The sequence below is a fragment of the Thalia democratica genome, chromosome 4 (assembly GCF_965202585.1).
Source record: "Thalia democratica chromosome 4, ktThaDemo2.hap1.1, whole genome shotgun sequence".
Taxonomy (NCBI): Eukaryota; Metazoa; Chordata; class Thaliacea; order Salpida; family Salpidae; genus Thalia; species Thalia democratica.
The window spans coordinates 23,396,460-23,468,548 of NC_139168.1; the positions used below are offsets into that span (position 1 = coordinate 23,396,460).

A 72,089-nucleotide genomic window follows, 5' to 3' on the forward strand; every position below is an offset into this window, starting at 1 on the left:
TTATCTTTTTAACTTAAAACTAAAAATTTTGTTTTAATACACCTTAATTAAGAGTTTTCTCCCAAAGTTTTATTCATCAAAAAGAACTCCAATCATGTTTGTTAAGCAATTATTTTTAATTTTTGTCTTTTAAACGGTTACTAAAACTTTAAACTAGAGAGGGCTTTTTATTTTTTGCGAGCAACCTAATTAATTTTTGCAAGTTTTTATACTGACTTTTGAAAGTACCTTTAATATAAATAAATCGATAAAATACACTAAAGTACGAGTAAAACGTTTTATCATAGTATAAATTAAGTATTTAGTTTTTATTTTTAATAGTTGTCATTCTAAGATTTCCTACGATTGATTTGGTAAGATAAGCGTAGTATGTTATATAAAGTACATCGGTGCCTATAATTAACTAAATAAGACTAAAACGCAAAAGTGTGATTTTTTTCCAGGTTATAATCTTCATGCTGTTCGTTCACCCTCTCATGCGACTGAGGAAGACATGCTCCCCTACCAACACCTCCTCCAACTCCCGCCTTCAACGCGTCGTCACCATGGCAACCACCTCGATGGCGGTGTGCTCCCTGTCCGACATGATCGCCCTCTCCCTCGTCCACCTGGTTTTCCCAAAAAGTTCCCCCAGATCGATAAACTCCGCCGTGTACGACTTCAGTTTGGTGGTCAACACCTTGTCAATAATTCTCAGCTTCGAGGATTTCCCCTTTTTTTCGTCCAATAAGAAGGCGGGAAAAGACGTCGAGTTGGCAAACAAACCCTCGTCGTTAGAGACAAAAAGAAATAGTTGTGATTCTGGGGAAAACCCTGAGGTGATGCACACTCTCATGTCGGAATCCTGAACCATTTTCACGCTGAATTTTTTTTAAGTTTCCAGCCATTTACCGTGCTGATTGATAAAAGTTTTGTGCCTTGAACTTTTATATTTTTCATACCTTCACATTACCACTTGGTTACTGAACAATTTTAATTATTTCTTGTCTTTTAGTTTGAGTATATTTTGGATTGTTGTTTTTAAACTTACCAATTTGGCAGACACATGAAAAAGTAAATTGTTAAAAAAAAATGAAAAAAATACCTTTCTAAATAACGCGTAGTTTAATTCTTTAAAATTCAGCTTTGTTTCTTATGTCAAAAGTTTACTTGATTTGGTTTTTGAGAAGTTTTAAAATAAAAATAAAGCTATAAGGTTAATAAAGTTTTGTGTTTTTCTTTTCAAAAAACTTTCTAATTTAACTTTTGAAATAAAAAAAGATTTTGATTTGAATTGTTATGTTCTTAAAACAAAAAAAAATTAATTTTACTAATTAATTTAAAGAAATAAAGTATAAAATTTATGATTTTTTATTTATAAAAGCCTTCAGATTTACTGTTTGTTAATAGTTGCTGAGTTTCTTACTATATCTATTTTCTTAAACTGCTGTGTTTTTTTAACGTGTTAAATAAACTTAAACCATTAGCGTTATTTTTCGTTTGACAATAAGTAAGTAGAACTTTTGTCAAAACTTATGGCCTATCAATTCAACTTATTATTTAGTTGATTACACTAAATTACCCTCTACTAAAGTTTATACAGACTAATAAATCTATGCATCTTAACACTTGAACTATAACGATTACTTTAATTACGTATACTAAATTGTACAAACTTCAATCAAATGTTTAAACAATTAAGTTTGAACGTCTTACCACTCTGATAGATCTATTCGTAGCAGTGGCGTAGCGTGGTATTTTGGTCAGGGGGTGCGCAAATTTTTTCTCAAAATATCCTCTAAATTAAAACTTTTGTACTAAGCTATAAAAAACTTTTTATAAGTAATATAATTGAAATAAATTTATTAAGTAAAATAAGTTTGTTAACTGTTTTAAAAAATATTTATATATTACAAAATTAAACAATTAATTAAAAGTATAAATTTCATTAGAATTACTTATACTTGCAAAAATATAAACTTACTAAATGAAAATTGTTTTTATTACTTACAGTAAGCTTTAAATCTTTAAAAATAATTATATTCAATAAAACGAAAGTATCTGTTTTATTTACGAAAAAAATATCAATCTCTTTAATATACAATACAACAGTGATAATAACACCTCATTCCACATAATTTTAATAAAATTACACAGAAGTTAAAATAGACCAACTTTATAACTGTTATTACAGTCTATTACAACTTTCTAAAATAGTTAAAAGTATACTTTTTAAATTTAATTCATTTGATTGTATTTGTTTGAAATAAAAATCACAAACAAAGTTTATTTCTCATAGGCCGACACGCTTTTTCTTATACGTTTACAAAAATAAAGTTCAGAAAACTAGCAGTAGTCTTAACAATGTAGCATAAAAAAAAATTTGTAAAATTGTTTAATTTTTCTTTAAGCGTGACGTATTTTTGTAAACTTTTTGTAGAAAAATAATCTGCCATAAGGTTATACTACAGCGGTGCGCTATATTAATTGTGTGCTTTTTGAGTTACTTATGAAGTTAATGAAGTTATAAAATTTTTCCTTATGGAGTTTTTCATCAACATCGTAGAATCAGTATATTGAGTAATAACATATACTTTCCTAACTTGTCACTAATTGGTATTCAAAATTTCGTTTAACTTTTTGAATACTAGATAAACATAGTTGAAAAAAGGCAAATTAAGCAGAAAAAATAAACTATAAAGGATAAAGATATTACATTCTTTTTTTGGGTGGCACGCATGCGCCAGTGTCCCTCCCCACGCTACGCCCCTGATTCGTGGTATATGTTCGTCCTAAATTTTAATTAGTGTCAGTCCTCCAAATCAGTGTCCTAAAACAAAAAAACATTTAAACCGAGCCTATACAAAAACATACACCTTTATTATGTAATCGTTATTTAACCCTTCTTAAACAATAAGTATTACGTCTTAAGTAAAAATAGTGTATGTCTCAATTTTTCTGTAGTTTAATTAACTTGAAAACTACCTTAAGTTAACAATATATTACTTAAGTCTGTTTGTTTACGTCGTGCACGAAATATATTTTTGGATGCACAAAAATGTTTCGATGCAAAAAATTCAATTTAAACTGCACTAGATATTGAGGAACTTATGGTGAATGGCAAGACAAAAATGAAAATGTTTCGGCATATTAATGGGTAGTTTTTGCTTGAGGTGTTCAGGTACTTTTGCTGTTGTAGTCTGCTAGAATTTAATTACCGTAAAGAGTATTGACTTAAGTAACAACAACTTATTTATTTATAAAATCGTTATTTCCTTAAAACCTATATATTTTATTAATAAAGTGTTTAAAGGCTTCTAGTTTAAACAGCTTTTAGATACTAACCTGTAGGACGGAGATCAAAAAAAAATCGGCCTGCGTTCTTTTTTTAGCTGCAAAAATAACTTTAAAAAAAAATATTAGCTTTTTTTTTTGGTGAAAACTTACAGTTTTGCTCTCAGTTTGATAACAACTATACTGGTAGCTTATTTTATCAAACAAGTAGTTTTAAGTAGCAATTTTTTGCTAAAATGATTGTCAATAACTCGACCCTCAAAAGACTACTTTCTGTAGAATGCGGGTACATGCAGCCTATCTAAAGAAACTGGCTCTGCTGCCCACCCTTGCTGCAGAGCTGTACGATGAAAGCAACAAGTATCATATTAGATAAAGTGTAATTCTCTCATGTTTCTGCCTGCGGGGATTCCATTGATTTGAAGATAATACTTTGGTCATTGAGTCTGTAAAAAGTCATAAGAACAAGACCTCCGTATTAGGGTTTAGTTTGGCTAAGTTATGCTGAATACAAAATAACTACAAACTGTGTAAAAAAATTATAAATTTATACTAAAATATTTACGGATTAAAAAAAAATTAAACATAACACATTATTGGGTTGTTTGTTAGATCGAAAATACCTATCTTTCAAATTATAATAGGGCAATAATAAATAAATAATTTTTGTTAAACTTGTGTAAATGTACTTTCTTTGTTTGAAATAACTAATAATGTTGTCACAGAAATGTATACTTTTGTTACTTATGTTTGTCTTTGTAAAAATTGAAGATTTTATAACTATACAAAACGCACTGTTAGATAAAAACTTTGTAAAGTAAACTACTTAAAAAAGTTTTGAAAAGCGATGAGAATAATCTAAAGAAGTACTATTGTTTTTTAAATATTCTTTTAAAAAAAAAAAAACTTTAATTTACTGGATGCAGATTTATTAGCACAAATCGATATAATTACTGCTTGCATTGTATGACAGTTTTCTAAAATTTTCAAATGTTTTCTAACTAGACATAACCTAAATGTTTTCTTTGTTGTTTACTCTAACATTTTTTTGGTTAAGTTTGTTTAAATGGTTACGACTGTATTTGATTCATTAAACTAAATTAATTTATTTAGAAAGTATAAAGTTTATTGTTTAATTTTTTTTTTTTAAGAAGGTTTTCTGGCACTAGTAAGTGCGCAAAATCTTAAATAAAAAAATATGAGAAAAATACTTCTTTGAAAAACTTTCACTACAAAATCTATCTTAAAAGTGTAATTCAAAATTCACAAAAGAACTTTTTACCTTTAAGAAGTTCCAAGTTTACAAGCCAAAGACTTTATTTTGCTAAACAGTTCTTATAAAACAACACCAAAAAAATACTATAAAAACAAAATCAGTATTATTAAAACTTACTTTGATTTCTTGCATACTTGACGTTTACTAAAGATTTTAAGCGACCTTTTTATGTCCATTTTTTTATTTAATAGTATATATAAGAGCAAAATCTATTTATTTTTGTTAATGTTGTTAATTCAAATAATATTATATGATTTTTTTTGTCTGTCTTACTGTACTAGCTGTAATATAACCTTTTTAGAAAAAACATAATTCTTTAAAAAACAATTTCAAAAGCATAAACCATACAGTCAATATAAACTAACTTAAAAAGAAAGATCGATGATTTTTTTTACCTTTTGAAAAATAAAACTTCATTTGAAATAAAGTATTTAAGTTTTGTAGTTTAGTATGATCTAGACTGACCTCTTCATTACAGAACATTTTTAAGTTATTGATATCAAAGAAAGATACTGATTTTTAAGTTATAAACCTATAAGTATCTGATTGTAAAGTTAAAAAAAAACAATTTTATTTGTTAACTATTTTTACCCTATTTTTCAGTGGTTTCTAAAAACAAAAACAAACCAAGATATGTAAGTCAATACTCAAGAAGCAACTACTACTAGAAAAAAAAAGCACTTTTACGTATGCGACCAATAACTTTTAAGTTTGTTGTTTACTTTAAGTTTAACATTTGGTAAAAATAAATTACCATGACAAACTATTTTATTTTAAATTTTAATACCTGTTTTTCATTTAGATATAGAGTAAATTGTTTTAACCTTACTTAAATAAAGCACACTGTTTATGTTGTATATTATTAAAACTCTTGAAAAAAAAATGCTACATTCAGATTCAAAGCATTAGAAGGAAAAATCTCAATGTATATACCCGTACAACTATTTTATTAAAATTATTTAAAAAAGAAAAAAACTCAAACACTAACTTGTTAAAATACAAAGATTTAAACTAAAAAACATTGAACAATTAAATTTTAAACTAAAATTATACCGATCTTACTGTAAAGTAAAATAAAAGTTAAACTAAGATTGGTAATAGGAAGCGGAACTAACGATTACAATAAAACAAAAACTCTGACTAACCTTTTTTTTAAAGCTGATATACAAATTAATTATATATTTTTAAATGTAGGAAGGTTTCATAAACAAAAAAACTTTGCAAATTCCTTTCTTTTATTTATGATTTATGCAAAACAATAAATTTTATCATAAATTCAGTTAAGAAAAAATTTCTCAGTAGAACATAGTTCTGTGAATACTTGATTTAAAGTTAATTGCTTTTTATTTAAAAAAAGTAGTTTTACTACACTTTAATGTGCTTTTTTTGTGTAGAAAACATTTTAGCTTATAAAAATATATCAATATTAGCTATTAAAAAGATGTTGACAAAATTATAAGTATCATAAATTTTCGTACACAGTAAGCTAGTTATTGTAGAAACTACAATGTAAAATTACAAACATTGAAAAAAACTACTTTAGTTTACCAGTCAGGAACCTTTGAATTGTAGACTTTTTATTTGAAGTTCTATACCAATCAGTAGTAATTAAAAAAAGATGGATTACAGAGTGTTTTGTATGCTATGTATTAAAAAAAAAACATGACATGATTTGTGTTGTTTCCTAAAAATGTTCTACTTGTCTTTTTTCGAGTGCTTTAATATCTTAAATTTTGAAACAAAAAAAGACAACACAGAAAAATCAAAAGCTTTAAAGTCTTATAATATATTTATGAAATAATTTTTATTTTGTTTATGTAACTAATTCAACGCTTTATATCAAACCGTTTTCTTTTGATAACCGCATTTTATAGAGATGTAACTTCTATAAATATTAGATTAAATGTATAAATAAAGATGCTTTAAGAAATAAAATATAAAAAATATGATAAAACTTTGAAGCATAAAATCAAAAATAGCTTTTTTATACAGATATTCCGTACATTTGTTGCGTTTTTATATTAAATTAAGTTTCAGTTTGAACTAACTTATACCATTTTTATGTTCAAGTCTGGTTAAACGGTCTATAAGTTATCCGTTTAAAACTGAAAACTTGTTTTTTGGATCCCTGTTTGCCACAAAAAAAAAGTTTATTCTTATTTAAGCGATTGTAAATCTTATTAATTTTAACGATTGTATCATTATGCAAATAATATTGACTAAATGATCATAAAAAATTGAATGTTTTTATACCGCTAAATGAAGTAAAACTTCACTTAAAAGTATGATTTTAAAAAACACATCTTGAAGTTAAATTAGTTCAAACTATCATACACCGTATAAACTAACTCTTACGTATTTTATCAAACAAAGTTAAAGTATTTTTAACAAGCTTATACTACTTATATGTTTTAATTCGGATTAAAAACTTTCTAAAATATAAGCCTTTATAAATAGCATCTTGTTAATTGGATGCACATTTGCTACAAACAAAATGTTTTATTATTTAGGCGATCGTAAATCAAATGTATTTATACGATTATATCATCATGCAAAAAGTATTGACTAAATGATCATAAAAATTAAAATGTTTTTATACCGCTAGATGAAGTAAAACTTCATTAAAAACAGCTTTCAGTTAAAAAAGTCACATTTGGAAGTTTATTTACTTCAAACAACCATATATAAGTATAGCTTAGCGACATAAACAATAGAATTTTTTAATTTTTAATTTAAATTTTCAAACTGAAATCTTACTATGTTTAATTTATTATGTTATTATTGTGAAATAACAAAATTCAGAAAATTTAAAACATTCTGATTGAAAAGTAATCTATGTTGTTTTAGAAAAACTCAAACAAGTTTTATGAACAAATTTATAGAAATACTTAGTTATTTTGATGACTTTTTACTTAATATTTCCAAGTAGAGTAACTGCATTTCAATACTAACTTAGTATTACTAAAAATAATATTTGTCAGTAAAACAAAAACATTTCAAGAAGTTTAAATAAAACAGTTAAATAAATTATTTTTAATCAATATCAATAAAATTCATTTGTCAACTTTCAACTTTGAAAATATAGTTTTATATGTTTTACTTATTTTAATCACAGAGATAACAACTTTTATTTATGTGAGAAAAGTAATCGGTTTTGATAATAAACTAACTTTTTATATTACAAGCTATCTAATAATGAATGAATAAGTTAGAGCTTTAACTTATAGTCAATCATTAAAATGTACTTTTATTTATTATTTTATTTGAAAATAAAAATACAACGCTAAATACACTGTATCTTTAAAGTAAACAAGTTTATTACAATATTCTGTTTATTTTTTTTAAAGCAAAGTCTTTATACTTTCAAGACTACATCTTTGTGGTTAACATAGTGAAAAATATCAAACTATAATACTTAAAAGTATACATACAAATATTTCAATAAACCTCAGTCTTAAATATATGACTTCATTCAGAAAATAATCCAGTCTGCTTTCTGAAACTAACTCAAACTTCAGACATTTAATTTCTTCCCAAGAAGTTTTTACTTGTCACCCTTGGGCGCTATTTCACGTCGAAATACGGTCTTTTGGGCATATTAAAAGTTAAGGCTAGCTCATAAGCTACGTCTGGTTCAGACTTGTTAAATTTTTTTTAACTGTTTTAAGTTTAAGTTTAATAGATGATTTTAACACCACAACAGTTCTATCTAGTCAATTATGTTTTATTAAACTTATTATAAGCTCTGTAGTTATTCTTTTCATATACTCAATAAATTTAAAACTATTGTTTTTATTCTATCAATTAAAAAACAGTAGGCTAAGAAACGTTGACCTGTAAAATTGTCAAATATGTTTTATTATTTTGTTTATGCCTTTAACAATAGTTTGGTACCTAAAAATCGGCGGTTATGACGTAGTGAATTATGTTTGACTGAAAGCAGGTTACATTTTACCTATTGTGTATACATAGTTTTACATTGCAAAACATGTTAAAGTTTACTGACGTTAATCACAAAAAACCCACCATTTTAAATTTTTTATCCAAACATAACCAGACATTTGATCTTTCCCCAGGGGAGTCGGCATCGTTCCTACGGGAATTAGTTTTGTCAAACCACGGTCTACCGAGCATATTAAAAGTTGAAATGAGTTCAAAAAATACGTCTGGCGCTATTGAAGTGAATATTTTCAGTTTGAATTAGGATCACTTTCTTCCCATTTGCCAGCTTTGGTAAAGTTCAACTTAGTACAGGTGAGTGAGTGTTTTATAATGTTTTTTATCAACTGTTTAGCTTTTTTTAATAGTATACTAACAGTTTTATGAAAGCAAAATTAAGGTTTAAACTTTTATTTTTATTTTATTATTTAAGTTATTAAATAAACAAAACAGTTGTCGTTTATGTTTCATTGTAGTTGATTTTAAATTGATTTTTTTTTTTAATTTTACTTAAGCTTTAAAAAAAAAAGGTTTTAAAAAATAAAGACTGTAATTAGCTTCGTAGAAAACGTGTCGTAATAAAAATGACTTAAAAGTTTAAAAATGTATACACAAACAGTTTTTAAAAAGTATATCAATAAAATATGCTATCAATAAAATAATTTTTTTTAGCAATTTATGACTCCATTCACAAAAAACAGTGAGTTTAGATTTTGTAAACAAACTTAGTATTTTTAATCGTATCAGACATTCAATCCGTCCCGAGGGAGTCAACATTGGTCTTTTGGGGTATCTTTATGAAAATACGGTCTACCGTGGATATTAAAGTTTGAAAAAAGTTCAAAGTTTAAGTCTAGTTCCAACCGAAGCTTCGGTTTATATTAGGATTATTATGTTATACGTTTGTCGATTCTTGTTAAAGTTTCAACTATAACAGGGTTTTTTAATTAATATAGTTGAAATATATTTCTTCTTTGCTAATGAGTTCTACAATTTTAGCATAAGGAAATCATGTTTAACATTGTATTTTAAGTTCTTATTTTTTTTGGGTAGTAATTAAGATATAAAATTAATAATCTGATTTTTGTTGTTAGATAACTTAAATATTTTTATACCCTACACGTTTTAAGAAATCAAAAGATCAAACTCACATACACAATTATGTGTGTAATTATGTATGCGAACTTCATAAGCTAAATTTTGACTCCTCAGTTTGTATAATCTGATTTAATGTCGAGAAAATTTTATACAGTACCATTTAACTTCACACATTTAAAAAGACAGTATAAAAGAGGAAACATTGTTTATTTTCCTACTTTACTCACAAAAATATAATTTAGTGCTTCTCAAAACGAACTCAATATTTTTGAATGAATCAGACGTTTTATCTGTCCCCTGAGACGTCCCCAGGGGACATGTTTAATTTTGGATTATGGTCTACCGAGCAGTGTTTGAAAGTTCAAAAAGAAGTCTGACTATAATGAAGCGAATTATTTCCGTTCAAAAAATTCAAGCAAGGGTTTCCCAAAGGAACAATGTTGCTAAACTCTGGGTATCATTTATGCAAGGTCATTTTTTAGTATATAATCAATGGTTTTTTAAAGCATTGTCGCTTTCTAAACTGCACATTAAGCTTGGGGACTTTAAACTCATCAAGTTTCGCTAAAGGTTCAAACTAGTTTTTTAAAATATAATAAAGCGATAATTTTGTCGCTTCTTTTCCTATATGATTTGTTTCAGATTAAATTTATTTTTTGTTTGACTTTTTAACTCTTTATTTGAAAGCAGACAAATACTTAAAAAACTAAAATAAATTTAGAAGAGAAAATAAAGTATAGGAAAATCAATAAGGTATGCAACCAAGAAAAATTGCGTACCTTACCTTAAAATGCGGACATTGAAGTTTTGAGACAAATTTGCTCTGTTTTCTACAAATGCTAGGCAACATCTAGTTGTTTTAAAAGAACTAAGTTTTTGATAAATTTTGTATAGATTTTGAAAAAACTGTGATAAATTGGAAAGAATGAATAAAACATCATGTCTTTGTTTTCTAAGCTTCTTTTCGTTTACTAAAAACTACATAAAATTTTGCTTAAGTTTTTTTTCTTTAGTTTCAAAGTTTGGACCTCTCAAAAGACGTACCTTATGGATGCTCTTATTGTAAAACAATAATTACTGTTACCTACTGATAATTTATTATGTTGCAATAATAAAAACAAACTTTAGCTTAGTTTAAAGCTAAAAGAAATAGCAGGAAAGTTTATTAGAACGAACAAAAAACTGAATGGCATTAAATAAATTAAAATAGTTAAACTAATCAAAAATATAACACAAAGAAATAAAAAAAAACACGATAAGTCGAATAAAAGTATTTTAAATTTCTTATTTGATTTGGTCATACTTTAGGCAGAGTTTAATTTGAAACATTTTAAAATTGCCTTTTTTTAAACTTTGGTATAAAATCAATTTTGATACAACATTAGTATAAAAAATCATTAAAGTTATAGTATTAACAACTTGTTTTTAGTTTAGACAATTTTTAAAAGAAAGTTTTGAAATTCTCAAGATTGTGGTCTTGCTCTGAATAAATAACTCTAAGGCTTAATGTGTTTTTGTTTGTTCTATAGTTTTTGGTTTAAAAACAAATTTAAACAAAACTTCGTTTTTTTGTTAAAGCGTAAATATTATAAGATGAATATGAAAACAAAACACTCACACTTTGATTTTGAAGTTGAGATAGCGAAACGTTTGGTGTTTTTTCAAAATAAATAAGATAAAAAATACATTAAATTTAAACAAGTGATAAAAAATTTAACTTTAAATGTCGGAACTTCTTATATAAATGGATTATTTTCTTTCTTAAAAAGTTTAACGTATAAAATAATTAAAAACTAACAACTATAAACACCCAGATAAATACTACTTAACAAAACATTATGACACCTTAACTTTTTATAGTGAGTTTTCAAAAAAAAAAAAAATTAATAAATCATAAAAGTCTTAAAATTACTTTCATTTTAAACATAGGATAGGTGTAAATTTGTTTGTTGTCTTTTAAGTACTTCCATAAACATAAAGTAATTTATAAACAAATAATCAAAAACATCAACATTTTATACGAACTGTTTCAAAAACATAATTGTCAAATGGTCGTTCAAAACATTTTTAAATATGTTCTGAATACAGTGTTATTCCGAACTTTTAAAACTTTCAATTTCGTACAAAAACACAAAATACTTCCGAAAAGTCTTCATCCAAAAAACTACACCCCCAAAAGCACACCAGAAACGCTTCTCATTCTTTCAACCCGAAAAATCCCCTCAGCAGTGGATGTGCGGCTCGCCGTGCGGATGAACGCCCGCGTGAGGGTGATTTGGCGGGAAACTGCCCATGTGGGGGTTTGGGGGAAACCCCATGAAAGGGTGGGGGTTGTGGTTAATACCCGGCAAGAGGGAAATTCCCTGCTGTGCGGGGTGCGGGTAGAAATGGGGGTTTCCTGGAAAATTTCCGCCCATCATCGCGTCGCCCGGTACTCCCTGGAATCCTGAAAAAAATATTTTTAATTTAAAAATTTTCAAATGAAAATTGAAAGTTATTTTTCTGAAATCCTGGAAATATTTTTTGTTTTAACCAAACTAGATAGTTGGTCAATCGTTGTTTAGTTTTTTAGAAGTTAGTAATTAAAACTTAAATTTGCGTAATCATAAAATACTCGAAAATTCTTTTATTTAAATAAATTATATTTAAGTATTGTTTTGATAAGAACAAAAAAGTTTAAAAAATAAAAAACCTTTTAACTTATTTAAATTTAAAAACAGCTAAGTTTGTTTTTTTATATTTAAAAAAAAATTAAGAAACGATTCGTAAACTTTTGTATAAATTTCTAGAGCAAAATACTACTCAAGCTTTCAGCATTATTAGCAGTTTGACGTAGATTGATATTTTCACATAAACAAATATTTTGAGAAGTGTTTATAAACAAATAAAACTATGAGTTTATTCGCGTTATTTTGACACAATTTTGCACGTACAATTAATATTACAGAAAGCTTTCTTATTATTTTTATTTCATAGCGTTTTAAAACACAGTAAACTAAATAAAATTCAATATAGTATTTTCCAGCTTGACTTTAAAACAAGTTTACAAAAAAAAAGTTAGTTAAAAGAATGTGTAAACTTGTAAGTTTCTATGACACAAGGACAATTTAAACACTTAAGTTTTATACTGTGTTTTTATCTCTAACCTGCAGGCCACCCTCCAGGATGTCTCATCGGTAAATGACCATTTTGTTCCACCAAAAATCCCCCGATTTGCTGCCCGTCTGGACTGTAAGGACCCATCATTGAGTTTGTTGCTAAAACATTTCAGATATTTATAATTTTTTTTGTTTGTTTCAATTAAAGTTTTTATTAGATTTTTAGGTTTACACAAATAAATGGTTGTTGATGTTACGACAAAATAGTTACTTATTGTTAATGCTCAAAACCTGACTGCAAAAGTTATTTTATAAATCTTTTTGTCATTTTAAGTTAAAGACTAAAAGTTTTTTTGGAAATTTAAAATTATCCATAAGTAAAAATTAATCTAAGAATTTTGTAACAAAATTTTAGTTGTTTTTAATGTTTAAACCTGCTCTGTTAGACTGATCAATCATTGGTTGTACAATTCTTCTACGAGCATTTATGAACCTGTAAAATTAATAGTATTAAGAATAAGTTGAAAAACCTATAAAATAATACATTTAAAAGAAGTGAGAAAAACATAGCGATTATGTTAAAAAAGGAAATTAACCTGTAAAATTAAAAATCTAAATACGATGATTAAAAGTTAACTTTTGTGTTAAAACTTGATAAACTTGAAAAACTTATAATTGATTATAAGTTAAAAAAAACGTTCAAATGATATACAAGTTAAAAGATTTATCAAGCAAACCTCAAATCATACTATGCAGATAACTATAAAAACTAACAGATTAAAATAAATTGGTAAAGTAAAGAAAAACTGAATCGTTAAACTTACAAGTTCGGTGAAACACCTTGTAGAAATATAGAAAACAGTTGAGAAACTACTAAAAATGTTTGATTTGATATAGTTTTGTTATGCCAATATTTTTAGCAATAAACTCATTGCAAAAACGACAGTTATCAATGAAGTTTAAAGTATTGAGTTTATGAAAAGTTAATAAAAAATGTCAGTTTAGACTCATTATCAGTCAAAGCTGTATGGGTGGTTTAATTTTATTTATAAACAACTAAAATAATTTATTATGACAATTAAGTTTAACCGATAAACGTTGTTTTATTACGTGAGTGATTATGACTATTTTTTGACTCATTATGAAGTAGTTATTTTAAAAATGGTAGATCTTATTTACTGTTTTTATTTAAAATAGTTTGCGTTTAGACATACATTTCAAACATACACTTACTTCTTATACTCCTTAAGTTTAGGATTATATCTATTTATTTCTTGTTATCCATGAAACTTATATACATTTGTTTTGTTTAGTTGCCATAGGAACGCTACGTAACCCCAGGCTATTCTTTGTCGGTGGTCTGTTGCTTAGTTACTTAAGCTTTTTTTTAAATGAACCTTTAATAGGATTAAGAAATACTAGAATTTTTGGCAAAAATAGAACTCACCGTCAATTTCAACTTTTTGTTTTGGTTTTCAAAGCATAAATTCAACTGACCACTTTTATAAATTTTTCACAAAAAGTTAATTAAAATAAATATTTGTTGCTTTTAATCAAATTTGTCATACAATCTTATTTTTTGAATCATTAGTACAATAATCAATATAATCAAAAGTAGTTCAGTCAACGTTTTGCGTTTTTATTCACTAGTACCATAATTATATACTTATAAAATTGTTATATTATAAAGGGAGAAACTTGTTTATTGATTTACAATTTAACTGTAATTAATCATTACAACCAATTATGGAAATTAACTTTGTTATTTTTGTTAGTGAATGGTGGAGTATCCTAATACTTTTGTAGCAAGTAATTGGACAGAATATTTTACGCTTGAATAAAACAAAATTTTTACCGGTACAAAAACAGATATAAAACTTATTAGTACATAAAAGTTAATAAAAAAAAATCAAAGAAAAAAATTTTCATATGAAAGTTTAATAGTTTTAGTTTCAACTAATTTTAAAGAGTGCTATCAATTTAAGTTTTTAGCGCTACGCATTCAATTAACCTATGGAGAGAAACTAAAATCCTTTTAACTCAAAATTTGAAGTTCAAAAAAACTTTCAATATTGTTTAAGCTTAGAATTATGAAATACTTAATAAAAACTGTAACTGATAAATAAAGTAAAAACTATTAAAACATTGAACTGTTTTATATGGAAAAAATTGTTTTAATATCTAGATTAAAATAGTTTTGAAAAGCTAGTTATAGTTCAAATAAATTATTTTTCTAAATTATTCTACTGAAACAAACTTTTTTAGGTTTTAAAAAGTTAATGACTGAAAATATTGATTAATAAAACTAACAGTTGCATAAAGTTGGCATCAATTAGAATCTTTTTTTTTTAATTAATATAGTAATCAGCCGTTGATATAAAAAAGAATATAAACAATAGAAGCCAACTGTTTTACATTTGTCAAGTAATAATTTTGTATGATATTTAAACTGACCAATTGTTAACTTGCAGTATTGTTAATCCTGTTTGACTTGCTAAAGATTTCTTTTGTTCTTCAGATGGATAAGGATGCTAAAGTGTAATATGTGCTTTAAAAAATTTAAATAAAGAAAACGAGTATTAATACCATAATATTTAAACTTTTAATGCGCTTGAACATAAAAGGTTACACTTGTTTAATTTTTTTTTAGTAATCTAGTACTTAATGTATTGCTTTAATATATTTTTCTAAACATAAATTTATTCATTTGTATAACTTTACTTTTTGTTCATATTTCGAAATATCAATTTTATTGTCAAAAAAACCAGTAAAAATTTTTTATTAAAATTAAAATAAAACTAACAGTCAAGTTTTGGAAGAGCCACGTCCGCATCGTGTTAGTCGCCTGTTTAGGGAAAATCCCCCTTTTTTTCTGCGGTGGTTTTTTCCCCGCCTCCGAAGGTTCTTCCCCTCCACCCTCCCCGGAGTAAGTTGACCCTTCCAACGCGCTACCTAGAGGAAGAAAGTTGTTTGAAAAAAATTACATTGACAAGAAAAAAAAAACATTGTTGTATAAGTGTTTAAGGTGTCTTTACTAAATGACTTGAAAAATAAACATTTTATGTTATGTACATATATAGCTAAGTTTTAAAAAGAAAGTTTATTGTGTGAAATTTTATTAAAACAGATAACAATGTTACCTGATTTAAAACTCATAAGCATTTCCAAAAAAAAACTTTTTAAAAAATGCTAATAGACAATCATGCATACTAGTATTGAACAAATTAAGTTTTCTTATTAATATTTTCTACAAAACTTATTGCTTCAAGTGCTTATACACACTTGATAATCTTATTTTAAAGTAAGAACTAATATAGTTCAGTGTCCTTTTACAACTATGATTATAAAATTTATATAACGTTGTTATTTGAAGTTAGCACGACTGTATAATTATTTATTACCATATAACAATATTCAAAACAAAATATAACTTAAGTATTATAAAGTTATGTTTCATGTGAATATATCTGATAAACAATTTTAATAACTTTACAAAACAATAACAAAATTAAGTTAACATTTAAATATAAGTTAAACTGAAAAAACATGCAAATAAAACGGAAGTTAAATATTTGATCATAATTCAAAGCCAAAAAACCGTCTTCTGTTCCGGTTTGTATAAAAAAAATTGATTATGACGTTCTAAAACAAATATTTTTTGAACTTACATTTTATTTATTTGTTTATTTTTTAATCATTCTAATATTCTGCATCAATATGTTGAATAGTTTCCCTATGAAAGTTCTAAAAAAAGCTACATTTTTAGTTGTACAAATAATTGTAAAACATAGAGTTCGTTTTTGAATTTGTTTTTTTTTCCACTGGTTGCTTAGTAATAACTTATTAAACTTTAATATATTTACAAAAAATGTAACTAGTCGAAGATATTTATAAATTGCTGCAGCTATATATTTTTCAAAAAATTAAAGAGTTAAAATACTTTACACGTGTTTTTTTAAGATGACTAGTATTACATCTTAGTTTCTGTAATAAAGTTAAATTATATTGTTTATTTTACTTACCTGTTGGGCTGTTTACGTCATGGGTTGAGCTCTGGGGCGTGAAAGAATTGGACCTGTGGTTGCTATGGTTGCCGTGGTTACTAGGTTTGTGACATCTTTCCTGGGTGTTGGGGTGGGGAACGTCTTGTTGGGGCCCCACTGAACTGCTTTGATGAGACGGCGTGTAGAATGGCTGTTGGAATAAAGATGTTTTATGATTGACAAAAAACAAAATAATTGTATTGAATTTTATAAAGAAACTATCTTATTTATGATGTTAATATACTGCAATAAAACACCAAAAACTTATTTAAGAAAATAAAAGTTAACTTTGTTTTATTCCAAGTTATTAATAGTAAACTGTTAGTAAGGTAACTTTTTTATAGTTTTTTAATTATCACAATAGTATAAGTTTAATAAAGTCGAATTTTGTGAAAAATTTTTCAATGAACATGAAAACGTTTTAAGAAAAACAAAAAAATATACGTTTATATTAAAAACTTGGTCTTTTTTTCTAACCATTCAAGTTTTTGTATTAACTAATATTCTTAATACATTTTAGATATATAAAGTATAAAAAAGCCGTATAAGTTTTAGTGGTAATTACTAATTCTCATACAATACTCTTTGTTAAGATTTTTATCTTCTGTCTTTTGACTTTACTATTTATCACAAACTTTTGATAAAAAATGTTTGATAAACGAACCTAAACATAACTAACAAATGATCAGACTAAGTTTACGAAGAAAGAACACTTTACTAATAAAAAATTAAACAGTTTCTTTAGTTGCAAAGAAACCGAATGCACTTTTCAACTATAAATGAAGTTTAAAGGTAAATATCTAAATAAGGTTTAAAACGACTGTTTAAGTACGCAAAAATCAACAACTTTAAGTTGATCAAAAAAAAGAGGTGCCAAAAAGGCGGTGAAAAGAACAAAACAGTTCGGCACAAAAATACACTATTTATAAAAAGCAATTTGTATAAAAAAAGACTATATATAAAAGCTTTACTTGTGCAAATGTTAAACTAATTTGAAAATACAGCTTCTCACTTCTCCAAACAAAAATATAGTTTTAGTTTACTTATTGTTTGTGAAATTTAAATATCAGTCTTTTAAAGTGAGTTGTTTTAGTTTGAAAAAATGTTTAAATGTTAAAAAAGAAACAGCCATTTACTTTTTTATTCACTTTTTAACACTAGGTTTTATTTAGTTAAGTACTTTATTTTGTTATAAAACTTTATTTTAAAATGTAACTTAATTATAATCAAGTCTTGTTTAGCTTTTTAAGTAAGCACGACTTTAGCCATAAGTCAAATTGTAAAATAATTTCTATCTAAAGTATTACTAAAGTTAATTAGAAAATGATTAAAGTAATAACCTTTTAGAGCAATAAAACTTCAATTACACCTGAACTTTCAAACTAATCAAGTATCATATTAATTTATTCTCACAGCTAATTTAACACTATTAAACATTTGCAAAACAACTATTTATTGCTGGTAGTTTTGCACAAACATTAATTTAATAATTATCACAAGTGTTTTTGATAATTTTAACTTTAGTCGTAGGTTTCGAAAAACAATTATACACAAATTTCCTTTATTATATATTTACTCTAATCCTGTAAAAGACTTTTGTTGATAATGATTTATACTTAGTTTTAGTTTTAACATATACTCCTAAATGCATAAAGTACTTGAAGTAAAAAATATTTAAATTTTTCATTTTATATTAAACTGACTATTTAAGCATGAAAATAAATAATCAAATGATTTTTTTAAACCTCTGAAAATCAGTTTCGCATTTGAATAAGTTGATTAAAAACAAAAAAATATAAGCATGAAAGTTTTATTTCCGAAAAGCTTTTTGCACAGGTGGTTTGAGTTCAAAAAAAAAACGTAATTTTTCAACTAACGCTTTTAAGTCGGTAAATAAATAATGAACTGTTAAACTCGGAAGCTGTTAAAAACAAATAAAGATGTTAATATTGATGAAAAGAAAACAAAAGATGCAAGTGTCGACCGTAGGAAAGCCGAGATATCTGGCTGACCATCAGAGTTAAGCAGCTTGAGTTGAACACAAATGAGCAACTGGTTAATTCATAAGAAGTTTTTGTAAAAGTGAAAACTTTTTGTGCTTTGAAAATTGCTGTACAAGTATTGTTGTCTTGAATATCGGTGAACAACAAAAAATAATTAGCTCGGTTTTAGTCCTTAAAAACTTCACTTAACTTAAAAAATTGTTTAATCGGCTGTTTATTGATTATTATTTACATAAATTTCAATTTTATTTGTTTTGTTTTACAACATTTCAGTTTTATTTTGAAATGTCACTAATAATACAGCTTTAGTCTTGTTAGTTAAACAACTAAAGAGCACAATCTCAAAACGTTTATGGGAGCTAGTTACAATATTTTATTATTTACTAAGAAAACTTTCTAAAATACTTTTTGTAGGTTTTAAAAACTATTAAAATCACTATATATTAAATAAAAATTCCTGTTAAATTGACAGCCTGAGAATTTTTGGAAGCAATCTAAATTTTTCAGCTGTACTTGGATAAAAACAAGCTTTTCTGAGGTATTTTTGGAAATATTTTTGCATTTTACGTCAAAACTAATCAAAGACTGACAAGCATTCGACGTTTCCAAAAAAAAAAATACGAAATTTAAAATAAGCACGGATCAATTTTGAATATCGAATTTCAAAATGAGTATTTTATAACTATTTTTTGTCTCAAAATGTATTGCTAAAATAATTAATTATAAACAAGCTACAAAGCTTCAATCTTTTGTACCTTTAAAAAGAGTTGATTAGTTTTAATGTTTCTATTTCTAATGTATTTAAGTAAAGAATAAATTAGTGACTTATTGTTTTATTACGAATTTTTAACGTTAAATATTTGTATTTATCTTCATAAACCCGAGTTGAAAACTATAATTATTACTTTTAAAACCATAATGTATACATTTTAAGTTTATTTTGATTAAAAATAGTTTAATTACTAACAACAATTTCAAAATAAATAACGAATTTATGTCAATCTTATCATTTTAAACTAACTAAGCGATGATACTAATTTATATAACATAATAAACTAATACTAGGTATAAACAAATCATTGTCTTATTTTTAGTTTTATTCACCTTTTTTTAAGCTTTAAAGCTTAATATTTTGTTCTGTTTTAATACGATTGTTTTTATAAAAGTTTTAAAAAGTTACTAAATAGTTTTATATAAAATTTTGAACAATTTTTTTTAATTAAACTCTACTTTTTAGCGGTATAAACCACTTTTAAAAATATCAAAAATTTAAAAAAAAAATTCAATTTAAAATCGCCTCAAGTTTACTCATTTTGTTTTGTTTTCTTATTTGATTTTAATGGGTACGGTGCATTGTATAACTGTATATTGTTTGCTTAATCGTTAACTGACAATCTTTTAAATATACTTTTAATTTCTCGCACTTTTATTAATGACGTAATTGAAAACTATTTAGCCAGATAACTAGAAAAAAAAGTAGTTAAATTATTAACACCAAACATAAATTGAAAAAAAAAAAGAATAATTTGTTTACTATTTGAAATTATTATTATTTTAATATTAAGTAAAAACACTAAATATGTTTTGAAATAACTTTATTTCAACTGATTGTAATTAAAAGTTTCAAAACAAACACTAACAAGTATTTTATACTGAAGTGTTTACTTAAAGGTGTGAAGTTAATTTTTGCAAGTTATTAATTCAAATAAATGTCAAATATCAATCAAAATAATAATAAGCCGTTGTGAAATACACATAAACTCTTAATTGACATTAAATTATTCTAAATTACCAAAAGTCTTTTAATTAAATCCTACTTGTGAAAGTTTCCAACAAATTAGAGCTAAGTTTTAATGTTTACATTTTAAACAAATTTTACCTTGAACTTGATTACTAAAAATTTGCAATTGTTGTTATTATTGAGGAAATTGTTACCAATACTTTTGTTTGAATGGCTTATTTAAAAGGGAAAATTTAAGAATTTGGGAAACATTTAGTTTGTTGGGGTTTTTGCTTTTTAATAAGCAGTCACGTAAACATATTGATTTCGTTTAAACCGTAAGTTAATACAAAATTCTTTAAAAGACAAACAAACATTTGGTAACGTGAAATGTGCATAAAAAATTAAATAAAACATTTATTGACTTATTTTCATCTAACGTTAAATAAGCCACACTATTTATTTTTTTTTGTTCTATAAGTCTACTGTTGTAATAATATGCACTGTGAACTGTTTGTTTGTTGAAACAATAACCATTTAAGTTTTCAAATTTTGTCTACTTAAAAACTAAAACATTTTTACTAAGACTTATTATGATTTTTTATACAGATTTCAAACTGATTGACATATTTAATACAAAAAATATATACGGAGTTAATTGCCTTTCAATTGCATTAGTACGTCATAATGACAGTTTTCGTGGGAAGTTTTCGACATTGTAAATATTTGTGTTTTGTCAGAATCTCACTTTGCTAAGCTAACAACTTGGCTTTAAAAAGCTAATATTTGTTTTCGAATGAATCTTAGCCGATTGTTATTAAAACTATTCTCAAATAAAATTACCAAAAACTGTAAATATTTTATATGCATATATATTGTTACTGCAAAGTTTTTAAACTTTTGTTTAATGCCTTAAAAGTAGTACTCGCTTATTTCAGACAAATTGTTAAAAGTATTCAAAACAGACAACTTTGTCTTAAATCATATCAGAAACAAAAACTAAGACAAATCGATCAATTGCTAAAAATCTAATCAATAACCAGTTTTAATAAATCAGTTCCAATCAAAAGGGTCAAAAGTTAAAACTTTATAAAGTTTTGATCATTATTAATTCAGTTTAAATGATTGTGGGCGGCCAGCTAATTTATTATGAGTTAGCAAATATAACTGTTTAGCAAGACATCCAATTTATACTAAATTTGAAAATAAATAACTAATAAGTAGCTAAATACTTTAATTTTTTTAGTTGAAATAGTTTAATGGATTACTTAGTAACTTATTGTTTGTAATTTATTTTCGATGAGGTTAAAACTTTGTCATTGCTAACTTAAAAAGATATTACAGTTTGAAGTAGTTAATGTATTGCAAGATTAACAAAGTTATGACATTTATTTAAATTTTAAAGCTTTTTTGTGTTCATTGTTAAGAGTATGTTACTTCTTGAACATCATAGTATTCTATATTAACTTTATTTATTTAACAATTTTCTTGCTGGTTACAAAAACATTTTCAGTAAAAGTTTGGAAATATTCGAGTTTATTTTATTAGCTACTTCAGCTGTATTGTTTGACTTTATTTTGTATACTTATTTTGTTAGTTAGTTATTCTGATAAAGTTTATAAAAGTAAAATGGTATGTTTAATGAAAATTGAAAACAATTTTTAGCTTAGACTTACAAAAACTAAGAAACAATAAATACATTTTAAGCATGCATAAACATATTTAAAACTTAAAACTTTACACACTTGCTCTTGAGCGCCTCCAGCGACGATCCCTGTGTCGGGTTCCAGTTTTTCATGGTTGCCATGGTGCTGGTTACCATGTTGGTTGCCAGGAGAGGAATCCTGAGAGGTGTCCTGGTTGACCAAATCGATCGGCATCTTACCTTTCAGACAGTTGATGTATCGCGATGTGAAGTTCTCACACAATTCGTGAACCTTTGCAAAATTATGAATGATAACTGATTGTTTTAAAGCTGTTGTTTTTTTGTTGAGAGTTTAAAATATTGTTCTGTAGTTATTTTATGAATGTCTATATTTTAGTTTTATCAATCTAATTACAGAGTTAACTACTAAAAATACCTAGATTACTTTTTTAAAAGCTTGTATAATTGTTGGTTTTAAAGTTAATCTTGTCTTATGTTTTATTCGAAAACTTTTAATGAAGTTTTTCTAAATCTACACCAAAATGTTTTATTTTTAACTAAAAAATGCGATATAAAAAATTATTTATCTTATTATTTCCACGTAAAACTTACCTTTTCAAGTTCTAACAGGTGGAAACGAAGTACTTGGATTGCAAGAATCATCTGTTAAATTTTTTTTTTTTTTATTTAAACATCTAAATAAGTTTAGATACTTTGAACACGTTTAGTAACTTTATTCTAAACAAACTTTTGTAGTAACGCTTTAAAAATATAAAAGTTTCTTCGTAATAACGTATATCATCAAAGTTTTAGAAATGTATTTGTGAACAAAACTAAAAGTAAAGTTTTTATCTGATTATATATTGCAGTTTTTTTTTTTTATTATTTCTTACCTAACGTAGACTATATATTAAAAATCTAACATAAATTAATTTGTTTTGTTTAAGCTTATAGTTTGAGCGTATAGAAAGTTTATAATATTTCAATTAAAACTGTTATTTACAAAAATTTTGCTTTGCACTGTGAAACTTTTTTTTACAAACATTCAGGTTTTAAAACTTTTGGTTTTTATCGTTTTGATTTGTTACTACAGAGAAGTGAGACCATAAAACATTTAAAATGCTCAGAAAGTTTTTACAATACTATTATCAGTAATCATTGTTGTTGAGCTATTTGTTTTGTAAAGATTTTGCGAGGTATTAAATTAATGTAATAGGATTAGAGAAACATTGAAAAATAAATCCTGTTTCGCTGTTACTTATATTAACTGATTTGTTTTGTTTTGAAATATCTTTTCAATGAGTAATATAATCTGAATTAAAAGCTTGATTTAAAATAAGTACTAAATAAATTTCGCAACAAGTGGTAAACAGTCTAAAATAAAATATTATAAAAATATTTTAATACCAAATATAAACATTATTTTTAAAAACCTTGATTTGTACTAATAGTAAGTAAGTGCATACATAATATTTTCTATACACAACTATTTAAAATAATTTCTAAATCACTCATAAAGTTTTTTCCACTGTTTAGTTTTATATATACTTTTATAGAAACACAAAGCTAAAAAAGTTAAAATTAAAAGATTAAGTTTTGGCAGCTTAAAGAACTTTAAGCTTTACAAAATATAATAACAATTTTTATTTATTATTGAAATTAACGATTCTAAACAACTTAATTGATATTGCAGGATATAAATCTACGTTATCCATAAACTACCGTTGATTAAATATTATATTAAATATTTTAAAATATTAAAAAACTAGTTTCTTTTTAATCAAAAATTTAGCTTGTTTAACATAAAATTTTCTAATATCTGTTATACAATGTAAAAAATTTATAGAAAACCTAAACCATTTATTTTTTAGGGAAAATTCGACTAAAACATTTTTGGTGAAACAAACAGAAAACTTATTCTGTTAGACCTCACACATAGGGAAACAACTTCACAACGGTGAAACAGTTTTCCATTTACTGTTTATCAGGGTTATAAAATAAACGCAGTCGGTAAAGTTTCTACTCAAGTTAACAATTTAAAAATACTCCCATAAATCAGTTCATGGCAACTATAGTCATAGTTTAAAATTGAAAGTAAATATTAAACAAGCATTTAGAATATTTCCTTGTGATTACTTAGTTTTTTTAACACAACTATTAAAAAAAGTTGTATCAAGTTATTTTCAAAGTTTTTGATCTTCTTCAGTTTAAAGAATTTTAAAATATTTTAAAACTTACCAAATTGTCTACTTCATTTGTAGCATCGAAATTCCAAGAACGATTTTCTTCTTGTATCTATAAATAAAAACACCAGTTTTAGATTTCGCTAAAATAAGATATTTTTCCAAACATTCAAAAAATAAACGTTATAAGTTTTCATCACTTTTATTTTACTTGTTACACAATGCTAAGAGACCTGTTTACTTTTTGTTAAGTAACTGTTGTAAATACTATGGGTTTCATTCTTAAATTAAAAAGCGTTTAGCATCGACAAATTTTGTTTTGCTTAAAAGCTCACGCAAAAATATTGAAATATAAAACTTTAACATTTTTGCATGTTTATCAAATTTTTTTAAACAAATTAAAAAGGGTTGAAATAAAATAAGATGTTTTGCTCGCTTGAAATAACCTTTTAAAATGTTTACTTTGTTTTAAACTTAGTTTATTCAGTTTAAAATACATATTAACTAATTTAATATGTAATCGTATGTATATAAAAAAGGCTTTATTAGTTCATGTATGTAAATATTATCTAGTTTTATATTTTAAACACATTATCATGTAATTAAAAACTGTTGTTACTCTAACATAAAAAAAATATAACTTAATTTTCGACTTTTATTGATTAAGATTCTATCTAAATAGCTGAGTTTTAATTACTTATAACTTAGTTTGTAATTAATTGAAAAAAAAAAACTTTATGAGTTTATGCAACTAATAACTAAGTTTCTTTATTCTTAACAAAAATAGTACGGACTTCGTTTTTAATTTACCGTCAAACAAATAATGACGTTTGTTTTTTAAATTAAGTTTTTCATAGGTGAAACTTAATGAATAAAACCAGAAACTAAAATAAGCTCTCATATTTAAAATAATGTTTAGTAATTCAACTTGTTTTTATAACTCTTTACAAACAAGTGCATTTTTTACCAAACTACTTTAGTAAGCTTCAGAGTAAACTCAAAAGTTGAAGTTAGTTAGAAAAATTCAAACCTTTTTAAAAAAGTCAGAAAGTATTTTTACTACTAGATCATTATTTCTTAAACACGGCCTTGTATAAACTTTATTGTTTACTTAGCTTATACAAGTTTCCAAGCTCAATTTTCTTAATCTATCATTTTACTTGCTTTTTTTTTGTGGTAAATATTTTAATTTATAGTTGTTTGGTTTTCAGTTCAGGTGCTTACCCGCTGAGCAAAGCAGTTGATGTCCTCGTTGAAGGATTCGGACGACAAGACGTCAGGGGTCTGGGGCGAAATTTGCTGGGGGTCCCTGGGGGTCGAAGTGGCAAGTTCGCACTTTTGAAATACCAGGTCCAACAGTGGGTATAATTCGTGCCTGTGGAAAATATTAGTTTGTTAGAAATGCGCTTAACTTATTATATGAATCACTTTATCTTAATTTGCGAACTTTAAAAGTAATCTAAAAGTTTTATTGTTTGTTTTTAAGCAACTTTTAGTATTTACAGTACTTATTTTGATTTTTTCTTTGAAGCTAAAGTTACTATAGTATTTTTTATTACTCAAACAACTTTAAATACAATAGTAAGATTGTGCAGGTTATAATGATTCGGTAAACATAAAAGAAAAAAAAAGTTTTCAAGTGTCAAGTGTTAATCTGACAAGCGATTAAAGTTGTAATTAATACTTTCAAAAAATAATCAGAATATCAAAGGCAAGTAGTAATTTGCGTAATTATTTATCATTAGCATGAAGAAAACTTGCATTGTTTACTTCTTTGAGTTTTGGTTTTAGCTCAGAAGCTTTTACAGTTCAGAGTTCCAAAAACGTCATAATACTTTTGCTCCCTATTTCAAAGTGGTAATTACAAACATTTTTCAACTTTATAGCTATTTTCAGCTGAGGTTAATAAGGATATAATTGGCGCTTTGATTAAAAGACATGATTGTTTTCACATAAATAATACTTAGTTTTATTGGACATATGATTGTTTTTACATAAACAGTAATTAGTTTAATGAAAGCTCAAGAGAAACTTCTGCAAAGCTTTGAAGACAAAAAACTAAACATTTATGAACAAAAAACCTAATTAAAAATAACATGAGATACAGTTTCTCTGAATTGTCTTACCAAATTTAAACTCAGATCTAACACTTCTAATTTTAAACGGTCTACAGCAATTATAAAAATTATTTAAAGTTTAAACTGTTTTAGAGCTTTTATTAACTACAAAACTTACAGGTTTCATAACACATAAGTTCAAAAGTTTAAATATTTTTTTCAAGTTGTAGGTTTGAAAGGTGTAACGTCGTAAGTATAAAAAGTCTGAACGATAGGAGAAACACGAAAACTTATAAATAAAAAGATTGTTGTAGTGTGAAAAAAAGGAGATGAATTTTTGTTGAATTTCGTTTTAAAAAGTTCAAAAGTTCATGTAAAACATTCTTTTTAGATTGCTAATGGTTTAGACTTTTTCTACCGACAGTTTTCTTACATAATTAACTTTTTATATTTGTTCTTAGCATACTTTTATTTGAAAAGAAAATAAATTTTTATTTTAATATTTTTTTTAACTGTAGTATACTAGCTAATATTGATTAAAATTTGTCAATTATATCTTACTAGTGCACGTGCACTTTCATATTTATACACATACTTTCAAACAAGGAAAATACCACACATCCAATATATATGATTTCGTATGAAGCTTAACTTAGTTTGTATATTAGAGCATGACAAAAAGGCCTATCAAAATAAGCTGAAAAGTGACAAGTTTGACATCAAAAGTAAAAACCTAAGTAATTAAACACCACTCGTTAAATGACAACCAGCATAAGTCAAATACTTTTGTGGAAAAAAAAATTGATTGATTGTAGGTTAGTTCTCTCGAAATTTGCGTCAAAATTTTGTTCGACACTTTAATGCATAACTTCCTTTAAGTTTAGAATGGATAGAAAAATATATCATGTTTTATTTTAACTATTGGTTTAAAGTTGTACATTCATGATTAGAAAAAAAAACTTATCTAATTTTATATTTTTGTAGTTTTTTGTAAAAAAAGGTTTTATATGCAAAATAGGTTAGTAAAAGGTTAGATTTTAAAGTTGAAATAGAAAAATGAGTTATAGTTTTGTCTGATATTCGACACTAATAATAATAATTTAATGGAATAAAAAAAACCTTTTAGATTGCTATGGTTTATTAGTTTTTATACAACACTTTTTTTTATGAACTTTACACACTACATAGTAAAAACAACAAAGAATGTAAAAGTTATAAATTAAGTTTGCATTGTTTTATACTTGTTTGACAACAAAAACAAAATCGTCGTAACATCAAGAAAATTTAAAAAATAAAGAACTTTTTGTTGCACTGTAGAATCGATTATACAGTCAGCGTTAAGTTGTCTATAAAAAAAGTTTACGTTATAATAGAAAACTTGATAGCTTTGTTTCAATGGCGTCGATATAGACCGCACTTTTGTTTATATGTAAATTTTAGTTTAGTGACAAATATTTATTTTCAAATAGAAAATTAATTGCAGTTGTGCCATAGTATAGTCTGTACAAGAATTGAAATTTACCAAAAACTGCTAAATTTGTTTTGTTACTACAGTAACAAATCAACAAATGTACTTTCTTCTATACAAATTAGTTTTTTAAGTTGTATTATGCATTTATGTTATCATGGTAAATGTTATAAATATGTGTGATATAATAAACTTAGTTTTGAAAAGGTTTCGTTAACATATATAGTTGTTTAAACCTAGTTTGTATAATGCAAGTGTTGTAAATGTAAATAAGGATTTTTTTAATTTCTAAAGCTGACAAAGTTTTCTAAATTTTAATAAATTTGTACACATTTATAAAAATGCTATTTAAACGTAAACAACAAAATTAAGCACAATTCAGTTAAATAGCTATCAAAATCTTGTACTACAATACTGACTGTTTTTCTAATTGATGCCCTCTGCGCATAACTTTGTTTTCCGAGAAGTCTTCCCAGAATGCTCCAATTAAAACTTTGCAGAGCTTGTAGTACAAACAGATTACTAAAAAATCAATACCAAAAGTTCCGCAAAAACTTATTTTAAACTGATTTCTGGTGAGCAGGTTTGTAAGCGAGATTACTGTCGATAAAACTTGCAGATGAGTGGGGATTTAAATCGGACATTTTTTTGTTGTTTTCAGTACAAATTAAGTTACAAACAAAGATAATGATTAAGCATTACAAGCAACGGTAAACCACTCTGTAATGATTTCATCGGAAAGGAGCTTAAACTCTAAAGTGTACAAAAAGGTTTCGTATTTAAAAAATCGTCAACTTAAGAAATTTAAACGGGTTTTTAAGGTTTCACGGTCAAGTAACAAACTACAATGAAGCAGATTTATTTCTTCGAAAGAATCTCTTCTGACGGGCCATTTGTAATATTCAATGCCACCGAAGCGTGTACCGGATGAAATGCTTGTTCGCGATTGGATGTTGGCAATCTCACGCTTCGATGAGTTCAGAGGGGCTTAACACAATGAGGTCAGAATCCTGTAAAGTTGCGAACAATCACGTATTCTGTGGCTCAATATCCTAACAAAAGGGGCTTAAAGTCGGTTTTGTGTGTTTTTGTTAGCGATGGAAAATAGTTTCATCAATTTTTTAAATTATGTTTTTGTTTTGACCAAAGTGAGACGTTAGCTTAAAATGCTTTAAAGCTAAGTTGTTAGGTATTTGTATAGTTTTAAAACTGATTCTTAAAACTTCTATATTATCATGAATTAAAACGGACTTTTAAATTAAAAAGTTGCACTTATTTTTTGAAAAACAATTGTTTAAATTATAAAAACAAGCTCATTACAAAACATTACACGGGTCAGACTCAGGATGAGTTTTTATCAGGGGTCGATTAAAGGATACCCAGGTGCTAGTATTAGCAGCTATTTGAAATAATCAGTGGCCCACCATCGCAGCCTATTGATGTGAAGCCAGTAAAATAAGGTGTTGTTTTAATTAAAAATAGAATAAGGTGTTGTTGTAAATAATTACAGCTGATACCGTATCATATTATTACGAAGTATTAAGAAAGTATAAAAACAATGCGTTGTTTATCTACAAATAGATTTAATACATTTGCAAAGTTTAACGATCGTAAAGAATGTAACATTACTTTTCCTATAGCACCTAAGAGTAATTAATTTCAATTTTAAATTTAATCATTTAAACTTTAAGGTTACGAACAGCAATAATAAACAATTCAAGCGTGTTAGGATAATATTATTAAAAGTTTTTTTAAAATTAACGAATAAAATTTTTGTGGTTGATTTTTTTTTTGTTTAAGAACATAAGAAAATTTTAAAGAAGTTTTCTGAATACACTTTTATGTTTTTTTACTGTTTTGCTTAAATCTTACACTCATTAAATCTGACGGTTTTATATAAATAATCAAAATGTTACATAAACAAAGAGCTACTGATTAAATAAGTTCGCACGACGGTAGATGACAAACGAAATTAATTATTAAAATATTAATTGGATATTAGGCATTTAATTTTTCCTCTATAACGTTTAGTAATTATGTTTTTTTTATGGTTAATGGTTTAAAACTATAGTATCTAAAAGATTTCTATGTAGTCGTGTATACAGAAAAAACTATTATTAGTTTAAAAATGACTTATTTAAACATTACTCTTAAAATTTGTAAAAATTGATTTTTTTTGTAAAAATGTGTCAAGTCCAATCATCACTCAAAAACTACAAATACAGGTATCTTACTTATGAAGTTAAACTTTGTAAACTTAAAACTTTGTTTTAAAAACACACTAAGCCTTAATTTTATAACTTGTTTTTTGATGTGACGTAATAATACAAAACTTTAAAGAAAGAAAGTTAAACGTAAGAAGTTTAGATTAAATAAAAAGTTTAGGGAATTTTGTTAAATTAAGAGAGAAGTAAATTTAACAATACTGTACACTCCATGTTGGAAAGCAGCAACATTTTAAGCTTGCATAAGTGTTTGATTGATTGTTTTTAAATATCGAACTACGGTTTTGTTAAACTTCAAACTTTTCATGTTAATTTTCTAGCGTTCAAAGTGTTAAACTTTTGTTTTTAAATTTCATTTTAGTGTAAAGGCATTGAGCAGAGGCAATTCGTTTAAAACAACTTTATCTTTGAAATGAAGTTTTATCAGCTTTGAGCTCAAGTTAATACTAATGCAGAAACCAATAAACAGAAAAATATTTAGAATTACAATTTAGAGTTTAGGAATATTGAGGTTTAAAAAATGCGATCGACCTTTTAAAAAATGAAACACAGTCCTTAAAAATATCTAAAAGAAAGTCTAAATAAGCGAAAAATTAAAATGACATTTTTTTTTTTACGTATAACAAAAAAAATTTAATTCTCTCGTATTCTGTTAAATTGATTCAATTTTATAAGTTTGCTAAAAACATTTCTAACAAAGCTAAAAGGAACTACAAAAACGTTTTGTCTTTAATTTAGAGGTTTTGTTAGAAAAAAAGCTTTATTTTGTTTCGTTCTAAACGTGAATAACAACATAAATGTTTACGCCTAATTGTTAAGCATGATAAAATTTAAATTGATGTCACAATTCATTGTGTTTGTATTATGTGACCTCTTAAGATAATAAGATTAAGTAATTGAAACAGAATAAAGCTACTCGACAACAAAGGGTAGTGTTTTACAGCATTTAAACGGTGAACAAAGAAGAGTATATCTGATTAAATTTAAACATTTGTTAAATTTAAATGATCTACCTTTTATAAAAGTTGTTTGTATGTATTTTAGCTTTAATAAGTAGTTTTATAACGATTAATTAACCTATATACTGTGTTTAAAAATAAGTTACAAGTATTCAGTATAATAAAAATAATAAAAATTAAATCATTCAATAAGTAATTAAAACTCATGAATGGCTATCTTAAAGCAGTAAATTTCCGAACAAAGTTTTACCATTTTGTTTATTTTTCTTAAAATACAAATGATTAAAACAAAGTTTTATTATTGCATTTTGCTATGATTATGCACGCATATAAGATTAAATAAAAATATATATAATTGATAGAACTAATATAAATTATCTTTTTTAACTTATTGATCTATCAAAAAATATATATACATATATAGGTTCAATTTAATTGATTAGAAAGATTAAAATAATTGTTTTTGTCTATTTAAACGTGATCTTTTATACTACAAACACTGACTGCATTCGTAAACGAAAACAATTTTGCCATACTGTTTTTTAGTTTTAAATTTTAAGTATATGCTAGCAGTAAATTTTAAAAACAATCTGTGTTTGGTGTAAAAAATGTTTTTAAGCGACAGAGACAAAATTAATGGCTTTTAATCATGTTAAGTGTTTCAATACTTTGCGAGCTATCTCTCATATCGTTTCAGGTTTTAATTATATTTAAACTAACTTCAACTACTAAATTTTTAATTAAAGTAGAACAACAAGAATGTTTACAATCATATCGAGTTTTTCTTTTTACAAGCAAAACTTTAATTAACGTCAACCTCAGAGACAACTACTGTATAGAAGAATTAATAATTAAGCTAGTTTTATTAGCATATAAAACTTTATTAGGATTAAACATAAAACTTCTCTAAGTAGTTTTAATATTAGAAAAAAATTAATATTTCAACAACACACTTTATTTGATGAATTAAAATTGACTCTGAAAAAATTTCAATTCAGAACTTTTATATTCCAATAAAGTTTTAAAACGTACATGTTTAAATACAATTTGACTTGAACTCTTCGTAATAAAAAAATACAAAAGTATTCCGAATCTTATCATCAGTTACAATATCACAACAAACATGACCTCCCCCCATCTTGCATAGCAACAAGGAGGTCCCATGTGACCCCGACGACGATACGGCGCATAGCAACGGGTTTTAAGGGACGCCTCATTAAATATTGAGTGCCTAGCAACCGAGCCAAAATGCCTTTTAGTTTACAAAGTTCAGGGTTTTTCAACCGAGAGGAAAGTGTTATAACCTTTTGAAACTTTGTGATTGAAAACAATTTGTTTTACAAACTCACTTAAGTTCTTTATAGTATATAGTTTGTAGTATTTTTATCTTAAGTAGATTATGTCAAATAATTGTATAATTATTTTGGTTTTTAAGGAAAAACTACATGTGTATAAATTTTTTTTTTAAATAAAGTGTAAGGTTTAAATGTTGTTTTTCTGAATTGAAAGAATCGAAAATATTATACACAAATTAAAACAAATTTTCTGAAGTAAAGTAATTAAAAAAAATATTTCAAAAAGATTCTTTATTGAAATTATATTATAGAGACATAAAAAAGTATGCAATAAAAAAACAAACTTATAGATAGCTTCTTTGTGGGTGCTCAACTTTAAGTCTTGTTCATTTTGAAGTTTTTGGGAAATCTCAGGCATGACTGGGGTGCCGGAACTTTTGTGGTAACCCTGAGGCTGGTTGTCATGGTTACCGATGACGTCGCTACTCATTGGGTACATGACGTCAGTATTTGGGGTGTTTTCCCCATTTTGAAAATTGAATCTGGTCATTCCTGATTCCTCAAACTGCTGTTGGACCATTTGATAAAAAAGTTATAAATAGTTTTTTTTAATCTAAGCGTTGATTTTAGAAATTAGATTTTAAAGTTTTTAGTTTTCTGGAGTACACTTTTACTTTATTATAAAGAGTGTAAAATAAATAGATGGTTAATAGTTCTATAAAACTGATTTTGGAAACAATAATTTATGAATTTTTTTTTGTACGTTTGTAATACTTTTACAAAATAAATAGTAATAATACATAGTTATATCTAAGCCGATTAAATTTATAATTGCTCTGCCTAATGTATGTACCGTATAAAATGTCAGTAATTTTTTTATACATAATATCTAAGTAAATATGTGTCAAAGATTTAAAGACAAGTAGTTTAATGGTATAAGGATGTTGTATTTAAAGTGTATAGGTTAATTAGAAATACATATATGTATGAATACAAGCGACTCCCGCCATTTTTAAAATAGGTACACTTTACTACTTTATAAAAATTTTGTTAATTAAAAAATGTTTAAAAATGTATAAATTAGTTTAATGTAAAAATACAATTTGTTTAAAGTGACACAAAAAGAATTTTCAAGCGCACATGCGAGTATACTGAACATTTTCAAAGTAAATTTATGCTATTTTTGATAGGTTTAAATTCGTAATTTTTAAGTCTCTAAAAGAACTATGTTTACTAATATTAGTACTAAGTTAGACAATTTATTGCCTTCATAACAAAAAGTACTCAAGTATATTTTTAGGTAGAGTTTTCTTATTAACGTTTTTTATAGTTCTTTTAACAGATTTGTAAACAACTTAAGACTTATTTAGTTACATAGTGAATTATGGTTTCGACTCAAAGGAATAACTTATTTATCAGTGTTTTTAGTTATAAATATAAATATGAAACTAAATGTCTACTTAGAAATATTTTTTCAAAAGTCAGCAACTATTTTGAAGTACCAATATTATTATGTTAAGCTAACCTCTAAAAGAACAAGTATAAAAGGCAGTAAACAATAGTGTAGATATAAGTGATATTTAAAAAATTTTAAATTAAATAGACTAGGAGAAATTTTTTACGCAATAAAACTAATTTAAACTGTTTAGAAAAATATTAGACACACGATTGCAATATTATGCTAGAGTTATTATATGTTATTTAGAAAAAGAATTGCTTTTTTAGATAACATTAAAATAATTTTAAAACATAAACTTTGAGGTAAATAAGTTCTGTTCAATTTTGTGCTGCTTTACTTGTATTTTTCTGTTTATAACTGAAAACTGTATAGAATAAAATATTTGATTCCGTTTTATTATACACAACTAAAAACTGATGTTTAAACTATTAGTATGAGTGTTAAGACAAAAACATCAACTGCTACTTTCTGATTTTCTATTTTTTTACAATTTTTATTTTCACTGAACTTTTTTTAATCGAAAACCTCAGTCAGTTATAAGAAATTTTAAAAGTTTTGTTAATTTTTTTAATATAAGATTTTAGCTTTACTAAACATAGTAAGGAGTTTGTTTCAAAAAATAGCTAGAGCTAAGATTATAAACAAGAAGATAAAAACTTTTTTTTTGTTTTCCAATTCAATGTCTTACATATAATATATTTTCTTGTAAACATTTGAAATTACATTTAATTAGCACAATCGTAAATTCAAAAACTTTTTTTTTCTTTATCTTCATAATACTTTCTGCTGAAATATTTACACTAACTTAAGCTTAACTCTAAACACTATAAAAAAATTTCAGCTTCAATTGTTTATCTAGTAAACTAATAAACAAGTTAAGTTGGTTAAATCAGCCTGAACAGATTACGAATGAAGAATGTGCGACTGAAATTATGAGGGGAAGAGAAAATAGAAAAAAAAGAAACGATTTATTTTGAAGAAGCGACTTTAGTGGTAGAAACTTTGTTTTAAGCTCATACGAAGTGATAAAACTCGCTGAATTTTCGTTGAATTTTCTGTGTGTAAAAAGCAAAGACTTTTTATGTCTGTGATTATTAATGTGTTTAAAAATTATTGTTTAATTTATGTAAATGAACGTTTGTTAAACAATTAAATTTCTAAATTAAAGTGTATGCTAACCACTCGTTTTTATTTCACAACTAGCGCTAAACATTGTCAATTTGTAACTTTTTGTTATTTAACTATTTTTTAAATAAAGATATCTGTATAAAAACTTGAAAAATTTAAACAAAAAAACTGAACTAAATTGACAAGGCGCATCTTTGGTGCATCTATAAATAAGCTTGGTTTGATTTTTATTTTCACTTAATCAACCATTTAACAATTCTATACAGAACTTAAATTCGAAGATAGAGAAAAAATAATATGTGCTAATGTTACGCGTTATTATCATTTAAGGTTAACAAATATTTCATTTAAGATATCTATAGTAAAGACATTGTGAAAAATTTATTGTGAAGTGACATTTATTTGACCCTAAATACTTCACAAGAAATTTTGACATTGTACAGCAGAAAATATTTTTTTAAATTGAATTTTTTTTCCGCGATTTTCCGGCTACTTCGACTAAAGTTTTATTTAGTCAATAAAAATAAACAACGCGAAAAAAGAATCAAAAAACTATAAAATCAGAAAAAATCTAATTTTGCAGGTGTCAATTCAAATCGTAAGATCTTCGGACCACCTAGAGCGTTTGTGACGTCATAAACTCAAATTTATTTGAAAAAAATCCCCTTTTTTCAAGGTGGTCTCGGCGACTACCTGTGTCCTTCCGCGGACTCCTTTGATTATGACGTAAAAATTGGCCTCTTGTGTGGGCGTCCGAATAAAAATGAAATTGACGTCACATTTTCGACGGAACATTTTTTGAATCAAAAGTGTGAATTTTGAACCGAAAGTTGACCTGCAACTCGGGAAGGCTTTAAAATTGTTACAAATTTGTTACACAAACTTAATGAAAAAAGAAATTCTAATAAAAGGTGCTCTTTCAGTTTAGCTTGAAAAACTATTATATGATAATTTATAATACTATTTTACTGCTCTTTTTACTAAAACTTAAATGCAAACCAAAGTGTATTTACTTATTTAGCATTTGTAGTCTACGGTGATTTTCATTTTTAACATTTCGGTAATACTAAAATGCTTCTGATGCTTAAAGATGCAGGCTGAGCAAAAAAAATAACAAAACTGTGTTGTTTAACCGGACATTTCTAAAAGTTGCTTTAAGGTTCTATTGTATTAACGAATGTGCAATAAATATATTTCTCTTTGAAAATTATTCAGTAGTATGTTTATTAAACTTTTGTCTGTTTTTATAACTTAATTTTAAACTTTTTTAAAGCTTTGTTTTTAGTTCAGTACGAAATGACATTATATAGTACTAAATTTGTTAGTTGGTAATAAATGTATAAGAGTTTCATAAAACTATAAGATTACACATTTAAATTCTATAAAATTCCTTAAGTTTTAAAACTTAAGTACTTTTAATTTGCAACAAGTTTAAATTGACTAGTTTTAATCTTTAAAAAATTAACTGCGTTAACTTTAAATTATAAGTAAATTTTGTATTAGAAAGTGTTACAAAAACTAAGGTCCAACAATCTAACACTATTACATTTGCGTTCCAAGAAAAATTTTAAAAAAAGATGTGCTTTTGTTACATTTATCTAGTAACATGATTTTAAATATTAACAATGCCACGAGAGTCAAAAATAGTTGTGGTAATTTTAGCATTGACATACGCGGATATATTGATTCGATGTGAAATACATATGTTTGTGCTAACACACCACAGTACCGACCATTCATTATTATAATGTTACAACTGCTAAATTTTGATGTTGAAAAACCTACTTTAGCTTAATACCTAATATATTTTTCTTTTGTTATTAATCGCTTTTATGTTTTGTAAAATTTTCCCTTAGTATGCATCGATTAAACAACTCACTGGTCTTTTTTTTGAAATTGTAAGCAATATCATAATTAATTTTATTCAAACTAAAGAATAACAATATATATATATCTATATAGTTTTATATATAACTATAACATATTAAATTTCTAACAGTATTGTTAATAAATAAGTATACTACTTTATAATGCAAGTTTGTACATATACATAAATATTAATTACAGCCCATAGCATAAAAGTTGTTAAAAGTATAATGCTTTTCTTATGAATTAATTTTTTTTTATCAACATAAAAACAAGTATATAAACATTTAACAAAGAAAGTTTAGAACATAAAACTTTATTGATCAATGAATTTATTAAAATTTAACTTTTAAATCTGTTTTAACCTCCTTAAGACTTAAAAACCAAATAAAAAAAAACTTAAACATTTGTTAGAAATATTAAAAAAAAAAATTAAAATCTGTTAAAAACATTAAAAAAAAACATACCTCTTTAGACATATCCAAGAATTCTATTCGTTTTTATAGCAGAGATTTATAGCTGGACAACCAGAAATACTTTAAATATAAGGTATTATTTAGTTTGTTACCTGTAATAGAATATATTTTGCAACTAACGTTAAAATAATATATGTCGGTTTTTATAATTTTACTTATTTTTCTAAATAACATTGTTAACATTATTTACCACCTTGAAGACCTTCAGTAAATTTACAACTAAGTTACCAATTAAGTCATAAACCTAAACTTACGTACTAACACAATACTTTAACTATACGACACAAAGTATTCACCAAACACCTGTACTAACAATTCAACATTAAAATGGTGCAAGTAAGTTGGTACTTTGCCGATTGACAAGTTACCTCAAAGTATTAGCACTAATGAGAAACTTTTACTTCTCGGGTAAATTGACACTCGCCGAGCTAATTTGTTACGTCATTACTCACACTCTCGTGAGAAACCGTAAACTTCAGCGGGTAATCAAACCCAGTAACCCAAAACCTTCGCAGGTACCCCCAAAGTTTTTAATGAAATTTTATATGCCTGTCAGCTGCTAACTAAATTTTTTTTAAATGTTTAAATTAACAGTGTTAACTAACAGAGGTGGTCTAGAAGTTAAGCCCACTTCGGTTGCTAAGCAAATACCAAAACTTTACACTTTTCACGACACGCTTCGCTTCAGACGTTGCTATCAATCACACCCCCCTTTTTTTCTTGTTGCTAAGCAGCCTCCTTGTTGCTAAGCAGCCTTCTTGTTTTTCCCTTTTTTATATGTTTTCAAACTTTTTGTTGGTTTCACGCCAGTATTCAGAAATTTACTGAGTAAAAACTTGCCACCCACCTTGCAGAAAATGTTTTTACGTTTGAATTAATCTATGGACTTGTTGCAAATAAGCATTTTGAACGAAGACATTTAACATAAACTTTTTTTTAACATAAGGAAGAGAATACTATTTATTCTTTCCAATTACTTTATTTTTCAGTTTCAACTAAAGAGTTTATCATATTGAATTTAAAACTAATTGACATTGAAGGTAAACTACAGATGTTGGTGAGTCATAAATATAAGAGCTTGTCTGTAATTAGTTTGACATATAAGTGTCAGAATTTTAGTCATCTTAAATAAGTCATTTATATTTATTTTGGTTAACAGAAATTATTTTTTCTTTGTTTTCTTTAGTTTATGATTCATAGTTTCAGTAAATCAATGTATAATAAATGAATTTTGTCTTATAACGATAACTAATAGTTTGAACAATTAATAAAGGATATATTTTGTAATTAATTTATTGAGTTGTTTAAAATAATGTTGTTATCTATTAACATAATATTAATGATACATAATTTTTTTCACCTATTGAACTTGTGTTATTTGGTTTTTTATAACTAAATTTTTCAAACTTACTTACATTTCGTTAAACATTTTAAAAGCTTAAAAGTGTTCAAAACTATTTTAAATTTAGAACAATTTCAATTTTTTTTCTATATAAATAGCTGAGAAATAAGTGACCGATAAAATTTTAAGAAGATAAAATTGTCTTGTCATAAAATATTAGATAAACGTATTTGCGCCTCTATTAAACAGTAAATAATGCTTTTTTTAGGTTGATTTTTGTCTGAAAAAAGGTGTTTTGTTTAACTTTAAAATAAAAACATTTTTTGTTCTAGTTATTATGGTAAAAGGAAAGCTTTTTAATTTTACTAAAATAAAATTTTATACACTTTCGTAGAACAATTTATTATGCATTTAAACCATTGTTAAACACTTAAAGTTTTTAACGTTTCTTCAAAAAAAACTTAAAATTTTAAAGCAGTGTAAACAGAACTTACTTGCATAAAAATTAAAACTGTTTTATAATTTGTTAATAAATGGTATTCGTATGCTTTTTAAATTAAAGTGTTTATGAAAATTTATATTAAAACTAAACCCTAAAAAAATAATAATAAAAATTATATAAAAAAAACTATAAAAGTATTCAAACAAACTTTAAAAATTCTTTAATTATTCGGTCATAGAAACTTTCGCAAACAACGCTTCAAAAACTTGCCATATAAATTAAGCTAATTTGGTTAAAACAATTGAAAGACACTTGGTCAATTATAACAAGGTAGTCTTTCATTTTTTCCGGGTGGTTATACTAGATTAGTATTATCCTGTAATTAAACGAATTTATTCAAGTTTTTGGCACTTTTTCAGCTAATTTTTGCGTTAAGTCAAAATTATGATGGTATGTGCTTTTTTCTTAAGGATCTATTTTGGGTGCTAACAAAATATTAGTAGTGTAAAAAGTACTAACAAATCTAATTAAAGCAAAAGAAATTATTTGTAAACAACGAAATTCATGTAACAAATATTTCTACTGTAAAAATAAAAGCGCTACAACTTCAGTCTAAATAAAAGTAACAGTTGAATTTTTCTTTAGATATTACAGCTAACAAAAAATAAAACTAGTTTTTTACACAATCCTAATACTTAATAGTAATACTTTAAAACAAAACTAGCCAACTTCCTAAAAATACAAAATCAAAAAATAAATCTTTTTTTTTTTAAATAACTAAATGAAATAAAACTTTAAACTGCAATTAAACTTTGTATTTACATTGGCAAAAGCACGATTTTTTATGTTTGCCAATTTTAACTCATAACAAATCACTAACAATTAAGAAAACAATCATAAGTTGTTTGTAACAAAAACAAAACATTATAAGAAATCAGTTTGCTAATTTGAAAATGAGTATACTATGTGTCAGTATATTTTAAACATCAACAGCGAATACAAGGCATATATATGTATACACATATGACTGTCATTAGACAAATTAAAAGTATGTCAAACGACGATTATAAGCATCATTTAAAAGTCAACAGCTCTGAAATATTGCCTCATGATAACCCGGTTACAAGCCAATCAAACATGTTAGATTCGAATGAGAGTAATAAGTCGTTCTAGAGTCGCTATATAAAGATTTTATTATCTTTTGTATGATTTCCTACACAAGAAACTGTCTATAAGTTAGTCTACTCTTTGAAACTTATATCTTTTACAACATATTTTTATAAGTAATTTTCAAAAAAAGAATTTCTAAACTTAGTATGAAAACTAATATAGGATATTTATACCTTATTAATTTGGTGAAAAAATTTAGTATACAACATTCTTTTTAGATTTAACAAAGACCAAATTTTACAAGAAAAATACTCATTTGTTCATGTAAGTTTTAACCACATGTATTTTTAATAACAAACTTTAATGATAAAATATAACACCTTTTGGACTTATACCACTTAAAACAAATACAATTGATTTTAATAAAAAACAAAAATGCTTTGTAGTTTTTTTATGCATAAACTTCATTTATTTTACAACTTGTTTTAACTATAATACTATTAATTAAATAAACTAATATTAAAACACACATGTTTAAACATACTGTCTTTAACACAAGGCTAGCAATTAAGACAACAATGGAAAGTTGTTTAAGTATTACATAAACTTTTAACTTATTTTTTTCTCTTTCTGACATAAATTAGTATTGAATTTAGTATTTAAATTTGGGTTATGGTAGTTTGTGTTTGTTGTCAACAAAAAAAGTTTAACGTTCGTTATGGTACATTATTAGTAGAAAGAGTATTAACAAAGTTATAAAAAACAAGAACAGAAGCATAAAATTTAGGCTATTTTTCAATAAAAAATTATAAAAAATTGTTTTAACAATTTAAAAGTCGAAACCTTTTTTTTTTTTTTATCAAAATATCCGTTAAGTTTGCGTAAAAAGTTTGGAATTTAGTGGTATAAATTTGTATGTGTTCAAAACACTCTTACTTACAAAAAAAGTTCTTGGAAAACAATCCAATTTCAGCGTTAATGTGAAAGACTTAAAAAGAATAAAACTAGTTAACGGTCTCGGCATAAAACCTCCGAATAAGTCTCGGATTTCGACGATGTAAATTTGTGTTCAAAACAGTTTCAACTTCTAAAAAGTTGGCAATCATTTCAACTTCAATTTACAAAACAAAGCAGGTATATAAAACACAAACAACACCAACTCAAATTCATTAAAAGTAAACACATAAAAAAGCTTAACTTTATACTGTGTTGGCAACTTGGGGTGAAAAACCGCCGCGCAAACTCGTCTATGACGTAATAGTAAACGTCGGATTATCAGAACGAGATAGCTTGCATATGATCGCAGCCGGAAAGTCTGGTAAACTGTTTACTGCAAAATTCGACAGAAAAATAAAGTTATACTTGAATGTTTTTTTTTGAATTCTAAAAAAGAATACCTGTAAAATGTTGGAGCTTAGAACTTTAAGATTAATCAAAGTATTATAAAGACTTATTAGAATTGTTTTTATTTTAGATTGTTTCTTTTTGGCTTTATCAAAATTTGGTAAATTTTGTATGATTTAGTTAGTTATAGTTTAAGTATTTATTTGTCATGTTACAAAACCTTTGTAAAAAGTTGTTTGTTTTATAACATAAAAATGTTTTAAAAATAATATTTGTTTTTTTTTTGTCAAATTGCAATTAAAATTAAAATTATTGAAATTTATTTTTATAATCATAATAAACTTGTGTTGTGGCTTAAAATACAGGTAGATTTAACTTGTATTTCTAACGTTTTTTGTGGTTAAAATTTAAACATAAAATTTGTTTTACTTGTATCAATAAATCATAATTACAATTAAGTAAGAATTGAAAAATAGAAAATATGTTTATGTTATCTTTTATAAAATCAATCAATTTTTATCTGATAAGTAAAACACTACAAATATATAATGGAACGAAATTTAGCCGACAATTCAAAATGAACTAACGGTGTTTGGAAAAGTAAGTTTTTTTTTAATACAGCTGAAATAGAAATTTAAAACCGGAAAATAAAACTTTTAGAACATTTATTTATTTTAAATCCGATTGTCTGCCTGTCTTTTCTTTCATCAGTCATAAATAAAATCCAAATATTCATATTGTGACGTCACCAACTTTTTCCGTTTTATGACGTCACAAAGAAACTCGTAGTCTTCAACTTGCAATTAGACGGAACACAAAATCAATGCGAGCTTCGTTGCCATGACAACCGACAAAAATCCCCGTCAGATTACACGGGTCTCGTTGGTATCGATCATTTGTCGGTCGTTGTAGCAACGAGAGGGGCTGCTAGGGACGTTGTAATCTTGTCGTTAGTTGTTCGAATAACTGTCAAGCTATTGATTTTACTTTTTTTTTGTAATCAAGTCATTTGAACTTCGTAAACTTGACATTAAGACATTTACCAGTAAAAGTGAAAGAAAAATTATATATTTGCTTTTACAGCGGGTCGTGTTTGTACAGATTCTAAACATTGAAATTTTGGTTCTCGTTTGTTCTAATATCCCAAAATTGGATATTTTAGCATTTTGAGTATGTTTAAATAACTATTTTTTTGATGATAAAAAATAACTTAAAACAGAACATTAACAAGTTAATGTTTAACAAAGTTTATGTAAAACAAATGTTTCAAAGTTTTTTTCTTTAAAAGTTAAAAATAAGTCTCTGTACAAAATAAATAGAAAAGCAAACTATGAGCACTCTTATTAACACTTTCATACCGGCATGAACGTGTTAATCTCTTGTCTTTTTCTACTTTAGAAAAGACAGCCGAGTTATCTAATGCCAGGGATTTCATGTTTGACAGCTCAGGTGTTGCTGGGAATTACTCAGTGATCTGCTTGCTTAGCAACCGAGGAAGCCGTTGACAACGCCGGGTAAACAAAACCCCTTTTCAGATGTTGTTGGTGAGACAAAGATAAACATCTCAGATGGTTTTGGTACCTTTCAGATGAATCTTGTTTGTTTTTATAGGAGTGATATCAATCTGTCAAACAAACTATTGTTGATAAGATAAAAGTTTTGAGTGTATATTAGATGTTAAATACAAATTGAGTATTTTGGACAAAAATATATGTAAGATATAAATATTTATAAGTTATGTCGAATGTAGAAGTAAAATAATTAAACCACACAACGTTAACTGGTTTGTGAAATAATGCTTCAATACTTTATTCATTAACCTTTACTTGTTTGGAGGTATAAAATGAATGAATTTTAAGATAAATCAAACATAAAAATTAAGAAGAATAAATTCACAGGCAACACAGCGGATATAATTGAAACAAGAACTAAACTTAAGTACAAACTTAGAAAGATTGTTGACAACAGCTTTAAAGCAAGCTAGTGTCTTTAAAATAATGCAACTAATTTCTTGTTTTGTTATATATCTCGGTTTTAAAATAGGTGGTCAAACTTGACAAGAAGATGTTTAAAAATGACACCTACAAACACCTTTTGTTTCTTTTCACAAGCTGTTTTTAAAACATTACTCTCATAATCGGCTAAAATTAGTTTAAATTACTAATTTCACACTTGGGTCTGTATTAACTTTTTTGTAAAACAAAAGCTGTCCTGGACACACTGCAATACTGACAGACTAAAATAACAGGTAACACAAAACGTGATAATTTAAGATGAATAATTCATGAGAAGTTTATCATGTTTCTATATTTATAAAGTTATAATTTACCGAGTAATCAGAAATTAAGTTGCAAAGAAAAATGCTTCAATTGAAAGGTGTTACTGTTGGCAAACAGTTTTAGTTCAGTTTTCTTGTCTTCTATTATTGGAGCGTATATGAAATTTTTATTAGAACAAATTTTCTTCATTACACTAGTATGAGTAACATAATAGAGTATTGGCACTTAAGAAAAAAGTGTTTAAAGAAAACTTTTTTTCATAAAAATTACTAACTTAAAGCAAATAATTTTTAAAATGTTCTATTGTATTTATATTTGTTCCCTTGAAGGTTAAACAGTTTACCTTCATACAGAATGGAGATAATTGTGTTAAAATACAATTTAGCAATATGTACTTATTTATTTTTTGTCTTTGTGTATGTATTGCATTTTTTGCATGTAAAGCAATTCACAAAAGTGTTTAAAAGTGATTTATATTTTTTTATTACAGCAACTTGATAACTCTGTATAATAAAAAGCTTAAAAGAGGCTAAAATTAAAGTTTTTTTATTCATACATACATGTTAAAGATAACAAGTAATCAAGGATGGTAAAAATTTTGTAACAAAAAATATTTTGTAACTAATTTTGTACAAAACAAAGATTGAACTAAAAACACGAGGTATATTTTCGCTATTAACTTAAACCAAATAGTACTATGTTTTATACAAAGCAACATTGAACCATTTTGTATTACGACATTGCGCAAATTAAATTAAATTAAAGTAATTTAATGACATTTAATATGCAAGTAAACCAGTATACTTTCAGATGCAAGTATTTCAAATACAAATTGCAAAAGCCTTACAAAAATAGTATAAATTACAATACCATCTTATACTTACTGCTTACAAACTACCTGAGTTACTACGTCTTTACGTAGTTATTACGTCATACCATATTAGTAATTGCTTCATTACGTAAATATTGTGTCAGAACACCTTGATGTTATATGATTTGACAATTTAGTGAAGAAAAAGCGAAGGACATTAACATCGTAGAAAATTAAAGTATTAAACAAAGTAAGAAAATTGAAAAAATATTTTGCTTGAACACGTAGAATAAAAACGTTTAATTTGAAAACAAGTTTGAAAGCATTTGTATATAGTTATTATTATTCTACAAACTCCGATAAAACCTGGTTGTACTTAAAAGCAACAACAAAAAGAGAGTCAAATAAATGCAGACGAGTTAAAATTTCCATAGACTTCTTCAACGTTTAAAAGCAATAATTCATAATAAAATAGACCTGTACGTTTATGAAAAATGTGGTACATTAAAAAAATAAGGTATAATTAAAGACATGAAAACAAAAGTAAAGTATGAAACTGAGTGAACTTTAAAAAATTTTTTTTTTTTGAAAAACCACAAAGTATGATTTAAATAACAAACATAACAAAAATTATTAAAAACAGTCGTTGAGATTGAACTAAAATAAGTAAAAAACACAAAAAAAGGTTAAAATCTAAACACCTGTTTTCTAACGCTTTGTAAGATCAACTGTCAGTAATGAAATTGTCGTAAATTTATTTGATTAATTAGGTTCAATACTTTTTTATTAAGTTAGATAACAATTAATACTTTTTTTAATATCTACTTACTGAAGGTATGTAAAAGTGAGTGTGTTTTTCTCTCTAAACCTTTTATTTCGACTTCATATAACTTTAAAAGTTTAAAAATCAACAACTTGTAAAAGTTAAGTAAAATATATGAAATAATTTTTGATTTTTGTGAAAATTCATACCGAGTTAGCTTGAAAAGTATAAAATTTAAAATTGAGCCGTGATTTAGAGATTTATATAAATTGCTACAAAGTGGATAATAACAAAATTGATGCTTACTTATATCTATTGACCGACTGTGATATTTGTGTGAAGTTTTTTAACACGCTATGGTAAAATATTTCAGCTTCAAAAATGAAATCAAAACTTAAACTTTAACATTGTTTATCAAATTTTTTTTACATTTGAACTAAATATTCTATGTTGTATAGTATTTATAAAGCTTAAACTATAAAAACAAATAGATATTAATTTGTTAGAACCAGCTTAAATTAAAATCTTCTTCTACAGCTATACTAGGAAAGTTATTCAAATTTTAATTAGCTTAGATTCTGTTTGGGCTACAGCAAAATTATTAAAGTTTGATAGAGTAAAGAGTTAAACCAACACAGCTATTTAACAACCGTTATTTTCATAAGCAAGTTTCAGCGAAACTAACTTTACAACATTGTATGTTTGTTCCTCGAAGTTTCAGTAAAATTTCTTTGATTATTTCAAAAACCTGCCACTGTTGACGTTATCTTCAAACGTATCGACGTGATCAAATTTTTATCGAAGCAAATTAAATCGGAGTGAACTTTATAAGTAGTTTTGTGCAGAAACAGACGTAAAATAGAGCGAAAGTTTTTAAACGTTGATAAAAACCAGAGTTTTATAGCGTTTTTCGTAAACCAATTTCCAGTTATTTAGAATTCGACTTAAGTATAGCTTTAAGACAAAAAAAATAATTTTTTTGACAAAAAATCCCCCTTTTTTTTTTAAACTTGATAATGATGTAGTAGTAAAAAATGATACAGTTATAGTTTAAATATAGTAAAGTGCGTGAGTACTTTCTAAAAACAGTTGCTTAAAGTTTTGAGACTTGTTTTTTATTTACTAAAGTCAAAAGTTATTGGGTTTGTGTGCTAATAAATTCATTTACTTATTTGTTAAAATTTATACATAACTATTTTGTATTCAACTGGGATGGTCTTTAATTCTTTACAGTTGTATAAAATGTGTTAATTAGTAGATTGTTATATTTAAAGCTCAATAAAGTAATAAATAGGTACAAAAAAGTTTGAAGAAGTTCAAGATATAAACAAGTTTTAAAAGTTTATATAGTCTAAGTTTGAGTACATAGGTTGAATATAATATTAAATATTAAAAATATTTAATCTAAATAATAAGTTTGGTAATAGACTTACAGAAACAATCAACAACAAACATAACAACAAAGAAAAATTAAACAATCAAAACATAGCCAAACAAACATTAAGTCCACGAAATTTTCCGTTTAATTTAAAAGTACTTTAAATTTTACAAAAATAAAAAGACTCTCTTAAATTTTTTTAAAAAATTCAAAGGTATCCCCCAAACAACAGTGTATTACTCGTTTGAGACTGAGAAAATCAAAGATCTTTTTTATTTTATAGAGACAAATATTAGAAAAAAATTAAAGTTTCTGAGATTTATTCCAAATTATTTCTTTAAACAGTAAAACTTTGATCAAAAATTGTTTTATTTATTGATATTTAGACCAACCAAACGCCTGAAAATCAAGAAATACCCTAATTTCATTGGTCAGTTGAACACTGTGAGCACCTGATTGCACAAAATATTTACTCCCCGCTGGCCAATCTCAAACCCGGTTCGTGTGCTGACTTATGCGGTTCTTGTTCTGTTACTTTTATCAGTCCCTTCTACTGACAGGCGGGACATTTCGTTCGTTTTGGTTCAAATCTAAAATCTTGATCCTTCATTTTGATATAAATCGACTTTTTGGTTTTTCAGTTCAAATATGGCTTCTTAAACTAACTTAAACAGTAATAAGCTTTGAAAATTTGCAAGCAGATGCTTGTTTAGAACCCATTATTTTTGGAAACGATTGTGCAAAACCGAAATATTGAAAATTTTCAAGGGTTGTTTAATTTTATTACTTTAACTATATATACTTAATATAATTTCAATAAATTTCATAGAACAAATCTGTAGCTGAATAGTCATTTAGAAACTAAACTAGCTATTTGAAAACCTTTTAAACAAAATAAAACTCACACAGGAAAACACTTCACAAAAAAAAGTACGTCGATAGAGCCGCACAAAGACATCCCAGGTAAAAGAGATTAGCGGCAAAATTTAATGCGCCATTTGTGTAGGTTGTCAGATTATTTTGTGAAAAAAAAATTTAAATAAACTGAAGCTTAATTGATGGGTTTTTGAAGGATTTTGAAAGGTTTTTGAAGGGCTTAAACCCTGCCCTCTTTTTGAATTGAATAAAAAAAATTAAGAAAGTTTTAGTTTTAGAATATTTAGAACGAAGGCTGGTGCTAATGTAAAATTGATGCTAAAAGTGTTGCTTAATTACTTGTTAATTTCAGTTTTATTTTTATACACATTAAATAGTTCAAATTCATATATATATCATACGAATTTGAATTATTACAATAATATTATGTTTTAATATCATTGTTTGATTATGTATTAGTAAAACAACTAAATTGCATATTTTGTTAATAGGATGTTTTTTTTACTATTCATACAATTAAGTGTGTGTTTTTTTAATAAGTACTTATTTCAGTTTTTATTATTTTCTAGTGAACATGAGATTCTCAATCAATGTACTGTATTCATTAAAAAACTGGACTACTAGTTCTAAGTTTACAGTAACTTTTTAGATTATAATTATTTCAGCTAAACTTAATTTGGAAACTATTTTTGAAAACTTTATTAAAAGAAATTTTAGAAACACAAGTAGGTTAATATACCAGAAAAAAATTAAAATTTCTAAAATTTAAAGGGTTTTTATTCATTAGGAAACTTTAAAAGCAAACAATCATTAAAAAATTATAACAAACACTTTTACCACTAACAAAAACAGTTTATTTTCAAAAGGCTTGTCAACGACTAATGATATGTTTTTTGGTTATCTAAAAAGTTTCCTTTTATTAATCTTAACGCCATTTTATACATAGCGCGTTCCGGTACAAAACAGATTAAATTTCAAAAAAATATTATCTATATTCTGAATAGTAACAAGGTCAAATAAAACGTGTCTCAATACATCTATTTTTAACTAAACTGGAATATAACTTACAGATTGTAAAATATACATCATAGTTTTCATTGTAAATCTTACAAGCTCAAAATCGACTTAATCTTTGCTCAAAATTATCAACTGTCAAAAACTGTCACCAAATTTTATGCTCGAAGAGATACGAGTTTTTTTTTTTATTGAAATCACATATTGAAGAACTTTTACAAATATAATTATCACTTATTAGTTATTACGATGTGTGATTTATGTTTAAAACCAAAAAAACCTCTTCTACAATTAAGTTCAGTGACAGTTTTTGAAAGTTGATAATTTTGAACAAAGATTAAGCGATTTTATTTCATACCCAAATAAAATTGAACTTTCTCAGATGTTACTACAATCAGAAGAGTCTGTAATCTTTTTTGCTTTCAAATAACAGTTCAGCTGGAAACTTTATTAATTTCAAAAAAATGTTTTTATTAATGTGATTTTAGTTAAATACTCTTTACTGGATTACAGTTGTAACAAAGGTTCAATTTACATAAAAATAAACACAAGATTTAATTTAAATTAAACCTATTTAAGTTTTTACAACAATATATATTTTGGATGATTATAAACTAATACTTTCTACTTTGCAGTAAATAAGTTTTATTTTATTTTACTTTCAAATAAATGTAAAGTTATTTTTATTAGATTTTAAATCTACTTTATGTAAGAACTTTCAAAAACTGATTAAGTTTAACATTTATTAAAATTTTATATTTAAATTAGTTTCAAAAACTGTTAGTAGTACATTTTAATTAACTAATTACAACAAACAGAACAGTTAGCAACAAAAACTAACTAGTGTTGATTATGACAGAACAATATAGCTTACAATTTTATCTCAAGTGTAAACTCTAATTTTTAAGTATGTTTTAATAACAAACTGTCTAAACTGATAAACTTTCTCATGCTTGCTCAATGCTTATGTTACAGTTTTATATCAACCACATTTGTTAAACAAACTTATCAAAAAAAAAAATTAATCTACGTTGGCTGTTTTATTTAATCTATTTAAATAGTTTTGTATTATTCTTTAGAAGGTTATTTTTTCCAACATATTTAAATTTATCTATTTTTATTCGAAAAACATGGACTTTTTTAATATGTTTATAAAATGGTTGCTAATCTATTTCATATCTTGACTTTTTTTTATTGTAACATTAAAAAATATATACCTTAAAAACCATTTAAATTTAAGCTAGTGTTCAAATTTAGAAAAGAACTCATTATTTTATTTCAATACTTTTTTTATGTCGAATTATTGACTAAACTTGGAAACTTTTTCAAGCAAACAAAACCTACCCGAAAATATTTTAATGTTATATTGCGACGTTTAAAAGATTAAATTAGTCACAAAAGTATATTATCAATTTTTAAATCAATGAAAGTTTTTCCCACATCATTTGCACGTTTCTACAGGACTAGATTTAATATATTACTAAAAAAACAAAAAAAAAAGATGAAAACTAAATACTATAAAAACTATAACGGGGCTATAAAATGCTCAAAACACAAAATGAAAAGAGGATTACAACAAGGAAGGGGCAAATAAACAGGGACAATAAAAACTGTCCAAACAAAACACATATACAAAGTTTTTGAAGTACACTTTATTTTAAAACCTTCCTTTTCTTCTTTTCAGCCCCTTAATACTATCTGCTTCAGCACGGTTGTCATGGTAGCAACTTTTGGTACCCCTTTTCGGGTCGTCGTAAATCGGATTTCCCCTTTTGCGATACGTGAAGCGTGCCCTAATCCTGGTGATTTAATTTGCATCCGCATCAAATAAAAAGGTCGTGTTTTTTCGAGGTTTCAATATCAAGCTTAAATGTTTTCTAGTTAACTTTTGCTTGAGCAGTAAAAAGCTCACGATAAGTTTTTAATGTTTTTTTATTCCTTTTTACCTAAACCGTTCTATCATGACTTTCTTGTGTAAATATACTGTTTACTAAAATCTAAAGTGTTTGATGTTTAACGCTCCTTATAGAGCTGTAATAAATCTCAATAACTCTATTTTTAGTGTACCCTTGATTTTATTTAATTTTATTTAATGATCATTTTTTGCAAAATTTGGTTACAAAAACTTAGTTTAATTTAAAAGCTAGGAAAAAATACATACCTTTAAACTTTTTAAGTTGAGCACACCAACAAAATTTTGTTGGTCAAAAATTCAGAAATTGATAAAATATTTGTTTTTCAAAAACCTTCTAAAATGGGGCCGAAACCTACCAGCGTTACCGTAGTAACTGATAATCGATCACCGGGTTTCCGTAGCAACAAGATTTATTAGCAACGATGCAAAACAGCTATACCATCAGTAAAACCCACATATTTTATTTTTAAATCTTCTTCTTGTTTTTATTCACATTCTCGTTCAAGTTAGCATTTAATCAATGCGAATCTTGATGAAAATTGTGAACAAAATGAGATCGCTTGTAAAACGACGTGTTTCTTTGTTGCTTGGTGGGAAATTTTGACGTTTTTTAGTCGAGTTTTTAATCATTGTGTTCTTTTTTGTTGTGTGATCACTTGCACGAGTGTGCATTACATCCGATTTTTGACGAAAAACATTTCAAATAAGGTCAGCATGTGTTGGAAACGCAAAAAATTTTATTTCTTGACGTTTTAGTTGCGTGGTTCGTCGTTTAAATTCACTACGTTCAATGTTCGCGTTAAGCCGTGTACGTTGCTTGATCGCTGTGGCCTTTATTTGTTTTATTTTTGGTAAATTGTTTTGAACCGATGTGGAAGTATTATAATTCTGATATAAAAAAAACACACCTACTGCTTTTATATATTTTTAGTTCTTTTTCAACGAAAATGTATACTTGCATAATAAAATTTAAACTAGTATCTCATTTTATAATCTCTACACTTGTAATTACTTCGCTTAACTCTAAAATATGTAGTTTTGATTTTACTATAATGTGTTAATTCTAAATTTTTAAGAATATTTCAGAAAATAAATGAAACAAACAATCGCATTAACGCAGTGATTTCAAAGTCTAAATGATAACTTTTTTATTTTATTTTAGGAATCAAATCGAGCCTCTGCGTTGAACTTTTAACTTTAAAAAATCTAAAAGTCGATGTGTTTTTTGCAGAAGTAAAAAACTTTAGAAAAATAAAATTTACCCGTTGGCACAAAAACTAGTAAAAAAAAGCGGTTTGATTAAATTGCTTTTATAAACCGCAGTGAAGGAAAACACTGAACTTCTGCAGCTGCAGAATGTCGAAGTCAGGTACAAAAAGTTTAAATTTTTTTATGTGTCTCCTAATAAACTTAAATAAAGCAGAAATGTGTTTGTCTTATCAAAAAATCACAGAATTGCAAATCAAGATAAAATATAAAACAGCCATTTTTTTAAGTCGCAAGGTTATCAAGTAAGAAATGTACATACATCTAATGCAAGTTCAAACAAATTGTGTTCAAAAGTCGTTTATAAAGCGTAGATAGTTTGAAAGTTTCACTACAGAATGATACAACTGTTTTAAATGTATATAAAACAAAAACAGGAAAATATACGAAACAAAGCTAAATTGCTGATGGTTTTGTCGAATGAAGTAAAAATATGTGAAATTTCAATTAGTCCGATTGAATCAAATTTATAATTGGAGATTTTTATTAAATCTTTGTTTCTACTAGAATATAAAAGACAGAATAACTATAACCTTTTTATAAGTTTGATACTCAAAAGGGTGGAAAATAGATGTGAACAAAATAAAACAGAGACAGATAAAAACGCAAACAAGATAAGTTTTGTACAATTTTTTATATCTTAAACAAAAACCGATTACTTGCTGTTAAATTTCAAAATAAAGTAAACAACAACGGAAAGTTGTATATTTAAAAAGCATAAGAATTACAACAAGCAAGTTGAAATATAGTAGTTATTTTAAAAAAATTACATGTTACTACTTCTATCTATGTTGTAATCAAAATGTAAAATGTTGTAGTTACAAAACATTGAAATATATATACCATACATGCCAACTTTAACATGCAGCTATAAGCATCTGATTTTTAATTTAAACTAACAACACACAGGTAGTTTGAAATTGCTCACAAAATTAAACACTTGTCTAGCCAAAATATTTTTTTGCCAGAAATTGTTTCACTGTTCCAATGCACAATACATTTTAATCGATTATCGCTCAAAATCGAATATAGATTGGCGTGAACTCAGTTTGAAAGATCTGATATTTTTTAAATACAAAAAAATAATAGGTATAACTTTTTCAATGGGTCTTTTAGACTCACAAGTTTGTAGCTTACAAAAATTTAAATTGAAAAATTAAAACCAATTGATAAAAACAGTTTTATTTTGTACAAAGAAGAAAATTAATAGCTACTAGTGTTTTACTATTTTTGAGATACTAAAACAGTGTAAAGTATATTTGTTTAAAAGATAAAGTTCATTACTTTTGCATAAATCCATTAATGACAAAGCATTCTATTTTTTTTTTTATTATACTAAGTGTTTTAGTATAAATTTTTTATTTTAGGTTTAAAATAGAAATGAGTTTTTCAAAAACATTTATTTAAAGTTAAAACAATGTAAACAATGTTTAATACAGTTTATAACAAGGGTGAAATTTAAGATAATAATTTACTAAAAAGGTGTTCAGTTCAAACGTTTAATGTATATTTATATATTTGTTGTTACATACGTTTTTTAAAAGCGATTTAAATTTAAAAGCATTTTTGTTTTCGATATTTAAACTGGTAAAATCAGTTATACAACAAAGTATTTAAACGTCAGAGCATATATTTTAATGTTATTGAGTATCTCACATTTTATGTATGTAAATAGACCATGAATAAAAATAATAAATTGTTAAACAAATTCACTGTTATATAATTGACAATTAATATATTAGGTAAGGCTTGACTGCGGTTTTTTATACAACAAAACGCAAAATAATTTGTAAAAATGTCATCTTATGTCATTCACTGTAGTAAACAAACGATATAAACAAAAAGATATCACTTAAAACATCAAGATTCGATGTTACTGATGTTCACAGCACGCTAATTCATCGTTTTCTAAACTAATTAATATATAACTTTTACTTAAAGCTTGAAGTAAACAAAACAAAAAAATTCTACACATTTAAACATAAACTAACAACTAACTATATCAAATGATTAATCTCTTAATTGAACTGACTGTTAGTCTGTTTTTATAATAATTTCAAAATAATCTCAACAACTTGAAATCGTATTTCACTGTGCAATTTAGGCAAGTTTGAATTTACTACTCACTTTGCAAGGTAGATTTTTCACTTTTTTTCTCATAATCAAACGTGACTTTATCCCTCTCTCAAATAAAAGCACTTGTCTTTATTTAAGAGGAAAAGCGCAAACGACCATTTTGTTTTGAAATATTCGGGGTTTGTCTGCAGTAGTAAGACTTTAGAAGTTTTTTCATTCACAAAATTGTGCAATTGAGATAAAGTAATGTTACAACAGTACATAAATAATGTAAAAACCCATATCTCTAAACATTTTACCAAAAGTTTAAAGTCTGAACCGTTACCCCTAACCTCTCCTTACCTAAACAGATAACATATTGAAAAAGAAATATATTTTTCAAATTCAAGTTCAAAAAAACTATCAAAAGCGTCTTGATCCTGTAGCTGACAGTAGTTTCGCCACATAAAGAAAATGGTTTGACAGCAATTTATCCTTTTATATAGAAGATTTTGGTGACTACTTGACATATAAGGGATTTGTTGACAATTGAGTTTATGAGTTTATGTCAAACTTTGTTTGGAAATGTGTAACTGTTTCTTCTATTTGTTTTTTTTTTTGAATGAATAATAAAAGTAATGGATTGACATATAGAACTTTTTTTGTTTAAATTATGTTCAAAAAAGCAACTGCATATCGCATTTGTAAAATAAATAATAAAAATTAAACTTTTTATTAAGTTTTTGAAGATTATTGATTCTTATATAAGTGGATTATGTTTTACGTCACAATACTTACTGGACATAAACATAAACAGTACTTATCAAAAAATAAGTAGTTCTTATATTTTATTTTCTTGACGTTTATAAGTAGTTTTATTAGCAAGTCTAAGATATTTAATTCCTGTTAAACTTAAAACTACTAATCAGTTTATACACCATTAGTTTTATTAAAGAATAAATTTTAGCACAGTCTTATAAAGCCTTAAATGCTTTACAAAGAGACAGATAACAAAAGCTATTAGATATTTTTTTATTACAAAAAACAGTTTATACTTTAATTGATAGTTCTAGGTTCTATCATGTTGTATACAGACTGACACTTGTTAAGTTACAACTTTATTATGTGGAAAAGAATGCATTCAAATGTTATATTACTGTTTAAAATCTGTCATTGATTTTAAGTTCGAAGCTTTAGAATAGAACAAACACTGATTAACTGAACATTAAAGTTTATGATTATTTTCAGAACAATCAAATAATTGTTTCGCGTAACTTTAATTTTTAAAGCGTAAGATGTTTGCTTTAACAACTATAAGAGCTGAAGTAGAATTCAAACACAGCATTTTAAACAGTGTTCATTTTTAGAATGATCAAGGACTTCTTATGATATAAATTATTATTTCTAGTAGGTTTCAATCTAAAATTACACTTCACTGAATTTAGCAAACAAACAGTCTGTCATTGATTTGAGAACAAACAATAGTAAAAAAACTCAAGCTGAACAAACATACAAGTTGAGTAAACATATTGTTTGATTATTAAAAATTTTCACTTATCAACAAGCATTGTAATAAAGTCTGATTTTTAATTACAGCTCTCAATGTGGTTTTGTATATGTAGGTCTTAGTAAAAAATCTACTCAAAAAAAAAATTCTTGATATATGATACCTGCATTAACAAAATAAACGTGAAAAAGTTATTCTAATTTGTAACAGCTAAGTAAAAACATGTTTTGATTTCAAAATATTGATTAAAATATTTTTCAAGGTATAAAAAGAAACACATTTTTGAAACAATAACAAAATAAAATATCTTAATAAAGTTATCAGATTTTAATAAAGCTGTTTAAGTCACTTGAAAATTTTTATGAAGTGCTTATGAAGTTCTTCACTTTTGATCCCTAGTTTATGTTTTAATATTTTCAAGTAAATCTATTTGAAAACGTTAAAACATTTTTTTTTGATTTTAAGCAATATTTTATCTCAAAATGAAAAATAGTAAATGTTTTACCTTTAAAAATGCACATTTTATGTAACTCATAATTTTGTAAAAGTTTTTTGGAGTATTTCAAGTGCTAAAAAATATTGTTCTATGTTTTTGATTATTGTTGGTGTTTAAAATTTTTTTTCGAACTATTTTGTATTATTTCGTAAGAAGCTAAAAACAACTTTTGAAGAACTAAAATTATTAGTAGTCTACTAGACCATAAAAACCAAATATACCTAACAATATTGTATACATCATTTTCAGTGAATGTTTCAGCATTTAAAAAAAAAAATCAAAAATTTCTAAAAAAATTGTTATTTTATAATTTGAGAACCATTTTAAATATCGAACCGTTGTGACTTCTAAAACTTCTTGTGATATCACAAGTAGATATACAAGTTTAGCTTGAAACATCAGGTGCAAACCAGGACAAAAAATTTCAAAACAAATAGTTTCAACTGAAGTTGACATTCTTAGATTTAAGACAGCTGTGATAAAAAAGATATTTAAAGAGGTGTTCTTGAAATAACTCTTATAATACTTGATATTGCAGAATGAAAAATATTCAATATTTTTTGGGCATTAAGTTAACAAATATTTTTTTAGGTAAAAATAGATATATTTGTATTTAGAAGATGGATAATTTTAAATTACAGTTCGAGCTAATAAATAATTTTATTTACGAATTCTGCAAGTTGTACTTGTACAATCGCTTTATTCCTGGTTTATGTAAACTTATAGAGTTTGTTTGTCAGACTAGCGTTTTTTAATTATTCGTTGTATTAAATAAACATTAATAAATATTGTTTTCATATATAGCTACAAAGTGTATTTTTCTATTTTAGTTTAGGATTTTATCGTTTACTCGGTTTAATTGATGTTATTAAAAACTTTAAAGTTTAAAACGTTTAAACAGTTAGTAGTTGTGTTGATAAACTAATAAGACGACTTTATATAAATTTACAATTATTACGTTAGTTTGTAGGTTCAAATTTAAAGTATTTTATTTAAAATATATTTTAATTGAATTTTGTTATACTAAGATAATATACTGACGAGGCTTGGACGAAAAAGCTTATAAATAAAATTTGATTAGTTATTCAACGTGTTTTAATAAGTTTTGTTTTAAAAATTAATTGGTTTATGAATTTAAGCATTAAAAAAACTTGATAGTAGTGTAATACGTAAAGTACGAACTTCCTAAACAGTTACAATAAAACTTAATTTTAAAGAAAAAACTCAAACAAAAAACTTTTTTTAAATTAAATGTTTAATTTTTAGGAAGTTATAAAACAACAAAAAACTATGGTGCAGCAAAAAAGAAAGCAAACGAAAGTCACGACTGAACTTCAGCCTTGTGAAAATATTAGTTCAGCTTTGTAACTATGAATAGATAGATAAGGAAGCTCTTATCAACTACAAACAAGATGTTTTATTGTTTGAACAACAGCGATAATTACACGACAATCAAAATTTAGTTGAAGTGTTTTAATTGAATGTTGTTTGAAGTTTGAAAACTTTAATTTGTCAACGCGTTTATAGAAGTAGGTTTTGTTTTCTTCAAATCTTTAAAACGACAGTATTTACTAAAATAACATGAAACTTATGTAGTATATAATAATGGTTTGCTTAACGTTTAAACATAAAACTTAAACACAGTTAATAATTTTGATATTACTGTGAGGTTTGTTACGGGAACTTTTAAAACCCAATATTGATTTTATAATTGTTTGAAAAACTAATTTTTTGAAAAAAAAAATTCCTTCAAAGCAAATCCACACTTTTAATCAAACAAAAAAGTTGAAACAACAAAACATGTTAAAAAAGTGATCAATGTACATTTTAAGTTAACTTTTTCTTCAAATTAATTCGTAAAAACATTCTTAGATCTCGTATACACATGTTGAAAACTTAGGTACAATATTTTCTTTCACCTAAACGTTGTGAAATCATTTTGCAACAATTCTTATGATTTTTTTTAACACAGCTTTCTTTGTTCAAAATCTTGATGGTGTCAGTAAAAAAAGGTTTTATCCAAAAATTATGTGTGTGTATAAATTATTCGGCTTAAGTCTCTTACAAATTTTTAAAAAGAATGTGGTACAGTTTTTTATCATTTATTATTTTTCATAAGCTTTTTTTTTTTTTGAATTTAAAAACAAATTATAAACTAGCTAGATCAAACGAAAATAATACAACAGCTATCATCAAAAAGTTTTCTTTTGGTAAAAACAAAGATAAATAAAACAAAGTTTTAACAAATTAAACACACAAGATTAAAAACAAAACACAAAATTTTGAAGTAATTGAAATAAAAACAAACATTAAACATTGACTTAGGTGAAAAGGTTATTTTAGATATCTGAGAAAGCTCAAACTTTATTTTTCAGTTAATTATTTTATTAAAGACAAGCTTTAATAGCATAGGTAATACAATTAAAAAGTGACAGTTACAAAACTTAGACACTTAAAATCTCGAAGGTTGCAGAATGAACTTTGCCAATTAAATTGTTTGAAAGGTTTAGACGTTATCAACAGATATCAGTGAAAGCAATTTTAAATCAAAAAAAAAACTTAAACATCAGATAATGTCTAATTGTTTGTTTATACAAAACTGATATATTTAAACTTTAAGATCGTTTTATTATGAAGTAATTTTTTTTTAAGTTAACAAGATTATATTTATTTTAAAAACTCAACATATATTAACTTAATTGTACAAATTTTTATACAACTTTTTTTTACCTTTTTATTTTTAAAAACTTAATTATATTTGTTTTCGATGTCAATGTGTTTTATTAACGATAAGAAATTAAAATTTTAAATAACTTATGTTAACTGTAAAAAACATAAATTGAATAATCAGTTATCTAAAGAAATATTTGTGAGCCATCTTAAAAAACGATTAGTTATAAAAAAGAAGTTGTAAGACTTCATTAATAAGAATAATTGTTTTACAAATTATTTTTTTTAAGCTAAAATAAAAATGTTTTCGAAAAGGTTTTTAGGTCCAACAACGTAGTATTACAAAATAGTGTAAAGTTTGATAAAACTCAATTAAAAAAAAGTATATACTACAAAAATTTTGGTCAGCCTTGCATTTAAGCAATCATTCAATTTATCTACAGCTCATTCTGACGTTAACAACTCATTAATCACTAAAAACTAATTATTAGACCACCAAGGCTACACAGGTTAGTAACTGAAAAAATATTCAGGGCACTTGATCATTTTTTGTGAGTGTTTACTTTATAAAATTTGTTTTTTAATGCAAGTTAGTTCTACAAAGTAACTTTAAAATTTAAACTTAATTATAAACAAATTGTATTTTTATTTATAGAATTTCACAATAAATAACCTTTTACTTTTGAAGCAGTTATACAACTTTAAGCTAAGTTCTTAATTAACCTGTTAAAGAGTACTAAATTTAAATAAAAGTTAGTGAAATTTAGATTAACTTGTGGGTATAACATTTATTATGAAATATTTTTTACATTTTTTTTTTACATATTAATTATTTTTTTACATTTTTTTACAATTATTTATTTAAGTTTAAATATTGTATAGAATTAAGAATCGAGGTAAGCATATTTTAAACTCGTCAATAAAAGCTGAATTTAGCACAGCTTGAATTTGATTCGTGTGCAAAATTTTAGTTTTGTGTAATTGTGTACTCAGTGTTGTTGGAAACTAAATAAGCTGTGTAATGAACTTAATTTTTTATAAGTCTCTACATTAAACAGCAAAAATTAAGCTTGTTAATATTGAACAAAGAATAAGTATTATTACACAATAAAAACAAGCGAGTTTCTTGAATTTAAACTTATAAAAAGTTTATTTTTCTTCATTAATTTAACTCAAATTAAGAATTCTATTTTTTTTAATATAAAAATTTATGTAAAACTAATAAGTATTAAAACAAGCTTTTTAACCAATGAGCTAAAAGTAAAAATAAATATTTAAAACCGTCAAGGGTAAAAGTTAAATTGAAGTTAATACATGTTTAAAACTTATTTACGTTTAAAAAATCTCCAACAATTCATTTAAGATTTTTTTTTATAATTCAATTCAAAACACCTGTAGTATAAGATTTAAATAAAATCCATAAAAATACATAAAAACTATATAAATCACTATTCAATATACACATAAAGTAAAAAAAAAATGTAATTAAAAATTCAGCTACATAGTTATTTTGTTTATTATATGTTTTTAAGTGGTTGGCCACATAAAATGTTGATACTACAATTAAATAAAGTATTAAGGTATCTATTTCAGCATTTATGAAATGTTTCATCTTTTAAACTGGTTTTAACTATTTTGTTCTAAAGTCGTCTGTCGGTAGCTTTTTCCGGGGCTTTTATCGAGAGCTTAAAACAACGTTTTTTCGACTTAAATTAAATCAAAACAATAAGCTAAAAATTTTCAGCATACAATTAAAAACATCAAGTTATCTTAGACTCTTTCGACTAAATGATATAATTATTTTTTATCTTGTTTTAATACAGCTTTAAACAGTATACTTTTCCAAAATTAATTTTTATTTAAAGCAAGAAACAAGTTTGTATTAGTTTCATAGAAAAAAATTTAAAAGTTTACAAGTGCTCAAATAAACTATAAATAGTTACAAAAATAATTTTTGTACAACAGATTGCGATTTAAGCATTTTTATCAGGGAAGTAAAAATTACACGCATCTCAAGCGAGTATCAACTTATTGAGTATTAGGATAATTTAGAACTTGTCATTTCAATTTGAAGCTGTCAGTGATAGATGAGTAAGAAGACCACCCGTGAATTAAAAGTAATAAAAACAGAAAAAAAAAGTGTTTAACTAAGTTCAAACTTTCGTGCAAATGATTTCACACTTTATTCTTCAAAAGCTTAAACTTGAATTATTTTTTGAAAACTGAACACTTTTTCGCTGTAAGTTTTTGGTAAGTAGATTCAGATTATTGTTTTCTAACGTTTTTGTAGGTGGTTTTTTCTCTCACCAGTATAAGCCTTTTTTAAACGATTCAAATATTTTATAGTCTTTTACTTAAAAACTAAAATCATTTTTTTAATTTAGAACTTTGATTATTAATCTTTATCTTTTAAGTTTTAAATTTTCTATAAACACAATTTGTACATCTTGCTCTAGTTGTGTTTAAGTTTTTTTTTCATTATGTAAGAAATATTTTTTTCAAATGAAAATTAAGATAGCTAAAAGGGAAAAAGTATAACTTTTAGTTGTTGGTTAATTTAAACAAGATTACTAAAACTCATTAAAACGATCTAAATAAACTAATTGTTAAATTTAAAAAAAAATTGTATAACCTAACCATTTCTAACACAAAATTGAAAACTAAGTACTCACAATTAACAAAAACTCTTTATTAACAATAACAAAATAGCATTTTAATTTGTACAATACGTTATAAAATACTAAAAAAAATATATTTTTAAATTATTGGAAACAAGAATTAGATACAACTGCCATTTATTTCACAACTAACAAGCTGTAAGTTGTTCAGTTAAACAGTAAAAATAGTAATACTAATAAGGTGTTTACGTTTACCTACTAAATTTTTAAGTTAATCTATCTAAGAGTTTAATTATACACCAAAAATTATAAAAAAAGAAAAACATAAGTAATTAAAACCATTGGAACATTTTTAATTTCACTAGCGGAAAATATTTAGAAATGGCATATAAATAGCAACAAACTTCCCCTGACAACCAAATCAACTGTGAATAGCAACAAGCCCTTTACTTGCCCTTGGCAACAACCCAAACGAAAATAAAATTCGCGGGTCGTTAACCAAATATTCGGTTACTAAGCAACCTCACCGTGAACTTTCCATGGGGCCACCTCGGTTGCTAGGGAGCGTTGCTACGGTAGAATATTGTTTCCACGTGGTTGATATCGTTCTTTATTACGTCACGATAAAGCAACATACTTTTTTTATTTTTTTTTTTGAAACAAACAATAGAACATAGACATTTGGTAGTTTACAATTATTTTTTAAACTAATTATTTTGCGTGTTTCAAGCAGGAAATTAAAGAAATCAATGAAATGCCAATAAAACTTATGCTTGACTGGTACTGAAGATTAATAACATTCTGAAAATAATATGTTTTTTTTAATTTTTCTATAAACACCGAATAAGTATTGACTTGTATGTATATTTTGTGCTTTAATTTCTAAGCATGCGAATTTTAGAGTGAAAATGAAGGTTATTTTATTATATGCAAATTTTATTATGATGTACAGTATCCTGTTTTAATTTACTTAAGTTAACATAAGGCTTTGATCATCATACCGTTTGTTTTTAGTATATCGTTACACGGGCCAAATTTATACGTTTAAACATTAGGTTTATATATTGAAAATTATAAAATGTATATGCTAAATAATATAAGTTTAATAGCAACTTTTGTTTTATGATAAGTCCTAAGTATATTAATTCGACATTTAGAAAGAAGTAGGTAATTCAATTTAGAAATCGCTTTAAACGTTAATTCGTGATGCAACTAGAACAAACTTGAAAAACTGAATCATTGTAACGTCATAATCACTTGTGACGCAAAACTATGATGTGTTACGTCATAACTGGATTTAGGCGACTTGTCTTTTTCGGACTTTTACTCTCGGCATTGACTTAAAACTAAAAAAACTGAAATAATATGAAACAGTGGTCTTTTTTTAAAAATTGCTTTTTAATCAGCGTAGATATATACAATAATCTATCATATATCAATAATAAATTCAAAAGAATTAAGTTTCAAATTATTATAGATACAGTAGACAAAATTAAAAAGAGCGAAATATACTATTTACTTCAATTCATTTTTATTTAAATAATTCTGATAACTAAATAATTAATAAAAAATTGAACTATAACAATAATCTCCTGAATAAAATTATTTATATATTAAGTTTAAAGGAATTAAAAAGTTGATAGTAGACAAAACAACAATTTTTTACTTATTTAGATATTTCATAGTTGTATAAGTTAACACCAAAAAATGCGTTTGTTTTAAATCTTATGATAGAAATCGTTTTATTAGATAGATAAAGCACATAATTGCGATAATTTATCCGTCCATTTGAGAAACTTGATGTTTTTGAACCTATAGTGGAAAGTATAAAAAGCATCAAAACTTTGTTAAACAAATTTTTAAAATAGTCAATTACTTTTAAAATAATACTTTTAAATAATACTTGAAGACAACGAAACTCATATTAGTAGTGTTTCGAATATTCGATCAACTTTCTTAATAGCTTAAAAAGCAAACCTTGAAATTTAAAAATTAACATTGGTTTATAAGTAATTTAAAAATGTAGTGCAAGTTTTTTGTTTTATATCTTAAACTTTATTGTAAAAAACTATGGCAAGTCTTTTCTAAACAAGGCTTTTAATAAAGTATGACAATAGAAGTTCACAACTAAGAATCTTAGGAAATTAAAAAAAAATTTTGGTTTCGAAAAAAAATAGCTTTAAGTAACAATAACTGGTGATGACGTAATTTTATAAAAATTTTCTTAAAAACTCAAACTTAGAAAAAAAAAAATTGTTTTACCTGTTTTTTTCATAACGAGCGGCAAAACACTATGAATTTACCATGTTCTAACATTTTTTTTTGTATACATAATCATATAACACCTTTTTAATTGTTCTAAAACAAAAGACGTACCTATAAAAAAATATTGTGTAAGAATTGTCATGCTTTGTACTACAGACAAATAAAACATATAAGTAGAAGTTTGGCACAAAACAAAAACTATGCGGTAATATTGTTTATTTTTTTTTTCTTTAATAAATAAAATTAAAACAGTTTTTGTTACCAAATAGAGCTTTAGTGTATTTGGTATTATTTTAACATTATAACTTTTAAAATATTTTCTTATCAATATCAAAACCGTATCTTCGTTGATTTGCAGCATACTTACAAGGCAACGCAGCAACGAAACTGGTTGCTATGCAAACCGCCCCATGGCAACAACATGTGGGCAACCTTCTCTAGCGACCCTTAGAAGGGTTAACTTCTTAGCAACGCAGATCACAAGGCTTGTATGCATGGCAACAAATCGATACGTTGCCAAGCAAACATAGTTGTCATGCGTATCGAAGGTCACGGGGTCGCCGACCCTGGCATATGCTGCGTGTCACCAAGACAACGAAAAATGGGGGGTGAACGTCGTTGCTAGGCAACTGGTGTTCATTTCAAAGCAGCTGAACTTATAAATAAGTGAGTGTTTTGACAGATGATCGAAATTTTCGATAGATTGCCGTTGCTATGTGCTACTCGTTACTAGGGAGTTGTTATGTACTACTACTTGTTACTAGGTGGTTGTTATGTACTACTACTTGTTACTAGGTTGTTGTTTCTTGCATGTTAGAAGCCGTAATTAAGTTTTTGTGATTTATTAAGGTCTGAAATAGGTTTCAAACTACTCCATAAAGTTTCTATAATGACAGTTTAAGAGCATAAGGCTAAAGTAGAATGCTTTATAAAAAAAAGTTAAAATCAAAAAAAAAATTATTTCAATAATAATATTGCAACTCTTATATAGTAAAAAACTTAATACTTTACTAAAGACAGTTTGGTTTTAGCTTTTGCTTAAAGTCTTTAAATTCTAATTTACAACAACAGAGATTTTTAAAATTAATTAGTTAACAGTAAAAAGCTTGTTTGCTTAAAGTTTTAACAATTATAGTTTGAAGCATGAGTTTAAAACATAATTTTACTTAAAATCAGTTATAAATATGGTAACTACGATTTTTCTATTACAATTTGACTACCATTACTAAACATAATTTGGTTTTTACTATAATTGTTTTTTACGTTTTAAAAAGTTCCGTATCAATGTTCCTAAGTTCAAAAACTTGATGGTTTTATTCCGATTTTTTTAATATTTTAAATTTATAACAGAAATGATATATCTTTTTAAACTTTTTGACATTACACAATATAGTACTATGTCATGTATATCTTTCTAAATCGCTTTAGAATTTATCTTTATTAACAATAATAAAGAAAATTTCTTATCCTTATTGTAACATAGAACTAAAAATAAACTTTTATGTTTTTTACTTGTGCTCAATTTTTTATTATTGTTAATTGTTTTTTGAGTAACATTTATGAACAGATTTAAGACGCAGTCAACTTCCTTAGTTATTTTGATTAAAAATAATCACAATTGCTGTTTGTTTTCCACTATATATGTAGACTTCTGTAGCACACAACTTTTCGAAACTTACAATAATTAGTTTACTTGATCGTTTTAACTATAAAACACTTTTGTAAACCTTTTAGCTCATAACTTTTTGTTATGTGAGTAATTAGTTCAGTACAAAAACTAAAAACTCACTTTTATTTTGCGAAGTCTTTAAATTTTTTGCATTCTTTTTTACATATAAATCAAACACAAACAGTTAATCATTTTGTGACAACGCTTTTTGGTTGTTTAATAACTTGATTAATTTTAAACTTTTTTTAAACATCGTTTATCATTATTAATAAGACAGATTGCTTGAAAACTACAATCAAGTCTTAACAAGATTTATCATCAAACTGCTTTATATTATTTCAATATGTTAGCTATTTCAAGTACTTTTACTAAATAAAGCATACTCTAAGTTTCAAACCTTTTTAATAACTTTCTACACACTATCTAAGAAATAATATAATTAGTAATATTCCTTCATTTCTCGAACTTTTTATGTTAAAAAAAATGTCTGTAAAATTTAAAATATAGGTTAGACGAAATTTGTAAAAATCATCTAGTTAGTACTTATATATGAAGAATATTTTTTTAAGCAGTTTATCAAAATAGTTAATCTTAGAAAACAAAACAAATATTTATGTGGTACTTTGTAAAAAGTATACTGGTTCGTAATCAACCGAAAGTATTTTAAAAGTAGTTCTGAAAATTTTAAACTGTTTAAGCATTTATTAATTACTTATCATACGAACAAATTATAATTTCATAACTATTTGAGACTAACCGTTCAGTTTTTAAAGTAAATACACCGGATTAATAAGTTTAGGTTTTAAAATTACAGTAAAATAAGACTTATGTCGTATTAACGTCGGAGCAGTATTTGAGTGCAATGATGTTTAGATATTTAAGATAACGTTAAAACTCGTATTTATAGCTGGATTATCGACACTTTTGAGCAGATATGACTTGTGAGTATGCTTACGGCGAACGATAAATATGCTAAGTAAATTAAAAACAGATTTTTCGATATATATGCATTACAAACGAAATAAGAAAGACAGTATGCATTACAGTACTTACATATTTATGACTAGAAAAAATTGTAAGTAGATTAGTAGAACGAAGTATTTATGACTTAGATTAATATATTAGAAAACTTTTTCGAGCTTGTAAAAGTTACAACGAAAAAACGGCAAAAAGGTATTACTGGATTAAAATTTGTGCAACCATATTTTATATTTAAAAGCAAGTTACATAAGCCTTCACTATAAAGACAAAAAAGTTTAGCTTTTATTGAATTTTATAACGGAAATCGTTTGCTGCAATTTTTTAATAGAAAATTTAAAATAACATCAATATTTTGAGCTACTTAAGAATACAGTTTAAGTACTGTGAAATTAGTTTAATTAAAGTTTAACACTTTAAAGAATAATGGAGCATAGTTTGTACCAATGTTTATTGTTTCACTAAAACAAAAAAAAAACAGTTTTAACTTACAAAACGTACAGTACTAGTTAAGCAACTTAAACTAAATTAGAACGAAAAAATAGAACTAACAAATCAACCCTTAAAAAACTTAAATATTTATAAATTTAAAAAAAAAAATTTAAGAAATTTTTATTTAAATGAACTTTTTTAAAGTCTAAACCAAAACTTATTCCTAAAATTTTTAAGACAACTGTTAAAGTTTTTTTTTAGTAAATCTTCGAGGTTTTTATTTAAACTTAGTAGTTAAGTGAAGGTAATCTTGTTTATTAATATTACTTATTGAAACAAAAAAAAAATTACTTAAATAATACATCTAAAGTTTAATATATGCTACAACTTTAAACAGTTTGAGAGGTATTTAAACTGACAAATAAAAGGTGTTTAGTTATGTACAATGTACTAAAAAAAAATCCACACCTATAAATTTTAAAACAAAAGGCACAAAAATGTTATACCTATTACCATCAGCTTCATATACATTTCTATTACTAAAAAACTGAACTCAGTCCAAGTATGTCTAAAACTATTCACTATAAAGCGATTTATTCACGACTCCAAGGCGGAAGTCTCCTCTGTTTCGCGGCTTCCTTCGCTTCTCAACTCAAGGTTTTCCCCAGAACCACAACTATTTCTTTTTGCTACCAACGACGAAGGCTTGTTTGCCAACTCAACGTCTTTTCCCGCCTTCTTATTGGAAGAAAAAAGGGGGAAATCCTCGAAGCTGAGAATTATGGACAAGGTGTTAACCACCAAGCTGAAGTCGTACACGGCGGAGTTTATCGATCTGGGGGAACTTTTCGGGAAGACGAGGTGGACGAGGGAGAGGGCGATCATGTCGGACAGGGAGCACGCCGCCATCGAGCCGGTTGCCATGGTGACGATGCGTTGAAGGCGGGTGCGTGTCGACCCGTTGATGGGGGCGTAACTTCTTCTCAGGTGCACCATTGGGTAGAGGAAAAGCAGGAAAATTATCACCTAAAAAAAATGTATTATTTTGCTGTTGGTATTTAAACATGCTGAAAAATGAATGGTAAATTACGTCACTGTGTATAATCTACTAAAGTATCTTAAGTATATTAGTTAACTAAAGTAGTTATTCTTATACTTTTTAGCAGCATATTCTAATTTTTAAGTTAGCTCAGATTGAAACTATTGAGACAAGTAGGAAGTAGAAACGTAACTTAAATAAAAGTCGCTATTAAGTTTTGCTGGACTAAAGTTTACTTTAAAATTTGTATTCTTTTTTTTGAATAATAATCTAACAAAAACTACCACCAGCTATTTTAAACTTAACTGCAACTTAAACAACATACTTCTATTTCTAGATGGATCAAATTCAAACTGATGAGACAATTAGCAAGTATAAGTTCAATTAAAGTACAACTGGCTACCTTTTTATAAACAACTAATTATTAAAATATATCACCACAGACTCACTTGCGTAATGACCATTCCTCCAGCCATCATTGAAGGCAACACCTTGTTGAAGTTTTCTTGTTGCAAAATGCTCGCGCAGCCCACTTGTGACGTCATAGTGAACGATTGGAAGCGGTTGATGGCGAATGCAAGGCCCAAAACAGATGACACCAAAAACACTAATGACAACAAACTGAATATCCGCACAACGGCGCTGTTGAGCTTCTTCAACGACGGCTGTTTGTACAGGAGATTTTGACGCAGCCAGAAAAATAAGTAGGCTGGTAATCCTAAAAATGTAGTATTTGATTATTTATTATTATTAGTATACATAAAAGCCTTCTTGATACAAAAGCTGGTAATCCTGTAGTGAAAGTGAGTAGATAATAATTTAATACATTTGTTGATTATCCAAGAAATAGTTAACTACATTTATTATAAAATCTATTTTATTCATTAATAAAGATTTCAATACAAAATTGGGAATAGGCTTATGTTTCTAACAAGAAAACACTCACCGGACAAATAGTAGAACACCATCGACACGTAAAAGCTGATTTTGCACGCGTTATCTCCGACCTCACCCACGGGTGCCACGAGACCGATTATGATGTTCGCCTGCGTCAAAACAACTCTTCCCATTGTCATCAACGGTGTCACGATCGCCAGCGTCATCAGCCACCTCTGCCGGTCGTTCCATTTCAACTCCCATTTGCCCTTTCTCCTGCCGTACTGGTACAGCTTAAGTAGGCAATAGAGGAGAAACGTCGCTTGGAAGACTGTCGCTATTTGGGAGAAAATCCACGCGTTAAGGGCGAACCACGAGTGCTCGCTAAGTGTCGCTGTTAGGTTGGATGGAACTGTTGATTCGCTCATTTTATTATGTGCTCAGTTTAATAAAATTGTCTCTGAATGACATTTCAAATATAGTCATGGTAAATATTTTTCTAATTACAAGAACTGTCTTTAACTTAACAGTGTTAGAACGTAAAAAGAGTTCATTTCATGTCCAACTAAAAACTAAACATTAAGTTATAAACTATTAACACTTTGATATTTACTTTGATTTAAAAAATAACTGTAAAAGATTAAGCAAAGGACTATAATGTTATATTCTTTTTTAACCTATACTTATTTCGGCCATCATCAACAAAGTTGAGATGTTCGCGCCATCAACAATAAATAATGAGCTTCACTACACTTATCCGTATTGATTGTGTATCTTATCATTGAAAACTGAACAGAATATAAATTTTCGAACGTTTTTGTGATCCAATTTTTGTCAGCACAATTAAGTTTAAGACTATGCTTAAGATATACGTTAATATTACAGTGAAATACAAACTCTAAACAAACAATTAGCTCTTTTTTTGCAACAGTTACTTAAATATATTTAAAAAAATATTTTGTAAAATACTTTGTGTTAGTCGTTTAACTAATAATTTTATTTAACATTTTTTAATCATCAATGTAGTGCAAAACTTAAGTTTTTTAATTATTTTAAGTGTATAGAATCGGAAATAAAATTTTATAAGTAAAATAAACTGTTCAAAAGATAAATAAGCACAAAAAACTAAGTAATCGGTAAAAACTACAGTAAAAGTTAGAATTTACAGAAATATCTAGTTTCAATTTTAATGGCTCAAAACAAAAAACAAAACTTGTTTTAACTTGTTCTAAGACTTTTTAAAAACGCATGAATTTGTTTATCAATTATGAATATCAGATAAAAGTATTCTTATTGTTCGTAAAAAATAAACGAAACTAGTTTTTAATTAATTGTAAAGTTAGACTTATTTTTATTTTTATTTAAGTTAAACTGAGTTGGCTACAAAGCTAAAAATTAATCAGTTCTAAAGAAACCAAATTTTAATTTTTTTTACAAAAATAATGAAATTTAAATAAGCAGACCATGATAATAAGTATTTGGGGATTTTAAAATGTATTTATTTTATTTACTCTTATAACCATAATTCTTTTATAGCTCAAAAAGGGAGAAAGTAATTTTTTCAGGCATATCAACAAGTATTTCATAATTTTCGGAAATAGTATTAATTCTTATAAAAATCAAACAAAAACGAAACTGTTATAAATAGATATATATATTTATTATAAAATAACTATATAGTCAAATTTTGTTACAATAAACTTTCTTAAGATTTAGAACCATTTACATAAACTATGTTAAAACTTACTACCCAAAAGAATTAAGAGTTCTACAAAGTTTTCTTATTGAACAAGCATAATAAATCAATAACGATGTTACAACGTTTTTTAAGCTCATATTATTATAAATACAGTTTACCTGGCTATAACCTAGAACTTAATATAATTATAATGACTAAAAAGTTGTATATACCAAGATTCATTTTTAAACACAACTACTGAAATATATATGACATAAACAAAACATAAATACATATTTGAATAAAAATTACAAAAAATAAAAAAAGTTATTGATCTGAAGATTTATTGCAATCAATGATATAAAATACTTTTGTTAAAAAGTATTCGATTTTTCTATATTTATATATTAATTTACTTGTTAAAATATCCTTATAACAAAAAATTATAATTTAAGTTATACATACTGTAAAACATGTTTAATGCTACTGAGTATTATAAAAATTAAAAACTGGTGAAAAGGCAGTTATAACCTCTAACATAAAGATTCATATTATCAATTGTAAAAAAAACTTTTGAAAAATAATTTATGCAAATTAAAGCTGTGTAGTGAAATTAAAGCTGTGTAGCTGTAATTAAAGCTGTGTAGCTGTTTTCTTTTAAAATTGTAACTTAAACTAAAAACTAAGTTTATAAACTAAGGAAGTTTTAAAATACACGAGACAATAAAATATCTTAGTGTGCAAAAACTTAATTGTTAAACTTTATCTATTTATTACAACCTTAGTTATACCCCCATCGTAAAACAAGTCTTCATTTTCAAGGAAAATAAACTTTTTTAAAAATATAAATATTTTATTTAGTACTTTTACAAAGCAAACTTAAAGTGATAATAAGATACAAAATATAAATAAACGAGTTAAAAAAAAGCAAAAATATAACTATTAATTAGTTTATTTCAGGACTTAAACTTTACTAATGACGATGAGTAACTAACTTTCAAAAATATGTAAACTTGCGATAACCTATTAAAATTTTAATTTAATAAATAACTTGGAAGAATTAAATATATATTTTTAGAAAAAGAAGGTTGTTAATAAGCAAGTTTGCAATTAAATTGATAAAAAAACCCTTGAATTTACTAATATATAAATAAATTGAATATATTAAAGTATGAATATGGAAGATTTCAATTTTATTGTGTTTAACTTTTTGTTTCCACAATAATGAAAACATTACGTTTCGGTTCATCACTGAAAGAGCCGGGATTATGACCGCAGTTTACTAAAAGCTTTAAATTTTCATAACTTTTAAAAGTTATCAAACATTTTTAGTTTACAATTGAACAAAATCTTAGTGTGATGTAAGTTATTTGAAGTGTTGTGCAAAACTAAACAAAAATAATGTGCAAAGACTATGATCAATTCATTTGAACACCATATGTCCTTAAATTGCTGAACCAAACTCGTTTACCTCACCAACTTTGATTTTCTATAACTAAGAGACTTCTGTTAAATCCTTCTGGGAAAACACTACCAAATAATAACCACTTTTACAATCATGTAACCCTACCTAGTTACACAAGTATAGTTTGGATAAAATATAAATACATACACAATACTGTCATATATGCAAAAACATATTTGATAAAAAGTAAAACATTTTTGGTTTAAGAAAAATACTGTTTTTTTTTAATGAGTAACAAAACAAAAAACAAAGTACTATGATGTCTTTATTATAATTCATTTTGTGACTAAACATAGCTTTTTAAGAACTTCATAGACTAATATCGTCATAAACAGTTGTATATGCGTAATATGTTGTCGTAATTGTCGTAATATGTTGATTTCAAATATAAAGAGTTTGGTTAACTCAAAAGTCGACAGCTTTTTATAAGTCACGGGTCAATATTTTTAGAAAAAATCTGCTCACGTGAAGCAGCTACTTAAAATAATTATAGTATTTAATAGAAGATTTTTGTTTTAAACCAACAAATTTAATAAAATTAACAATGATAAAGTTCTAATGTTTACTAATTTTTAACTTTATAGCACAAA

At 25.8% G+C, this 72,089-nt stretch overlaps 2 protein-coding genes across 2 annotated transcripts in view; one reads left to right on the top strand and one right to left on the bottom strand.

Moving 5' to 3' along the window:
* Positions 1-1,093, top strand: part of LOC145834873 (uncharacterized) — a 2,144-nt gene extending 1,051 nt beyond the window's left edge. Inside the window, exon 3 of the mRNA XM_082942396.1 lies at positions 444-1,093. Coding sequence (XP_082798522.1) covers positions 444-848 — 405 coding nt within the window. The 3' untranslated portion in view covers positions 849-1,093. The remainder of the gene's footprint in view (positions 1-443) is intronic.
* Positions 1,094-11,808: 10,715 nt separating this feature from the next.
* On the bottom strand, positions 11,809-32,741 carry LOC145833150 (homeobox protein Meis1-like). Its single transcript, XM_082940349.1, has 11 exons — positions 32,627-32,741; positions 25,503-25,653; positions 24,334-24,390; positions 22,708-22,758; positions 22,196-22,387; positions 16,707-16,878; positions 15,488-15,636; positions 15,139-15,215; positions 13,119-13,177; positions 12,733-12,843; positions 11,809-12,032 (listed from the first exon to the last, which is right to left on the bottom strand). Exons 1-11 carry the CDS (start codon positions 32,698-32,700, stop codon positions 11,809-11,811), a joined length of 1,317 nt encoding a protein of 438 aa, XP_082796475.1. The 5' UTR covers positions 32,701-32,741.
* Between the last annotated feature and the right edge of the window lie 39,348 nt (positions 32,742-72,089).

Bases quoted from the DNA above. Each gene is read 5' to 3' on its own strand.
- LOC145833150 (XM_082940349.1), bottom strand. From the start codon at position 32,700: ATGCCTGAGATTTCCCAAAAACTTCAAAATGAACAAGACTTAAAGTTG. The intron at 22,388-22,707 runs GTAAGTTTTACG...AATTTTGCAAAG, and splicing joins ACCTGTTAGAACTTGAAAAG to GTTCACGAATTGTGTGAGAA. The intron at 15,216-15,487 runs GTTAGTTTTATT...ATTACACTTTAG, and splicing joins GGCTCTTCCAAAACTTGACT to CATCCTTATCCATCTGAAGA.